Below are 72,089 nucleotides of genomic sequence, written 5' to 3' on the forward strand. Positions count from 1 at the left end.
TACCCACTCACTCTTACACTCACCCATCAACTCTTTCCCTCACCCACTCACTCTTACACTCACCCACTCACTCTTACACTCACCCACCCACTCACCCACTCACTCTTACACTCACCCACTCACTCTTACACTCACCCACCCACTCACTCTTACACTCACCCACTCACTCACTCTCACACTCACCCACCCACTCACTCTTACACTCACCCACTCACTCTTACACTCACCCACCCACTCACTCTTACACTCACCTACCCACTCACTCTTACACTCACCCACCCACTCACTCTTACACTCACCCACCCACTCACTCTTACACTCAGCCACCCACTCACTCTTACACTCACCCACCCACTCAATCTTACACTCACCCACCCACTCACCCACTCACTCTTACACTCACCCACTCACTCTTACACTCACACACCCACTCACTCTTACACTCACCCACTCACTCTCACACTCACCCACCCACTCACTCTTACACTCACCCACTCACTCTTACACTCACCCACCCACTCACTCTTACACTCACCTACCCACTCACTCTTACACTCACCCACCCACTCACTCTTACACTCACCCACCCACTCATTCTTGCACTCACCCACCTACTCACTCTTACACTCACCCACCCACTCACTCTTACACTCCCCCACCCACTCACTCTTACACTCACCCACTCACTCTTACACTCACCCACCCACTCACTCTTACACTCACCCACCAACTCACTCTTACACCCACCCACTCACTTTTACACTCACCCACTCACTCTTACACTCACCCACTCACTCTTACACTCACCCACCCACTCACTCTTACACTCACCCACCCACTCACTCTTACACTCACCCACCCACTCCCTCTTACACACACCCACCCACTCACTCTTACACACACCCACCCACTTACTCTTACACTCATCCACCCACTCACTCTTACACACACCCACCCATTCACTCTTACACTCACCCACCCATTCACTCTTACACTCACCTACCCACTCACTCTTACACTCACCCACTCACTCTTACACTCACCCACCCACTCACTCTTACACTCACCCACCCACTCACTCTTACACTCACCCACCCACTCACACTTGCACCCACCCAACCACTCACTCTTACACTCACCCACCCACTCATTCTTACACTCACCCACCCACTCACTCTTACACTCACCCACCCACTCACTCTTACACCCACCCACCCACTCACTCTTACACTCACCCACTCACTCTTACACTCACCCACCCACTCACTCTTACACTCACCCACCAACTCACTCTTACACCCACCCACCCACTCACTCTTGCACCCACCCACCCACTCACTCTTACACCCACCCACCCACTCACTCTTACACTCACCCACCCACTCACTCTTACACTCACCCACCCACTCACTCTTACACTCACCCACCCACTCACTCTTACACTCACCCACCCACCCACTCACTCTTACACTCACGCACCCACTCGCTCTTACACTCACCCACTCACTCTTACACTCACCCACCCACTCACTCTTACACTCACCCACCCACTCACTCTTACACTCACCCACTCACTCTTACACTCACCCACCCACTCACTCTTACACTCACCCACCCACTCACTCTTACACTCACCCACCCACTCACTCTTACACTCACCCACCCACTCACTCTTACACTCACCCACCCACTCACTCTTACACTCACCCACCCACTCACTCTTACACTCACCCACCCACTCACTCTTACACTCACCCACCCACTCACCCTTACACTCACCCACCCACTCACCCTTACACTCACCCACCCACTCACTCTTACACTCACCCACCCACTCACTCTTACACTCACCCACCCACTCACTCTTACACTCACCCACCCACTCACTCTTACACTCACCCACCCACTCACTCTTACACTCACCCACCCACTCACTCTTACACTCACCCACCCACTCACTCTTACACTCACCCACCCACTCACTCTTACACTCACCCACCCACTCACTCTTACACTCACCCACCCACTCACTCTTACACTCACCCACCCACTCACTCTTACACTCACCCACCCACTCACTCTTACACTCACCCACCCACTCACTCTTACACTCACCCACCCACTCACTCTTACACTCACCCACCCACTCACTCTTACACTCACCCACCCACTCACTCTTACACTCACCCACCCACTCACTCTTACACTCACCCACCCACTCACTCTTACACTCACCCACCCACTCACTCTTACACTCACCCACCCACTCACTCTTACACTCACCCACCCACTCACTCTTACACTCACCCACTCACTCACTCTCACACTCAACCACCCACTCACTCTTACACTCACCCACTCACTCTTACACTCACCCACCCACTCACTCTTACACTCACTTACCCACTCACTCTTACACTCACCCACCCACTCTTTCCCTCACCCACTCACTCTTACACTCACCCACTCACTCTTACACTCACCCACCCACTCACCCACTCACTCTTACACTCACCCACTCACTCTTACACTCACCCACCCACTCACTCTTACACTCACCCACTCACTCACTCTTACACTCACCCACCCACTCACTCTTACACTCACCCACTCACGCTTACACTCACCCACCCACTCACTCTTACACTCAGCTACCCACTCACTCTTACACTCACCCACCCACTCACTCTTACACTCACCCACCCACTCACTCTTACACTCAGCCACCCACTCACTCTTACACTCACCCACCCACTCACTTACACTCACCCACCCACTCACCCACTCACTCTTACACTCACCCACTCACTCTTACACTCACACACCCACTCACTCTTACACTCACCCACTCACTCACTCTCACACTCACCCACCCACTCACTCTTACACTCACCCACTCACTCTTACACTCACCCACCCACTCACTCTTACACTCACCTACCCACTCACTCTTACACTCACCCACCCACTCACTCTTACACTCACCCACCCACTCTTTCCCTCACCCACTCACTCTTACACCCACCCACTCACTCTTACACTCACCCACTCACTCTTACACTCACCCACCCACTCACTCTTACACTCACCCACCCACTCACTCTCACCCTCACCCACCCACTCACTCTCACCCTCACCCACCCACTCACTCTCACCCTCACCCACCCACTCACTCTCACCCTCACCCACCCACTCACTCTTACACTCACCCACCCACTCACTCTTACACTCACCCACCCACTCACTCTTACACTCACCCACCCACTCACTCTCACCCTCACCCACCCACTCACTCTTACACTCACCCACCCACTCACTCTAACACTCACCCACCCACTCACTCTTACACTCACCCACTCACTCTTACACTCACCCACCCACTCACTCTTACACTCACCCACCCACTCACTCTTACACTCACCCACCCACTCACTCTTACACTCACCCACCCACTCACTCTTACACTCACCCACCCACTCACTCTTACACTCACCCACCCACTCACTCTTACACTCACCCACCCACTCACTCTTACACTCACCCACCCACTCACTCTTACACTCACCCACCCACTCACTCTCACCCTCACCCACCCACTCACTCTTACACTCACCCACTCACTCTCACACTCACCCACCCACTCACTCTTACACTCACCCACTCACTCTTACACTCACCTACCCACTCACTCTTACACTCACCCACCCACTCTTTCCCTCACCCACTGACTCTTACACTCAACCACTCACTCTTACACTCACCCACTCACTCTTACACTCACCCACCCACTCACTCTTACACTCACCCACCCACTCACTCTTACACTCACCCACCCACTCACTCTTACACTCACCCACCCACTCACTCTTACACTCACCCACCCACTCACTCTCACCCTCACCCACCCACTCACTCTTACACTCACCCGCACATTGACCACGAAGCATGAACACAGATCCGGTATCAATGTTCGTGATTCCTTCGCCGCTCGCTCTTAAAACGCGCCACGGGACACTTGAGATTCACAGACGGTCCGCTAGCGAATGTACACTTATAAATTACACAACGGTTAATATGAAATAAGGCACTTTTTCACATCTAAGTCATTAATCATTATTATAGTTATAATCAGTATTGTAGTCGTCACATCATCACAGGAGAGACGTCGCGACCTGACCCGGTCTGCGTTCACGTTCGCCACTTTAAACTCCTTTATTCAACCACGTGAGAGTTCCCCGTTGAGATTCAAGGTCTCTGATTGGCTGAACGCCTTTATTCAACCACGTGAGAGTTCCCCATTGAGATTCGGGTTGCTGATTGGCTGAACTCCTTTATTCAACCACGTGAGAGTTCCCCGTTGAGGTTCAAGGTCTCTGATTGGCTGAACTCCTTTATTCAACCACGTGAGAGTTCCCCGTTGAGGTTCAAGGTCTCTGATTGGCTGAACTCCTTTATTCAACCACGTGAGAGTTCCCCGTTGAGATTCAAGGTTCTTGATTGGCTGAACTCCTTTATTCAACCACGTGAGAGTTCCCCGTTGAGGTTCAAGGTCTCTGATTGACTGAACTCCTTTATTCAACCACGTGAGAGTTCCCCATTAAGATTCGACGTCTCTGATTGGCTGAACTCCTTTATTCAACCACGTGAGAGTTCCCCGTTGAGATTCAAGGACTCTGATTGGCTGAACTCCTTTATTCAACCACGTGAGAGTTCCCCGTTGAGATTCAAGGACTCTGATTGGCTGAACTCCTTTATTCAACCACGTGAGAGTTCCCCGTTGTGGTTCAAGAACTCTGATTGGCTGAACTCCTTTATTCAACCACGTGAGAGTTCCCAGTTGAGGTTCAAGGTCTCTGATTGGCTGAACTCCTTTATTCAACCACGTGAGAGTTCCCCGTTGAGGTTCAAGGTCTCTGATTGGTTGAACTCCTTTATTCAACCACGTGAGAGTTCCCCATTGAGATTCGACGTCTCTGATTGGCTGAACTCCTTTATTCAACCACGTGAGAGTTCCCCATTGAGATTCAAGGATTCTGATTGGCTGAACTCCTTTATTCAACCACGTGAGAGTTCCCCGTTGAGATTCAAGGACTCTGATTGGCTGAACTCCTTTATTCAACCACCTGAGAGTTCCCCGTTGAGGTTCAACGTCTCTGATTGGCTGAACTCCTTTATTCAACCACGTGAGAGTTCCCCATTGAGATTCAAGGTCTCTGATTGGCTGAACGCCTTTATTCAACCACGTGAGAGTTCCCCGTTGAGATTCGACGTCTCTGATTGGCTGAACTCCTTTATTCAACCACGTGAGAGTTCCCCGTTGAGATTCAAGGTCTCTGATTGGCTGAACTCCTTTATTCAACCACGTGAGAGTTCCCCGTTGAGATTTGACGTCTCTGATTGGCTGAACTCCTTTATTCAACCACGTGAGAGTTCCCCGTTGAGATTCAAGGTATCTGATTGGCTGAACTCCTTTATTCAACCACGTGAGAGTTCCCCGTTGAGATTCAAGGTCTCTGATTGGCTGAACTCCTTTATTCAACCACGTGAGAGTTCCCCGTTGAGATTCAAGGTCTCTGATTGGCTGAACTCCTCTATTCAACCACGTGAGAGTTCCCCATTGAGATTCAAGGACTCTGATTGGCTGAACTCCTTTATTCAACCACGTGAGAGTTCCCCGTTGAGGTTCAAGGTCTCTGATTGGCTGAACTCCTTTATTCAACCACGTGAGAGTTCCCCGTTGAGGTTCAAGGTCTCTGAGTGGCTGAACTCCTTTATTCAACCACGTGAGAGTTCCCCGTTGAGATTCAAGGACTCTGATTGGCTGACCTCCTTTATTCAACCACGTGAGAGTTCCCCGTTGAGATTCAAGGTTCCTGATTGGCTGAACTCCTTTATTCAACCACGTGAGAGTTCCCCATTCGACGTCTCTGATTGGCTGAACTCCTTTATTCAACCACGTGAGAGTTCCCCGTTGAGATTCAACGTCTCTGATTGGCTGAACTCCTTTATTCAACCACGTGATAGGTCCCCGTTGAGATTCAAGGTTCCTGATTGGCTGAACTCCTTTATTCAACCACGTGAGACTTCCCCGTTGAGATTCAAGGTCTCTGATTGGCTGAACTCCTTTATTCAACCACGTGAGAGTTCCCCGTTGAGATTCAAGGACTCTGATTGGCTGAACTCCTCTATTCAACCACGTGAGAGTTCCCCGTTGAGATTCAAGATCTCTGAGTGGCTGAACTCCTCTATTCAACCACGTGAGAGTTCCCCGTTGAGATTCAAGGACTCTGATTGGCTGAACTCCTCTATTCAACCACGTGAGAGTTCCCCGTTGAGATTCAAGGTCTCTGATTGGCTGAACTCCTCTATTCAACCACGTGAGAGTTCCCCGTTGAGGTTCCACCTCTCTGGCGACTGACGGCGCACGGTCCCGCTCACAACCCCTCCCCGCCTCGCGTCGCGTCCTACTTATAGGTAGACTCAGCCCCCAAAAAAAACCACACACACACTCAAACAAACAAACCTACCTATCATCGTTGACGTAAATGGTTTTAAATAACTTTGCTTGCCGAGTTGTAAAAAGTGTCTATGTACACACGCACGCGCACGCACGTTTCATCGTTTGGCACATTGATCAAAGGACGATTTAAAACTTAAACTCACGGGGGGGAGGGGGGGAAATATTAAAATTGCAAAAACTTTAACCGAACATTTTTTTGTGTTTTCGATTTAAAGCTTTGCGTGACCGCCGCGATTCGCATTCTTGGTTTTTTCGGTAAAGTCACCACGCAGAAGGGAAGTAACACATTCCATTGGTTTATCTTTCTTACTTCTATTATTCCCACCTTCCGCGTGACTTTACCGAAAGGACCAAGAAATATGAAGGAGGAGAGAGAAAAAAAAAGCGCCCAAGGCGCAGCATTCTGAAAATCCCCGACTCGTGTCACTGCTCACGGAATAGGAAGAAGACTCCCAACTCCTCGAGGCAGAGGGAGGGAGGGGGGTAGCTTTAGAGGGGGGTGGGGGTCCCCCCTTCTAGAGAGTAAGGGGGAGAGGGTTTGAGAGGTGGGGGGGGGGGCCTCAATAGAGAGAGAGGGGGGGGCGTGAGAAAGGGGGGCCTTCCAGAGAAGAGATGGAGGGAGGCTCTAGCAGGCGGTTAATTACAAGCCCGGCCGAGAGCCGCAACTCCAAACCAGCCCATCAAGTGAGCCTCCCGCAGTAATAATAATTAAGGCGCGCGAGTTTTGACTCGAAGCGAAAACGAGCGGCGATTGTAATGCCTTTGCGATTACAAAATAATGATGATCAAATTTTAAAAAAAAAATGTTTATAAAATATTGATAAAATAAAAATGTACAAAATGTTTATGAAATTAAAAATTACGAAATATTGATCAACTCTAATGATTTGTTTTAGATTGAAGGCTGAAGACGGGGAGATAAGTTTTGACCACCGGCCACCACCGTGCCCAATGCAAGCGGCTAATTACAAGCCCGGCACAGCCACTCCAAAACCGGTCCATCAAGTGAGCCTCCCGCAATAATTAAGGCGCGCGATTTTGAGTCGGAGCGAAAGTGAGCGGTAATTGTTTTTGTTTACAATTACAAAATAACGATGATACCGATGCAAATATGTTTACACAATAATAATAATGATGGGATGAAAATGACAACAAAAATTATTACAACTATATCAATTTTGACTCGCCTTGTTGAAATGAAGAACTTGGAAATCTGCGGATTTTTTTTTTTTGAAATGACGAGGAAATTCCGTACGGGAAAAAAAAAATCTCGCGGAACGGCACGCGGAAGCGGACATCACAGAACTATCCCCGAGATCCCCCTCTTCTCCTTCTTCAGGTGACGCTCCGATCCACCCTCATCCAGTAGAGGGCAGCACGTCCCCGATGGATCTGTGCCACGCGTGAGCGGCGTTCATCGCTTGCCAGTGAAACCTCCGATGCTGCGACTATTGGTTACAACGCTACGGGTCCTCCATGCGAGTCTTTGGTTAGTTGTGGGTGTCTATGCGAGTCTATGAATCTCTAGGCGAGTCTATCGGTGTCTATGTGAGTCTATGAATCTCTAGGCGAGTCTATGGGTCTCTGTGCGTGTCCACGGGTCTCTGTGTGAGGCTACGGGTCTCTGTGTGAGTCTACGGGTCTGTGTGCGAGTCTACGGGTCTCTGTGGGAGTCTATGGGTCTCTGTGAGAGTCTACGGGTCTCTGTGCGAGTCTCCGGGTCTCTGTGCGTGTCTACGGGTCTCTGTGCGTGTCCACGGGTCTCTGTGCGAGTCTACGGGTCTCGGTGTGAGTCTATGGGTTTGTGTGTGAGTCTGTGGGTCTCTGTGTGAGTCTATGGGTCTGTGTGTGAGTCTATGGGTGTCTGTGTGAGTCTATGGGTGTCTGTGCGAGTCTATGGGTCTCTGTGTGAGTCTATGGGTCTCTGTGTAAGTCTATGGGTCTCTGTGTGAGTATATGGGTTTCTGTGTGAGGCTACGGGTCTCTGTGCATGTCCACGGGTCTCTGTGCGAGTCAACGGGTCTCTGTGGGAGTCTACGGGTCTCTGTGAGAGTCTATGGGTCTCTGTGCGTGTCCACGGGTCTCTGTGCGTGTCTACGGGTCTCTGTGTGAGTCTACGGATCTCTGTGCGAGTCTACGGGTCTCTGTGCGTGTCCACGGGTCTCTGTGCGTGTCTACGGGTCTCTGTGCGAGTCTACGGGTCTCTGTAGGAGTCTACGGGACTCTGTGCGAGTCTAGAGGTCTCTGTGCGTGTCCACGGGTCTCTGTGCGAGTCTACGGGTCTCTGTGCGAGTCTCCGGGTCTCTGTGCGTGTCCACGGGTCTCTGTGCGAGTCTACGGGTCTCTGTGTGAGTCTACGGGTCTCTGTGCGAGTCTACGGGTCTCTATGCGAGTCTACGGGTCTCTATGCGAGTCTACGGGTCTCTGTGCGTGTCCACGGGTCTCTGTGCGAGTCTACGGGTCTCTGTGCGAGTCTACGGCGACCACTCTGAGGCCATCAACTCATGGCGCTAGAGAAACCCGGGGTTCAATCGTCAAAATGAATCCTGACGTGCGGGGAACGTGGAATCTGCCGGCACCACGACTCTTCCCTGGCACGGCTGATTATCCCAGAGGCGTGCAAACGAGAGGACGCTAAGTGAGATGACGCTAAGTGAGATGACGCTAAGTGAGATGACGCTAAGTGAGATGACGCTAAGTGAGATGACGCTAAGCGAGATGACGCTAAGCGAGACGACGCTAAGTGAGATGACGCTAAGTGAGATGACGCTAAGTGAGATGACGCTAAGTGAGATGACGCTAAGCGAGATGACGCTAAGTGAGACGACGCTAAGTGTGATGACGCTAAGTGAGATGACGCTAAGCGAGATGACGCTAAGCGAGATGACGCTAAGTGAGACGACGCTAAGTGAGATGACGCTAAGTGAGATGACGCTAAGTGAGATGACGCTAAGTGAGATGACGCTAAGTGAGATGACGCTAAGCGAGACGACGCTAAGTGAGATGACGCTAAGCGAGATGACGCTAAGTGAGATGACGCTAAGTGAGATGACGCTAAGCGAGATGACGCTAAGTGAGATGACGCTAAGTGAGATGACGCTAAGCGAGATGACACTAAGCGAGACGACGCTAAGTGAGACGACGCTAAGTGAGATGACGCTAAGTGAGATGACGCTAAGCGAGATGACGCTAAGCGAGACGACGCTAAGTGAGATGACGCTAAGTGAGATGACGCTAAGTGAGACGACGCTAAGTGAGATGACGCTAAGTGTGATGACGCTAAGTGTGATGACGCTAAGTGTGATGACGCTAAGTGAGATGACGCTTAGCGAGATGACGCTAAGCGAGACGACGCTAAGCGAGATGACGCTAAGTGAGATGACGCTAAGTGTGATGACGCTAAGTGAGACGACGCTAAGTGAGATGACGCTAAGTGAGATGACGCTAAGTGAGATGACGCTAAGTGAGATGACGCTAAGCGAGATGACGCTAAGTGAGATGACGCTAAGTGAGACGACGCTAAGCGAGATGACGCTAAGCGAGATGACGCTAAGTGAGACGACGCTAAGTGTGATGACGCTAAGTGAGATGACGCTAAGTGAGATGACGCTAAGCGAGATGACGCTAAGTGAGATGACGCTAAGTGAGACGACGCTAAGCGAGATGACGCTAAGTGAGATGACGCTAAGTGTGATGACGCTAAGCGAGATGACGCTAAGCGAGATGACGCTAAGTGTGATGACGCTAAGTGTGCCGTGTTCCAGCCACCCGGTAAGCATGCAACACACGGTCCACATATCCCGGGCACCCGGTTAACTTCCAACGTCGGGCCAACGTTGACCCAACGTTGGCCCAACGTTCCATGTTTACTCGGGGCAAGGAGTGAAGCGATACGAGCAGCCGCCGGAGTCGTTTGAGGCTGCTCGTTGAGGGGGAGGGGTTGGAGGGGGGTGGGGGGTTTGGGGGGGGTTGGGGGGGCTGGGGGGGGGGCTCTGTTAATGAGTGAACGACTTCCAATCGACCTCCTGGCTCGCTCAGGCACGTGGGGCAGCCGTCGCTGCCCCGACCCCCGACGGTGTGTAAACGGACGTCGGACGAACGTCGGCTGGACGTCGGACGGACGTTTCGCGCAAACAAACAGCGGCGGACTTCCCGCACGGACGATCACGTGTTTTACTGGGCGCGCCCGGAATACACGGAACGTCGGGCCAACGTCGGCCCAACGTCGGCCCAACGTCGGCCTAACGTTGGGCCCAACGGGTCCAACTGCTGGCGGGAAGTGGCCTCCTCCACTCGACGGAACTCCGGAGGGGAAGTATGGACAGATGACAGTTCCTGGCCAAAGGATAAATTGACTTTGCGGTTCCTTAAACGTGAACATTTACGATTTTACTCCCAAGTAATAATAATGGAGACCTTGGGTTCAGTTTTTTTTTTCCGAGTGAATTGTACGTGTCAGTGTTTAAACAACGGTACGCAAATTCTAACTCGGGTGATTTTTATCTCCACGTTTAAAACGGCTTTTAAAAAATCGCTTTCGGGAGCCGTTAATTGTGGGAAATGTAAAACCACGCAGCGTGCCAGCCAATCATCTGTCAGCTGACCGGCACATCGCATCAGCCGATCATCGGCCAATCATCTGTCAGCTAACCGGCACACCTCAGCAGCCAATCATCCGTCAGATAACCCCAACGCATCAGCCAATCATTTGTCACCTAACCGGCACACCGTATCAGCTAATCATGGTTCCCAGCTCCTCAACCCCAAGGTCTTAGCAGCCAATCACGATTCAGCTAAACGGCACCACGTGAGCCAATCACGCGGCACACCCCAACACCCCGACTCCTCAAACGTCCCAGCAGCCAATCACGCCTCAGATAACCGGCACCACGTGAGTCAATCACGCGCCACCCCAACGACCTGACCGGTTAAACATCCCAGCAGCCAATCACGCCTCAGATAACCGGCACCACATGAGCCAATCACGCGCCACCCCAACGACCTGACCGGTTAAACGTCCCAGCAGCCAATCACGCGTCAGCTAAACCGGGCACCACACGAGCCAATCCCGCGCAACCCGAGAACGACGTGAGCCAATCACGCGCCGCATCCCAACAAACCCGACCTCTCAAACGTCCCGGCAGCCCAATGACGCGTCGGCTAAGCGGCCAACACCGCATCAGCCAATCACACGCCAGCCCCCCCCCCACCCCCCCCTCCCACCTCCGCCCCCCGCTCCACACCCTCCAACCAATCACGCGCCGTCGTCTCCCCACAAGCAGAGGTTACGGGAGGGGACGATGAACTCAAAGGTCCAGCATTTGCTGCAGGCCCGCACTCCGCAGGTCCGCACGTCCGACCCTCCGGGGCTTCCCTCCTCTCGATCTCCCCCCGCGCCCTCCTGCTGCTGCTGCTGCTGCTGCTGCAGGCGCTGCTGCTGCTGCTGCTGCTGCAGCTGAGCCACCTTGCACTTGCGCAGTCCGCACGGCAGCCACTCCACGCAGACGGCGCAGCGGCAGACGCAGGGCGCGGAGGGCGAGCGAGACTCGCGGCACCGCGGAGGCACCGCCGGCAAGGGCGGCGGCGGCGGCGTCGGCGAAGACGGCGGCGGCGAGAAGGAAGGCGGTGAGCCCGGTGGTGGCGAGGGAGCGGGCGAGACGGGGAGGTTGAGCTGAGCGAGGATGGTCATCACCGGGGGGCCGCCGCCTGTGCCAAGGGAGAGGAGGGGGACAAGGGCAAAGATTAAGGTCCCCCGTGTAGCCTCAACACGCTGTTGGGAGGCAAGCGCTGTTTAGCGAGCAGCAGGGGCCGATGAAGGTCGGCACGGCACGCGAGGGGGGTGGGTGGCCAGCACCGCGTTTACACGCCGCTCGGCACCGGGTGCTCATTTGAGGCCGAGTCGACCTAGGGGGAGGCCCATGACCGGTTCGGATAATCGTCGCCGGTGTTGGTGGCTGTGAGCGGGAATCGAACTCGGGTCCTGCCGGGTTGGTAGCGCGGCGTAGCGTTAACCGCTATACACACGCGTGCACGTTACACACACACACACGCATGGCACACGCACACGTCACACACACACACACACACGTCTCACACTCTGTCTGTGTGTCTCTGTGTGTGTCTATGTGTGTTTGTGTCTGTGCGCGTGTCTCTGTGTGTACCTCCTTGTTGGTGCTGGACGGTAACGCTGTGGTGAGCAGTGCCATGGGGGGAGGGCCAATTTCGATTGATCATTCCTCTCACGGCGTTTGTAGCCATCGCAGCGACCAAACGGGGCTCTCGACGGGTGTGAGGGGCTGGTAACCCCTCCACTTTCAATTAATTAGCACAAAACCGTGAAAAAAAATATCAGCTAAGCTTGTGCCAGAGGCCTCGAGTCTATGACGTCTCCTGGCCAAACTCCATTTTACAGAGCTAGGAGATTGAATCTCTACCCTCAGGGTTCCTCCAGAAACAGCAAAAAGCCACTGCGGATGGCCACGTGGAATGTTCGAATGCTCACTGCGGAGGAGAGGCTGCCACTCCTCTGTCGGGAGCTGGACCGGTACCGCCTGGATCTCTGTGGCATTCAGGAGGTCCGGTGGACCAGCTCTGGCTCCTGCCACCATGAGGGGTGGACAGTCCTCTACTCGGGGCAGCAGACTGCCAAACAACAGGGTGTGGCTCTTCTTTTGAACAAAAGAATGAAGGGGGCGTGGGAGCGTGGCTGTGAGGTGTGGGAAGCTGTAAGCCCCAGGCTACTTTGGGCTCACCTTCCCATCAACCGGAGGCGAGGAGTGGTGGTCGTGGTTACTTATGCCCCCACCGAACACGAACATCCGTGGAGGGATGCAGGCACAAGGCCGATGAGTCGGATGCCTTCTATGACCTCCTGTCACAGGTGCTGGCTCAAGTGGCCCCTCAGGATAGAGTCATCATGTTGGGTGACTTCAATGCCCGAGTTGGTCATGATGCTGGCACCTGGTCTGAAGTGATTGGAAGGCATGGGCCAGATCAGCTCAATAACAACGGTAGGAGGCTGCTAGATTTTTGTGCAGCCCATGGGCTTGTAATTACCAACACGCTGTTCCGGCATCGGCGCATCCACACAACATCATGGATGCATGCCGGGTCCAAGCAAGAACATCTGCTGGACTACATAGTGACGGACCAGCGGATGCGAGCCCATGTGCTTGACACCAGGACCTACCGTGGAGCTGATCTGCCCACTGACCATCGATTTTTCATCTGTAAGATGCGCCTGCCAGGACCCCATTCAAACCCACAGTGGCCTGGTCTCAGTTATCTGATGAAAGTTACAAGTGAGGATTTCATGATGGCTTGCAGCTGGGGTTGACATCGTCCCGCACTTCTGATGCCGAGGGTAAATGGGTGAGGTTTAGGACTGTGGCTCATGCGGCTGCAATGGCTGCTTTGAGTACACGGTCCAAAGCTCCCCAGAGACCCTGGCTGACAGAGGAGGCGTTCAGGATAGTTGAGAAAAAGCGACAGGCCCACTGTCATCGGCTACAGAATCCCACGTCAGAGAATGAGGAGGCTTACCGCAGCCTTCGCTCGGAGGTTCGGAGAGCCGTGAGGCGCTGCAAGGATGGGTGGTGGTCGCAGGTTGCTGAGGAGATGGAGTCTGCCTCAGTGGCCCGTGATCACAAATCTCTATTTAACTCCATCAAAAAAGTAATCTGCAGTGCCACACCTATTACCATCATTAGGGGAAAGAACGGTGATCCAATCTCTGACCCCCAGAAACAGGTTTGTAGATTTGCTGAGCATTTCTGTGAGGTCCTGGGGGAGGGGAAAATTCTTCAGCCTAGAAAACATTGTGGGCAAAGTGGGGATGACCCTGCTGAGGCTGCGGTGCCTCAAATATTGGAGGAGGAAGTCACCCCCTGTGAGTGGCTGGCTGAAGTGCCATCTGTTGAGGAAGTACTGAAGGCGATCCAGAGTCTGAGACCAGGAAAGGCAGCGGGCAGAGATGATCTCCCAAGCGAAATGCTGAGGGAGGGTGGCGTTTGTGCACTATATGACATCATAACAACAGTCTGGACCACTGGACGGGTTCCGCAGGATTGGAAGGATGCCTTGGTGGTCCCCCTCTTTAAGAAGGGGGACCGCACAGACTGTAACAACTACAGGGGCATCTCACTCCTCAGTGTGCCGGGAAAGGCCCTGGCAAGGATTATTCAGCATCGCCTTGACAGGCACGCTGAGGAGAGGCTTGCGGAGCCCCAATGCGGTTTCAGGAAAGGGCGGTCCTGCACGGATGCCATATTTCCTGTCCGTACTGCCACAGCGGAGGTGTAGGGAATTCCAGCAGGACCTACATCTCTGCTTCGTTGACCTGGTCAAGGCCTACGATACCATCGGCAGGCCTGGGCCCCGGGTTGTCCTTCGTGCTGTTCGGAGGTCCCCGACTCTCCGTGCGCGTCTCTGCGTGCGTCTCACCGCGGTTGAGGGCCCGCACGGTGTCCGCGTTGCTGTAGGCCGCATCCCACGCGTCGCTGCAGGCGCTGTAGAGCCGGGCAGCACGCTCCGTCGCGTTGCTCAGCGCCACCAGCAGCTCCATGCGCAGCGTCTCACCGGGCCGGCTCTCTCCCGCACCGCGCACCACCGCCGAGTTCCGCTGCACCGCCACACCGCCACACCGCCACACCGCCACACAGCACCGCTCACCGCAACGCTCACCGCAGCACAGCGGGGTTCCCTCTGTGTCGCCGCCGCCACCGCACCGTTCACCACCGGACCGTTCACCACAACACCGCTCACCACCGCACCGCTCACCACAACACCGCTCACCACCGCTCACCACAACACGACTCACCACAACACGACTCACCACAACACCACTCACCACAATACCGCTCACCACCGCACCGCTCACCACAACACCGTTCACCACAACACCGCTCACCACCGCACCGTTCACCACAACATCGCTCACCACCGCACCGCTCACCACCGCACCGTTCACCACAACACCGCTCACCACAACACTGCTCACCACAACACCGCTCACCACCGCACCGTTCACCACAACACCGCTCACCACAACACCGCTCACCACCGCGAGAGTTCCTCTGTGCCGCCACCACCGCCACCACCGCCACCACACTGCACATCACACCATTCACACCATGGAGTTTCTCTGTACCGCCGCCGCCACCACCACACCACACACACCACTCACACCACCACACACCACACATACCATCACACACCACACACACCACACATACCACACACACCACACACACCACATACACCACACACAGCACACACACCACACACACACACCACACACACCACACACACCACACACACACCACACACACACCACACACACACCACACACACCACTCACACCACCACACACCACACATACCACACACACCACACACACCACACACACCACACACACCACACCACACAACACACACCACACACACCACACACACACCACACACCACACACACACCACACACACCACACACACCACACACACCAAACACACCACACAAACCCACACACCACATACACCACACAAACACACCACACACACCACACACACCACACACACACCACACACACGACACACACGACACACACCACACCCCACACACACCACACCACACACACACACCACACACACCACACACACCACACACACACCACACACACCACACACACCCAACACACACACACACCACATACACCACACACACACCACACACCACACACACCACACACACACACCACACACACACCACACACACCACACCACACCACACACACCACACACACACCACACACACACCACACACACCACACACACCACACACACCACACACACCACACACACACCACACACACACCACACACACCACACACACACCACACACACCACACACACACACACCACACACCACACCACACCACACACACACCACACACACCACACACACACACACACCACATACACATCACACACACCCACACACACCACACCACACACACCACACACGTCACACACGCCACACACACACCACACACGCCACACACACACCACACCACACACACCACACACACCACACACACACACCACACACACCACACACACACACCACACACACCACACACACCACACACACACCACACACACCACACACACCACGCACACCACACACACCAAACACACCACACACACACCACACACATACACCACACACACCACTCACACACCACACCACACACACCACACACACACACCACACACACCACACACACACACACCACACACGACCATCGTGAACCCAGGTGTCAGAGTCTGCCCAGCTCCTCTCTCACCACCGTGGGGCTCTTCTATAGACTGGTGAGCGGACTGGTGAGTGTGCTGGTGAGCGTGCTGGTGAGCGGGCTGGTGAGCGGACTACTAGTCTGGGCTAGTGAGCGAGCTGTTGAGCAGAATGTGAGCGGGCTGGTGAGCGTGCTGGTGAGCGTGCTGGTGAGCAGACTGGTGAGCGGGCTGGTGTACAGGCTGGTGAGCGGGCTGGTGAGCAGAATGGTGAGCGGGCTGGTGAGCGGACTACTAGTCTGGGCTAGTGAGCGAGCTGGTGAGATAACTATTGAACAGATTGGTGAGTGGGCTAGTGAATAGGCAAGTGAGCGGGTTGGTGAGTGTGCTGGTGAGTAGGCTGGTGAGCAGACTGGTGAGCGTGCTGGTGAGCGGGCTGGTGAGCATGCTGGTGTACAGGCTGGTGAGCGTGCTGGTGAGCATGCTGGTGTACAGGCTGGTGAGCGGGCTGGTGTACAGGCTGGTGAGCAGACTGGCGAGCGTGCTGGTGAGCAGGCTGGTGAGCGGGCTGGTGAGCGGGCTGGTGAGCGGGCGCCACCTGGCGGAGTTTGCTGACGGACTCGGGCGAGAGGACCTCGCGTGCGTGGAGGCGCGCGATGAAGCAGCTGGTGCGGTATTCATCCTGACCTCGCTCCATCTCGCCCAGCACCAGCACCTTAAACACCTTCACTCCCTGTGTGACACACACACACACAGTGTGACACACACACACACAGTGTGACACACACAGTGTGACACACACACACAGTGTGACACACACACACAGTGTGACACACACAGTGTGACACACAGTGTGACACACACAGAGTGACACACACACAGTGTGACACACACAGTGTGACACACAGTGTGACACACACAGAGTGACACACACACAGTGTGACACACACACACACACAGTGTGACACACACACACACAGTGTGACACACACAGTGTGACACACACACACAGTGTGACACACACACACACAGTGTGACACACACAGTGTGACACACAGTGTGACACACAGTGTGACACACACAGAGTGACACACACACAGTGTGACAAACACAGTGTGACAACAACAACAACCGCCATTCGCCACTAAGTGGCGGTGATGTCACCACGACGCTTGTGCCAGGCTATGTGCACCCTGAGGCCACGTGAAGTGTCGAACACCCGCTGGCAGGAAGTCACGGGGCAGACCCAGGTGCCACGGGTCGACTGACTGAGATGACTGGCTGATGCACCACCTGTGCCCCCTACTGTGCCAACCTGCTGTGCTTTAGCCACCCGGCGCTCCGCTCGTTGTTGTGAGCGTCGCTCCTCCGCCCTCCGTTGTTGTTGGAGGGCGACTGCCTCCAACAGTAGCGTCCTTCACGAGCCTCCTCCACAGAGGCCGATCTTGACACCGCTGGTACCAGTCATCGGCAAGTCCACTCAGCTCCACGTCCTCCTGTACCACATCACTCCATCTCTTCTCTAGCCCATGCCGCGCCCGCTTAGCCCCCTCGATCCGGCCAAACAAAAGCTGTTTCGGCATGCGGTGGCTGGGCATGCGGGCTACATGACCCAGCCATCGCAGCCTTGCCTGCCGGAGGAGCTCACCGATGGGACCCTGCCCAGATCTTTCAAGGATTTGTGAGCTTCTCACACAATCCAGTCTGGTTAAACCCAGGATGGATCGTAGGCAGGCCAGCCTAAATGTTTCTAACCGGCGAAGATGTTCCATTAGGGGGGTCCACGTTTCGCAAGCGTAGAGAATGACCGTGGCCGAGAAGACCTGAAGCTTAGTGTGGAGCGACAGACCAGGTAGCTTCCACACAGCGTTACGCAACCGATGAAAAGATATTGCCGCTCGACTGATTCGGAGTGAGACCTCTGCTGTTAAACTGGAGCCAGTCATAAGCACACTGCCCAGGTATGGGAAACTCTCCACTCTCTCCACAACTGCCCCATCACCGATTGGGAGTTGTGGGGGTGGAGTGTCCGATGGTACAAAATACCCAGGCAGGTGCTTAGTTTTGGTGGGGCTGATGGTAAGGCCCCACCTCTTAGTGGCACGCTCCAGTCTCAGCAGCAGCATCTCCAACTCCTCCTCTGACTGAGCAGCTATTACCAAATCATCAGCATACATAACGTGGTTGAGCAATAGGGAGCCATCCCTTGACCGCACCCGGGCATCGATTAGCCTCCCATTATATCTGTACCATATGGAGATTCCCCCGGTACAGCTATTGAAGGCTTCACGAACTACGTGGTCAAAATAGATGTTAAATAATGTGGGAGCCAGAGGACATCCCTGTTGCACCCCAAGGTGTATAGGGAATGGCTCTGACTCCCGGCCACGTAGTTTTACCCGGGCCCGCTCACCATCATGAAGGTCCTTAATGATCGTGAGCAGAGGGTCAGGTACTCCAAAAGCACGAAGAACGACCCAGAGCCCAGGCCTACTGATGGTATCATAGGCCTTGACCAAGTCAATAAAGCAGAGATGTAGGTCTTGTTGGAATTCCCTACACCTCTGCTGTAGCAGACGGACAGAAAATATGGCATCTGTGCAGGACCGCCCTTTCCTGAAACCGCATTGGGGCTCCGCAAGCCTCTCCTCAGCGTGCCTGGCAAGGCGATGCTGAATAATCCTTGCCAGGACCTTTCCCGGCACACTGAGGAGTGAGATACCCCTGTAGTTGTTACAGTCTGTGCGGTCCCCCTTCTTAAAAAGGGGGACCACCAGGGCATCTTTCCAATCCTGCGGAACCCGTCCAGTGGTCCAGACTGTTGTTATGATGTCATATAGGGCAGTCCGTGCACAAACGCCGCCCTCCCTCAGCATTTCACTTGGGAGATCATCTCTGCCCGCTGCCTTTCCTGGTCTTAGACTCCGGATCGCCTTCAGTACTTCCTCAACAGATGGCACCTCACCCAGCCACTCACAGGGGGTGACTTCTTCCAATATTTGAGGCACCGCAGCCTCAGCAGGGTCATCCTCACTTTGTGCTACGATGTTTTCCTGGTTGACGGATTTTCCCTCCCTCAGGACCTCACAGAAATGCTCAGCAAATCTGCAAACCTGTTCCTAGGGGTCGGAGATTGGGTCACCGTTTTTTCCCCTAATGATGGTAATAGGTGTGGCGCTGCAGGTTACTTTTTTGATGGAGTTAAATAGAGATTTGTGATCACGGGCCACTGAGGCAGACTCCATCTCCTCAGCAGCCCGCGACCACCACCCATCCTTGCAGCGCCTCACGGCTCTCCGAACCTCCCAGTGAAGGCTGCGGTAAGCCTCCTCATTCTCTGACGTGGGATTCTGTAGCCGATGACAGTGGGCCTGTCGCTTTTTCTCAACCATCCTGAACACCTCTGTCAGCCAGGGTCTCTGGGGAGGTCTAGACCGCGTACCCAAAGCAGCCATTGCAGCTGCATGAGTCACAGTCCTAAACCTCGCCCATTTACCCTCGACATCAGGAGGAGTCGGGGACGATGCCAATCCCAGCCGCAAGCGATGATGAAATTCTCGCTTGCAACTTTCATCAGATAACTGAGACCAGGCCACTTTAGGTTGGAATGGGGTCCTGGGTGTACACCCACCACCAGAGTGGAAGAATGGCAGGCGCATCTTACAGATGACTAGTCGATGGTCAGAGGGCAGATCAGCTCCACGGTAGGTCCTGGTGTCAAGGACATGGGCTAGCATCCGCTGGTCCGTCACTATGTAGTCCAGCAGATGTTCTTGCTTGGACCCGGCATGCATCCATGATGTGCCGATGCCAGAACAGCGTGTTGGTAATTACAAGCCCATGGGCTGCACAAAAATCTAGCAGCCTCCTACCGTTGTTATTGAGCTGATCTGGCCCATGCCCTCCAATCACTCCAGACCAGGTGCCAGCATCATGACCAACTCGGGCATTGAAGTCACCCAACATGATGACTCTATCCCGAGGGGCCACTTTAGCCAGCACCTGTGACAGGAGGTCATAGAAGGCATCTGACTCATCGGCTTTGCCTGCATCCCTCCACGGATGTTCATCTTCGGTGGGGGCATAAGTAACCACGACCACCATTCCTCGCCTCCGGTTGATGGAAAGGCGAGCCCAAAGTAGCCTGGGACTTACAGCTTCCCACACCTCACCGCCGCGCTCCCACGCCCCCTTCATTCTTTTGTTCAAAAGAAGAGCCACACCCTGTTGTTTGGCAGTCTGCTGCCCCGAATAGAGGACTGTCCACCCCTCATGGTGGCAGGAGCCAGAGCCGGTCCACCGGATCTCCTGAATGCCACACAGATCCAGGCGGTACCGGTCCAGCTCCCGACAGAGGAGTGACAGCCTCTCCTCCACAGTGAGCGTTCGAACATTCCACGTGGCCACCCGTAGTGGCTTTTCGTTGTTTCTGGAGGAGCCCCGAGGGTAGATATTCAATCTCCTGGCTCCGCCAATTGTCCGCCACAGGGGTTTAGCCCCTGTGGCGGACACAGTTGCCATGAGGGGAGGAGCCAATCGAAATTGGACCTCCACCCACAGCACTGTCCATGACAGAGTTGCCCGTCCGGCACTGCGAGGAGGTAGAGGGTTGTTTTGCCGGACACACACACTGACACACACACACTGACACACACACACTGACACACATTGACACACACACATTGACACACACACACTGACACACACACTGACACACACACTGACACACACACAGTGACACACACATTGACACAGACACACACACACACACACTGACAAACAGATTGCCCGTATAGCCTTAACAGGGGCAAGCAGACGGATACATTGATGACCTGGCCTCGCCATAGGAATGTTGAATGCCCGTCCCTGGCTCGACGACTTTAGATTCAACATCACATTTAACCCCCGCATTGATCCCAGCATTCACTTGGATGGACTCGCTCCTGCCCTGCTAACGTGGAGTTGACACTCAGCGAGCGCTTATACATTTAGCCCGACTCCACTCTGAAGGAGTGAGTCGGACAATGGGTGGCGTTGGCTGGGTCATGTAGCCCGCATGCCCAGCCACCGCATGCCGAAACAGCTTTTGTTCGGCCGGATCGAGGGGGCTAAATGGGCGCGGCACGGGCTAGAGAAGAGATGGAGTGACGTGGTACAGGAGGACGTGGAGCTGAGTGGACTTGCCGATGACTGGTACCAGCGGTGTCAAGATCGGCCTCTGTGGAGGAGGCTCGTAAAGGACGCTACTGGGCAGTTGGAGGCAGTCGCCCTCCAACAACAACGAAGGGCGGAGGAGCGACGCTCACAACAACGAGCGGAGCGCCGGGTGGCTAAAGCACAGCAGGTTGGCACAGTAGGGGGCACAGGTGGTGCATCAGCCAGTCATCTCAGTCATCTCAGTCAGTCGACCCGTGGCACCTGGGTCTGCCCTGTGACCTCCTGCCAGCGGGCGTTCGACACTTCACGTGGCCTCAAGGTGCACATGGCCTGGCACAAGCGTCGTGGTGACGTCACCGCCACTTAGTGGCGAATGGCGATTGTTGTTGTGTGTCAGTGTCTGTGTGTGTGTCAGTGTGTGTGTGTGTGTCAGTGTCTGTGTGTGTGTCAGTGTCTGTGTCAGTGTCTGTGTGTGTGTCTGTGTGTGTGTCTGTCTGTGTGTCTGTCTGTGTGTGTCAGTGTCTGTGTGTGTGTGTCTGTGTGTGTGTCAGTGTCTGTGTGTGTGTCTGTCTGTGTGTGTCTGTGTGTGTGTGTCAGTGTCTGTGTGTGTGTGTCAGTGTGTGTGTCAGTGTGTGTGTGTGTTAGTGTGTGTGTGTCAGTGTGTGTGTCTGTGTGTGTGTGTGTCTGTGTGTGTGTCTGTGTGCGTGTGTGTGTCAGTGTGCGTGTGTCAGTGTGTGTGTCAGTCTGTGTGTGTGTCAGTCTGTGTGTGTCTGTGTGTGTGTCAGTGTCTGTGTGTGTCTGTGTGTGTGTCAGTATCTGTGTGTGTCAGTGTGTCTGTGTGTGTGTCAGTGCGTGGTGAGAGTCCCAAGGGGAAGAGAGGAAGGATTTGGGGGAAGCTCTCCGGTTTAGAATCACTTACAGATGTGCCGCGTGTGTTGTATAAGCCTCGTACGCGTGTGTGTGTGTAGTGTGTGTGTACTCACACACACTACACACACAGACAAAGATCCCCCGTGGAGCCTTAACAGACTGTAGGGGCAAGTGCTGTTAGCGAGCACCTATGAAGGCCGGCACGGCACACGAGGGGGTGGGTGGCCAGCACCACGCCCGGCCGCCTTTGTCTCCCCAGTGGCGATGTTTACGACACACCGCTACACTCATTTGAGGCCGAGTCGACCTAGGGGAGGCCCAGAACCGGTTCAGATAATCGTCACCGGTGTTGGTGGCCGTGAGCGGGAATCGAACTTGGGTGGCTAGGTTCGTAGCGCAGCGTAGCGCTAACCGCTGCACCACCGCTCCCTACACACACACACACTTTCACTCACACTCACACCCACCCACTCACTCCACGGCGAACTCACTCACCGTCACCCACTCACCGCCACTCACCAACACTCACCCACCCGCTCACCCATCCGCTCACCCACTCACCACCACTCACCACCACTCACCCACCCGCTCACCACCACTCGCCACCACTCACCCACCCGCTCACCCGCTCGCCCACCCGCTCACCCACTCGCCCACCCGCTCACCCACCCGCTCACCCCTACTCACCCACCCACCCGCTCACCCACTCACCACCACTCACCCCCACTCATCCACCCGCTCGTATGCTCACCAACTCACCAACTCACTCCACCAACCCTCTGCTCACCAAACCACTCATTCCCACCCGCTCACCACCACTCACCCACCCGCTCACTAACCCACCCGCTCACCACCACTCACCGACCCGCTCACTAACTCACCCGCTCACTAACCCACCCGCTCACCACCACTCACCCACCCGCTCACTAACCCACCCGCTCACCACCACTCACTCACCCGCTCACCAGTGAGTGTGCGTGGCGTGAGTGTGTGTGAGTATGTGTGTGAGTATGTGTGTGAGTATGTGTGTGAGTGTGCGTGAGTGTGTGTGTGAGTGTGTTAGTGTGCGTGTGTGAGGTTGTATGTGAGTGTGCGTGTGTGAGGTTGTGTGTGAGTGTGCGTGTGTGAGGTTGTGTGTGTGAGTGTGAGGTTGTGTGTGAGTGTGTGCGTGAGTGTGTGTGTGAGTGTGTGTGAGTGTGTGAGGTTGTGCGTGATTGTGTGTGTGAGTGTGCGTGTATGTGAGTATGTGTGGGTGTGCGTGGGCGGTGTTGGGTTGTGTGTAAGTGAAGGCGCGTCACGTTTCTCCCATTGTACTTTAGGATTCCCCAGCCCAACCCAACACCAGTGTACAGTGTGTGTGTGTGAGTGTGTCTATGTATGTGTGTGTCTGTGTGTGTGTCTGTGTGTATATGTGTGTCTGTGTGTGTCTGTGTGTGTCTGTGTGTGTCTGTGTGTGTGTGTGTCTGTGTATGTGTGTATATGTGTGTGTATGTGTCTGTCTCTGTGTGTCTTTGTGTGTGTCTGTGTGTGTGTCTATGTGTGTGTCTTTGTGTATATGTGTGTCTGTGTCTGTCTGTGTGTGTGTCTGTGTGTGTGTCTATGTATGTGTGTGTCTGTGTCTGTGTGTGTCTGTGTATGTGTGTGTCTGTGTGTGTCTGTATGTGAGTGTCTTTGTGTGTACCTGTGTGTGTTTGTGTGTGTGTGTCTGTGTGTGTCTATGTGTGTGTCTATGTGTGTGTCCGTGTGTGTCTGTGTGTGTGTCTGTATGTGAGTGTCTTTGTGTGTACCTGTGTGTGTGTCTGTGTGTCTGTGTGTGTGTGTGTCTATGTGTGTGTCTATGTGTGTCTATGTGTATGTGTCTTTGTATATGTGTCTATGTATGTGTGTGTCTGTGTGTATGTCTGTGTGTGTGTATGTGAGTGTCTTTGTGTGTCTGTGTGTTTGGGTGTAGTGGGGAGCGGTGGTGTAGTGGTTAGCGCTACGCTGCGCTACGAACCTGGCGACCCGGGTTCGATTCCCGCTCACGGCCAAGACCGGAGACGATTCTCTGAACCGGTCCTGGGCCTCCCCTAGGTCGACTCAGCCTCAAATGAGTACCTGGTGTAGCGGTGTGTGGTAAACATCGCCACTAGGGGAGACAAAGGCGGCCGGGCGTGGTGCTGGCCACCCACCCCCTCGTGTACCGTTCCGACCTTCATAGGTGCTCGCTAACAGCACTTGCCCCTACAGTCTGTCAAGGCTACACGGGGGGTGTTTGTCTTTAGTTTTTGCGTGTGTGCGTTAGTGTGTGTGTGTGAATGAGTGAAAGAGTGTGTGAATGAGTGAAAGAGTGTGTGAATGAGTGAAAGAGTGTGTGAATGAGTGAAAGAGTGTGTGAATGAGTGAAAGAGTGGGCGAATGAGTGAAAGTGTATGGAAGAGTGAGTGAATGAGTGAATGTGTGACTGAGTAAAAGTGGGTGAAAGAGTGTGTGAATGAGTGAAAGAGTGGATGAATGAGTGAAAGAGTGGGTGAAAGAGTGTTTGAATGAGTGAAAGAGTGGATGAATGAGTGAAAGAGTGGGTGAAAGAGTGAAAGAGTGTGTGAATGAGTGAAAGTGGGTGAAAGAGTGTGTGAATGAGTGAAAGAGTGAGTGAATGAGTGGGTGAATGAGTGAAAGAGTGGGTGAATGAGTGAAAGAGTGTGTGAATCAGTATGTGAATGAGTGATAGAGTGGGTGGATGAGTGTGTAATGAGTGAAAGAGCGTGTGAATGAGTGAAAGAGTGGGTGAATGAGTGTGTGAATGAGTGAAAGTGTATGAAAGAGTGAGTGAATGAGTTAAAGAGTGAGTGAATGAGTGAAAGAGTGGGTGAATGAGTGAAAGAGTGGGTGAATGAGTGAAAGTGTATGAATGATTGTGTGAATGAGTAAAGGAGTGAGTGAATGTGTGAGTGTGTGTGATCCTGTATGAGTGTGTGTGTCTTTGAGCGTGTGTGAATTTGTAAATCTGTGTGCGTGTGTGTGTGCGTGTGTGAGAATGTATTTGAGTGAGTGTGTGTGTGAGAATGTATTTGAGTGAGTGTGTGTGTGAGAATGTATTTGAGTGAGTGTGTGTGTGAGAATGTATTTGAGTGAGTGTATTTGTGTGTGTGGGGAGCGGTGGTGTAGCGGTTAGCGCTACGCTGCGCTATGAACCCGGCGACCCGGGTTCAATTCCCGCTCACGGCCAACACCAGTTACGATTATCTGAACCGATCCTGGGCCTCCCCTAGGTCGACTCAGCCTCAAATGAGTACCTGGTGCGGTGGATAAAAACATCGCCACTGGGGAGACAAAGGCGGCCGGGCGTGGTGCTGGCCACCCACCCCCTCGTGTACCGTTCCGACCTTCATAGGTGCTCGCTAACAGCACTTGCCCCTACAGTCTGTCAAGGCTACACGGGGGGTGTTTGTCTTTAGTTTTTGCGTGTGTGCGTTAGTGTGTGAGTGTGTGAATGAGTGAAAGAGTGTGTGAATGAGTGAAAGAGTGTGTGAATGAGTGAAAGAGTGTGTGAATGAGTGAAAGAGTGGGCGAATGAGTGAAAGTGTATGGAAGAGTGAGTGAATGAGTGAATGTGTGAATGAGTAAAAGTGGGTGAAAGAGTGTGTGAATGAGTGAAAGAGTGGATGAATGAGTGAAAGAGTGGGTGAAAGAGTGTGTGAATGAGTGAAAGAGTGTGTGAATGAGTGAAAGTGGGTGAAAGAGTGTGTGAATGAGTGAAAGAGTGAGTGAATGAGTGTGTGAATGAGTGAAAGAGTGGGTGAATGAGTGAAAGAGTGGGTGAATGAGTGAAAGAGTGTGTGAATCAGTATGTGAATGAGTGATAGAGTGGGTGGATGAGTGAAAGAGTGTGTGAATGAGTGAAAGAGCGTGTGAATGAGTGAAAGAGTGGGTGAATGAGTGTGTGAATGAGTGAAAGTGTATGAAAGAGTGAGTGAATGAGTTAAAGAGTGGGTGAATGAGTGAAAGAGTGGGTGAATGAGTGAAAGTGTATGAATGATTGTGTGAATGAGTAAAGGAGTGAGTGAATGTGTGAGTGTGTGTGATCCTGTATGAGTGTGTGTGTCTTTGAGCGTGTGTGAATTTGTAAATCTGTGTGCGCGTGTGTGTGTGTGCGTGTGTGAGAATGTATTTGAGTGAGTGTGTGTGTGAGAATGTATTTGAGTGTGTGTGTGTGTGAGAATGTATTTGAGTGAGTGTGTGTGTGAGAATGTATTTGAGTGAGTGTATTTGTGTGTGTGGGGAGCGGTGGTGTAGCGGTTAGCGCTACGCTGCGCTATGAACCCGGCGACCCGGGTTCAATTCCCGCTCACGGCCAACACCAGTTACGATTATCTGAACCGATCCTGGGCCTCCCCTAGGTCGACTCAGCCTCAAATGAGTACCTGGTGCGGTGGATAAAAACATCGCCACTGGGGAGACAAAGGCGGCCGGGCGTGGTGCTGGCCACCCACCCCCTCGTGTACCGTTCCGGCCTTCATAGGTGCTCGTTAACAGCACTTGCCCCTACAGTCTGTTACAGGCTATACGGGGGATCTTTGTCTTTGTGTGTGCGTGTGAGAATGTATTTGAGTGTGTGGAGAGTGGTGGTGCAGCGGTTAGCGCAACGTCGCGTTACGAACCCGGGTTCGATTCCCGCTCACGGTTACAAACACCACCGGTGACGATTATCTGAACCGGTTCTGGGCCTCCCCTAGGTCGACTCGGCCTCAAATGAGTAGCTGGTGCGATGTGGTAAAGATCGACGCTGGAAAGACAAAGGCGGCCGGGCGTGGTGCTGGCCACCCACCCCCTCGTGTGCCGTGCCGGCCTTCAAAGGTGCTCGCTAACAGCACTTGCCCCTACAGCCTGTTACAGGCTACACGGGGGATCTTTGTCTTTATGTTTAAGTGGGGAGCGGTGGTGCAGCGGTTAGCGCTACGAAATCGGCGACCCGAATTCGACTCCCGCTCGCGGCCAACACCGGTGACGATTTATCTGAACCGGGTGCTGGGCCTCCCCCTAGGTCGACTCGGCCTTGAAACGCGAGTACCCGGTGCGGTGCGTGGTAACCATCGCCGCCGGGGGAGACAAAGGCGGCCGGGGGGCGTGATGCCTGGCCGCCGCATCGACTGCACTTGCGCCCCAACAGCGTCGAGGCTACACGGGGGACCTTGACCATTGTCCTGGTGGAGTAGTGGGAACTTTAACGCTGGGCTGGTCGACACGCGCGACACCACACAGGCGGTTGGGGAACGGCTGACACCGATCAGCTGTTTACCCTCCTGACACCATCACAGACATGGCTGGTGCTCAGGGTGGGTGGGTGAGTGGGTGAGTGGGTGAGTGGGGTGGGTGGGTGGGGTGGGGTGGGTGGGTGGGGTGGGTGAGTGGGGTGGGTGGGAGGGTGAGTGGGGTGGGTGGGTGGGTGAGTGGGGTGGGTGGGTGAGTGGGGTGGGTGGGTGGGTGGGGTGGGTGGGTGGGTGAGTGGGTGGGTGGGTGAGTGGGTGAGTGGGTGAGTGGGTGGGTGAGTGGGTGGGTGAGTGGGTGGGTGGGTGAGTGGGTGGGTGGGTGGGTGAGTGGGTGGGTGGGTGGGTGAGTGGGTGAGTGGGTGGGTGAGTGGGTGGGTTGGTGGGTGGGTTGGTGGGTAGGTGGGTGGGTGGGTGAGTGGGTGAGTGGGTGAGTGGGTGAGTGAGTGAGTGAGTGGGTGGGTAGGTGGGTGAGTGAGTGGGTGGGTGCTCTGGACGGGTGTTGGGGGTGGACGGGTGCTGGTGACCTCCCCCTCCACCTTCAATTACATCACAAAGGCACCCACAGAGAAAAGATCAAAGTTAACTCTGAGCCCGGAGATCCCGCCCCAGTGGGACAGGCGTCTATGATGTCACCTGCCCCCTCCCTCGACCCCGCCCCCTCCCCCACCCCCTCGGAAAGCACCACGAGTGGCCACGTGGGAGTGCCCGAACGCTCAACTACGTAGGAGAGGCTGCCGTTTGCCCGTCGGGAGCTGGACCGGTAAACCGCTTTTGCCCGTCTGTGCGACACCGCAGGTTCCGGTGGTCTCTGGTTCTGGCTCCATTCGCTACGAGGGGTGGGGCGGTCCTCCACTCGGGTGTTGGGGGGGGGGTGCAGGACATTGCCAAACAACATGGAGTGCCTCTGCTACTGAACAAAAGAATTAAGGGGGCGCGTGGGAGCGTGGCGGCGAGGTGCGGGAAGGTGCGATTGGGCTTCGCCTCCGCCTAAACAAGAGGCGAAGGAATGCTGGTGGTGGCTGGCGGTCCCCCACCGGAGGTGAAAATCAGTGGTTAGTCGGACGCCTTTCATGACCTCCCCGTCACGGGTGCGAGCTAAAGTGGCACCCTGGGGATAGAGTCATCCTGCTGAGTGACTTTAACGCTCGGGTGGGGGGTCCTGACGCAGGCACGTGGGCCGGAGAGTGATGGGGAGGCATGGGCCAGATCCATTAACAAAAAATAAACAACGGTAGGAGGCCGCCAGACTTCTTGTAATCACCAAGCACGCTGTTCCGGCCTCGGCGCATCCACACGACACCATGGATGCCACGCCGGGTCCAAGCAATAAACATCGCCTGGACCGCGTCGTGACGGAACACAGTCCCCTTGAGCGCGCAGCGTGCTCTCGAGATTGGCGTTAAGTCGGGCAGACCGCAAAAGTCGTCGTGACGAATGGCTTAGGAACGAATTGGCAGGATGACGTCGTCGCTACCGCTGCACCAGCAGCCAATCAGCTGCCAGAAAGGCGCCCCCCAGGCAAGATGGCCGCCGTGACGACCCCCATGCAACATGGCCACCGTGACGACCCCCCCAGGTAACATGACGACCGTGACGACCCCATAGCAACATGGCCACCGTGACGGCCCCCAGGCAACATGGCCACCGTGACGACCTCCAGGCTACATGGCCGCCGTGACGACCCCCAGGCAACAAGGGCCCAATTATGACCCTAGGCAAAATGGCCGCCGTGACGACCTCCAGGCAACATGGCCGCCATAACGACCCCCAGGCAACATGGCAACAGTGACGACCCCCACGCAACATGGCCGCCATGACAACCCCCCTTTGCAACGCATTACTGTTATGAATTGATGTCATCATGTACGTTACTAATTATTCTCAATGATAATTGACTTCACGCCGCCACGATATGCCTGCGACCTCGTAAGTGCGCAGTGCGAATCGTGTATCGGGATTGTGCAGCACGATTTTGGGGAGTCTGCGAAGTGTGCAGCGGGAAGCGTGCAGCGGGAAGCGTGCAGCGGGAAGCGTGCAGCGGGAAGCGTGCAGCGGGACGTGGGCAGTGCTAAGCGGCGGGCAAACAACGCTCCACCTGTCCCCGCCCCGCTCAGGCCCCGCGTGAGAAAGTTGACCGCGTGAGAATTGGCCCGGGCGAGGAGTTGACCGGGCGAGAAGTTGAACCACGCGCGGGGTTGACCGGGGGGGGGGGGGGAAATAAGTTTTACCAGGCGAGCGGCCGACCAGGCAAAAAAAAAGTTTTACCAGGCAGAAAGCTGACCGGGCAAGAAGGTGCTCGCAAGAGAAGTTGACCGCCCGAGAAGTTGACCGCCCGAGAAGTTGACCGCCCGACAAGTTGACCGCCCGAGAAGTTGACCGCCCGAGAAGTTGACCGCCCGAGAAGTTGACCGCCCGAGAAGTTGACCGCCCAAGAAGTTGACCGCCCGAGAAGTTGACCGCCCGAGAAGTTGACCGCCCGAGAAGTTGACCGCCCGAGAAGTTGACCGCCCGAGAAGTTGACCGCCCGAGAAGTTGACCGCCCGAGAAGTTGACCGCCCGAGAAGTTGACCGCCCGAGAAGTTGACCGCCCGAGAAGTTGACCGCCCGAGAAGTTGACCAGGCGACAAGTTTATGGCCGCACCGCCAGCGGTTTTGCGGGCCGGCCGAGCGCTGTTCAAACATTGACGGAGTCCAACCCCCCCCCCCACCCCCAGATGACAAAGGTCACTTTGGCAATAGAGGGGGGGAGAGGGGCGAGGGGGGAGGGGGGAGGGGCGAGGGGGGGGGCAAGGGGTGACCTTCAGCAGAGACTGAGGGGCTCAAGTCCCGGTCTGTTAGCGCAATGGAAGGCGGAGGTGGCGTTGGTCGTGGTGGTGGTGGTGGCGTTGGTCGTGGTGGTGGTGGTGGTGATGGTGGTGGCGTTGGTCGTGGTGGTGGTGGTGATGGTGGTGGTGGCGTTGGTCGTGGTGGTGGTGGTGGTGATGGAGGTGGTAGCGATGTTGGTGATGGCGGTGGTGATAATGGTGGTTGCTGGCCACCCACCCGCTCGCGTGCCGTGCCGGCCTTCATAGGTGCTGCTGCTCGCTAACAGCACTTGCCCCGACAGTCTACGAAGACTAAATGGGGGATTTTTGTCTTTGGTGATGGTGGTTATGGTGACAGCGGTGATGTTGGTGATGGTGGTCAGGATGGTGGTTGAGATGATAGTGGTGATGATGGTGGTGGTGGTGGAAGGTAGGGCTGATGATCATAGTGATGATGTTGGTGGCGGCGGTGCTGGTGGTCATGATGGTGGTGATGGCGGCGGTGGTGATGGTGGTGGTGGTGTTTGTGGTGTCGATATTGGTGATGTTGGTGGCAGTGGTGGTGGTAGTGGTGATGACGGTGGTGGGAATGACAGCAGTGGTGGTGATGGTTATGATGGTGATGGTCACATTTTGTGTGATAACCAATCTGAAACAATATGGAACCATGAGAGAGCCATACTCTGTGAGCCTAAGCTAATCACACTGAAACCCGAGGAATCCTGATTCTGACACAAAGACAAAGATCCCCCGTATAGCTGTAACAGACTGTAGGGGCAAGTGCTGTTAGCGAGCACCTATGAAGGCCGGAACGGCACACGAGGGGGTGGGTGGCCAGCACCACGCCCGACCGCCTTTGTCTCCCCAATGGCAATGTGTAGCGCGCTATACGCTACACCACCGCTCACCACTACTACCATCATCGCCTTTCATCTACCATCACCTCCACAACCACCTCCCTCCTCCACCACCACCTCCCTCCACAGTCACCTCCACCATCACCTCCATCATCACCTCCACCATCAACTCCACCATCACCACCACCATCACCTCCATCATCACCTCCACCATCACCTCCACCATCACCACCACCATCACCACCACCATCACCTCCACCATCACCTCCATCCAACATCACCTCCACAACCACCTCCCTCCACCACCACCACCTCCCTCCACAATCACCTCCACCATCACCTCCATCATCACCTCCACCATCACCTCCACCATCACCACCACCATCACCACCACCATCACCTCCACCATCACCTCCATCCAACATCACCTCCACAACCACCTCCCTCCACCACCACCACCTCCCTCCACAATCACCTCCACCATCACCTCCACCATCACCTCTATCATCACCTCCACCATCACCTCCAACATCACCTCCAACATCACCACCTCCACCACCTCGCTCCACCACCTCGCTCCACTATCACCCTCCACCATCACCTCCACCTCCCTCCACCACCACCACCGCCGCTTCCACCACCACCACCACTTCCACCACCACCACCACCGCCGCCGTTGCCGTCTCACCAGAGTGAAGTCGGCCCTCATGGACACGTGGGTCCCGTCGGCCTTGCGGAACTCGAGCCACACGGCCCCCGCGTCCCTGCCGCCGCCACCGCCGCCGCCGCCGCGCGCCGCAGCCTCCTCTCCCGCTCCCCCGCCGGGGCCTCCCCCGGGAGGCGCCCTCCGGGGTCTGTCGGCGCCGACCGCTTGGGCGATCACCTCGCCCCCCACGCTCCTCACCCTCACCACGAGCGGAGGCCCACCAACGCCACCGCCACCACCACCACCACCAACACCGCCCCCACCACCAACGCCACCGCCACCAACGCCACCACCAACACCAACGCTGCCCCCACCACCAACGCCACCGCCACCAACGCCACCGCCGCCACCACCAATGCCACCGCCCCCACCACCAACGCCAACAACTCCACCTCCGTCACCTCCTCCTTCTCCGGCCATCACAGCGGCCGCCATCCAGCAGCAGCAGCACCACCAACACCACGCGCTGGCCATGATGAGCCAGGCCGTGGCCGTAGGTGGAGGCGGTGGAGGCGGTGGAGGCGGTGGAGGCGGGTGAGCAGCGAGAAATCGCTCCCCCTCGCCCGATGTCTTGGTGTCCCCTCAACGGTGTTGATGGTGCTGGGGACCTCCTCCACCACCTCTTCCTCTTGCTGCTGCTGTTGATGATGATGATGTTGATGATGTTGATGATGGTGTTGATGATGTTGATGTTGTTGATGATGATGATGTTGATGATGATGTTGATGATGATGTTGTGGGAAGACATCGACGAGACACGGGGACGGGGTGAGGGCAGCGGGAGATCCAGGGAAGAGCCCAGCTCTCTCCTCCAGTCACTCAACCAATCACGGCCACCATCATCACCTCCCTCCATCACCAACACCATCACCATCACCTCCACCATCACTTCCTTCCACCATCACCTCCACCATCACCTCCCTCCACCATCACCTCCACCATCACCTCCACCATCACCTCCACCACCACCTCACTCCACCACCACCTCCACCATCACCTCACTCCAGTCAAATTCACATAGACACAGGCAGATTCATATAAACACAGGCGATGTTGAATAATCCTTGCCAGGACCTTTCCCGGCACAGAGGAGTGAGATGCCCCTGTAGTTGTTACAGTCTGTGCGGTCCCCCTTCTTAAAAAGGGGGACCACCACCAGGGCATCCTTCCAATTCTGCGGAATTCCTCCAGTGGTCCAGACTGTTGTTATGATGTCATGTAGGGCAGTCTGTGCACAAACGCCACCCTCCCTCAGCATTTCGCTTGGGAGATCATCTCTGCCCGCTGCCTTTCCTTGTCTCAGACTCTGGATCGCCTTCAGTACTTCCTCAACAGATGGCATCTCAGCCAGCCACTCACACGCACACACGGTGACACACACAACGCTGACACCAGCACATTCACAACAGCTGAGACTACGATGATGCTGTGGGATTTTGTATCAATAGGCGGAATGCCAATTAGGTTTAATTGCCTCGAAATGCCAATTAAAACGAGATTCAAGGCGTACAAAGACAAATACACAAAGATCTCCCGACAGAGTGCAGGGGCAAGTGCTGTTAGCGAGCACCTATGAAGGCCGGCACGGCACACGAGGGGGTGGGTGGCCAGCACAACCACTCCCGGCCGCCTTTGTCTCACCCAGTGGCGATGTTGACACAAACCCACTTTATATACCAACACTCACTCGCAGACGGACACGTGTACACACTCACAGACGGACACGTGTACACACACTCACAGACGGACACGTGTAAACTCAGACGGACACGTGTACATACACACACAGACGGACACGTGTACACACTCACAGACTGACACGTGTACACTCAGACACACACACAGACACACACACAGATAGACACACACACAGACAGATACACACAGATAGACACACAAACAGACACATACAGATAGACACACACAGATAGACACACAGATAGACACACACAGACACACACATATAGACACATACACAGATAGACACACGCAGATAGACACACGCACAGATAGACACACACGCACAGATAGACACACACTCACAGATAGACACACACTCACAGATAGACACACACACAGATAGAGACACAGATAGGCACACACAGACACACACATATAGACACATACACAGATAGACACACGCAGATAGACACACGCACAGATAGACACACACGCACAGATAGACACACACTCACAGATAGACACACACAGATAGAGACACACACAGATACACACACAGATAGACACACACAGATAGACACACAGATACTCAGAGAGATACACACAGATAGACACACACAGATAGACACACACAGATAGACACACACACATACTCACAGATAGATACTCACAGATGCAAAGAAAAAGATCCCCCGTGTACCCTTGACAGACTGTAGGGGCAAGTGCTGTTAGCGAGCACCTATGAAGGCCGGCACGGCACACGAGGGGGTGGGTGGCCAGCACCACGCCTGGCCGCCTTTGTCTCCCCAGTGGCGATGTTTACGACACACCGCTACACCGGGGACTCATTTGAGGCTGAGTCGGTCTAGGGGAGGTCCAGGACCCGGTTCAGATCATCGTCACTGGTCACACACGTGTACACCACACGTGTACACCACACGTGTACACCACACGTGTACACCACACGTGTACACCACACGTGTACACCACACGTGTACACCACACGTGTACACCACACGTGTACCACACGTGTACCACACGTGTTCACACACGACACGTGTACCACACACACGTGTACACCACACACGTGTACACCACACACGTGTACACCACACACACGTGTACCACACGTGTACACCACACACACGTGTACCACACACACACGTGTACCACACACACACGTGTACTACACACACAGGTGTACCACACACACGTGTACCACACGTGTACACCACACACGTGTACACCACACACGTGTACACCACACACGTGTACACCACACACGTGTACACACACCAAAGAAGAAAACAAAGATCCCCCATATAGCCTGTAACAGACTGTAGGGGCAAGTGCTGTTAGCGAGCACCTATGAAGGCCAGAACGGTACACGAGGGGGTGGGTGGCCAGCACCACGCCCGACCGCCTTTGTCTCCCCAGTGGCAATGTTTACACACCGCACCAGGTACTCATTTGAGGCTGAGTCGACCTAGGGGAGGCCCAGGACCGGTTCAGATAATCGTCACTGGTGTTGGCCGTGAGCGGGAATCGAACCCGGGTCGCCAGGTTCATAGTGCAGCGCGCTAACCGCTACACTATCGCTCCCCACACACACCACACACGTGTACACACACCACACACGTGTACACACACCACACACGTGTACACACACCACACACGTGTACACCACACACGTGTACACCACACACGTGTATCACACGTGTACACCACACACACGTGTACCACACACACGTGTACCACACACACGTGTACACCACACGTGTACACCACACGTGTACACCACACACGTGTACCACACACACGTGTACCACACGTGTACACACACCACACGTGTACACACACCACACGTGTACACCACACACGTGTACACCATATACGTGTACACCACACACGTGTACACCACACACACGTGTACCACACGTTTACACACACCACACGTGTACACCACGTGTACACCACACGTGTACACACACCACACGTGTACACCACACGTGTACACACACCACACGTGCACCACACACACGTGTACACACACCACACGTGTACCACACACACGTACACCACACACACGTGTACCACACACGTGTACCACACACACGTGTACACACACCACACGTGTACCACACGTACACAGACACTGACCTTAGCTAGGAATCCAACCACGTCCAATCCACGGTATTATCTTGTGTGGGTCTCTCTGCGCGCGTGTGTCTGATTGTGCGTGTGTGATTGTGTGTGTATCTCTGTAATCATGCGTGTCGCTGTGATTGTGTGTCTCTGTGTGTGTGTCTCTGTGAGTCTCTGTGTGTGTGTCTCTCTGTGTGTGTCTCTGTGTGTCTGTGTGTGTCTCTGTGAGTCTGTGCGTGTCTATGTGTGTATCTGTGTGTGTGTCTGTGTGTGTCTCTGTGCTATCTCTTTGTATGTGGCCAGCAATCAATTCACTGCTGGCTGAGAAACCACCAATGCGTCGTCTGCACACGCGGACACAGCCTCGTTGCCTGCGTGCTCATTGTCTCCGTGGTGTGTACACGTGTCTCCGTGGTGTGTACACGTGTCTCCGTGGTGTGTACGCGTGTCCGGGGTGTGTACGCGTGTCGCGTCTAAATCCTTCAGCCTCTGCCACCCCCCACCCCCAGTTCACAAATGTGTAAACGCTCGCCTCTCTCCCTTGCATCTCCCCTCCCGCTCTCGCTCTCTCTCTCTCTCCCTCCCCCCACCCTCACCACGCACTGCTTCTGCGCTCTCCTTTCTCTCTTCTCTCTCTCTCTCCCTGTCTCTCTCCCTCACCCCTCGCCTCTCTCAGCCTCTTGCATTCATCCCTCGCTTCCTGCCCTCTTCCGCTCTCTCTCTCTCTGTGTCTCTTTTTGTTTATTTTTTTTAATTTGTATCTCGTTTCTTTGTTGTTTTTATTTATTTTTCATTCTATTTGTTTACGTTCGTGTATTTATGTTTTAGTCATCTTTTTTTTTCTCTTCATTTTCTTGTTTCTTTTTATTCTTACTCTCTTCTGCCTCTGTCTCATCTCGCTCTGTCTCAGGGTGGGCACTCATCCGGCCCTTCCTCTCTCTCTCTCTCTACCCCCACTCTCCACCCCCACTCTCCACCCCCACTCTCTCTACCCCCACTCTCTCTACCCCCACTCTCTCTACCCCCACTCTCTCCACCCCCACTCTCCACCCCCACTCTCCACCCCCTCTCTCCACCCCCACTCTCCACCCCCACTCTCCACCCCCACTCTCTCTACCCCCACTCTCCACCCCCACTCTCCACCCCCACTCTCCACCCCCACTCTCCACCCCCTCTCTCCACCCCCACTCTCCACCCCCACTCTCCCCCCACTCCACCCCCACTCTCCACCCCCACTCTCTCCACCCCCACTCTCCACCCCCACTCTCCACCCCCACTCTCTCTACCCCCACTCTCTACCCCCACTCTCTCTACCCACACTCTCCACCCCCCACTCTCCACCCCCACTCTCCACCCCCACTCTCACCCCCCCACTCTCCACCCCCACTCTCCACCCCCACTCTCCACCCCCTCTCTCCACCCCCACTCTCCACCCCCACTCTCCACCCCCTCTCTCCACCCCCACTCTCCACCCCCACTCTCCACCCCCACTCTCTCCACCCCCACTCTCCACCCCCACTCTCCACCCCCACTCTCTCTACCCCCACTCTCTACCCCCACTCTCTCCACCCCCACTCTCCACCCCCACTCTCCACCCCCACTCTCCACCCCCACTCTCCACCCCCTCTCTCCACCCCCACTCTCCACCCCCTCTCTCCACCCCCACTCTCCACCCCTCTCCCCCTCCACTCTCCACCCCCACTCTCCACCCCACTCTCCACCCCCACTCTCCACCCCCACTCTCCACCCCCTCTCTCCACCCCCACTCTCCACCCCCACTCTCCACCCCCACTCTCTCTACCCCCACTCTCTCCACCCCCAGACTCCACCCCCACTCTCCACCCCCACTCTCCACCCCCACTCTCCACCCCCACTCTCCACCCCCACTCTCCACCCCCTCTCTCCACCCCCACTCTCCACCCCCACTCTCCACCCCCACTCTCTCTCTCTCCACCCCCACTCTCCACCCCCACTCTCCACCCCCACTCTCCACCCCCACTCTCCACCCCCACCCTCCACCCCCACCCTCCACCCTCGACCCCCACCCTCCACCCCCACCCTCCACCCCCACTCTCCACCCCCACTCTCCACCCCCACTCTCCACCCCCTCTCTCCACCCCCACTCTCCACCCCCACTCTCTACCCCCTCTCTCTACCCCCACTCTCCACCCCCACTCTCCACCCCCACTCTCCACCCCCACTCTCCACCCCCACCCTCCACCCTCGACCCCCACCCTCCACCCCCACTCTCCACCCCCACTCTCCACCCCCACTCTCCACCCCCTCTCTCCACCCCCACTCTCCACCCCCTCTCTCTCTACCCCCACTCTCCACCCCCACTCTCCACCCCCACTATCTACCCCCACTCTCCACCCCCTCTCTCTCTACCCCCACTCTCCACCCCCACTCTCCACCCCCACTCTCCACCCCCTCTCTCCACCCCCACTCTCCACCCCCACTCTCTCTACCCCCACTCTCTCTACCCCCACTCTCCACCCCCACTCTCCACCCCCACTCTCCACCCCCACTCTCCACCCCCACTCTCCACCCCCACTCTCCACCCCCTCTCTCCACCCCCTCTCTCCACCCCCTCTCTCCACCCCCTCTCTCCACCCCCTCTCTCCACCCCCACTCTCCACCCCCTCTCTCCACCCCCACTCTCCACCCCCACTCTCCACCCCCACTCTCCACCCCCTCTCTCTACCCCCACTCTCCACCCCCACTCTCTACCCCCACTCTCCACCCCCACTCTCTCTCTCTCTACCCCCACTCTCCGCCCCCACTCTCTCTCTCTCCACCCCCACTCTCCACCCCAACTCTCCACCCCCACTCTCCACCCCCACTCTCCACCCCCACCCTCCACCCCCACCCTCCACCCTCGACCCCCACCCTCCACCCCCACCCTCCACCCCCACTCTCCACCCCCTCTCTCCACCCCCACTCTCCACCCCCACTCTCCACCCCCACTCTCCACCCCCACTCTCTACCCCCTCTCTCTACCCCCACTCTCCACCCCCACTCTCCACCCCCACTCTCTACCCCCACTCTCCACCCCCTCTCTCTCTACCCCCACTCTCCACCCCCACTCTCCACCCCCACTCTCCACCCCCACTCTCTACCCCCTCTCTCTACCCCCACTCTCCACCCCCACTCTCCACCCCCACTCTCTACCCCCACTCTCCACCCCCTCTCTCTCTACCCCCACTCTCCACCCCCACTCTCCACCCCCACTCTCTACCTCCTCTCTCTCGCTGCATTCTCCCTCTCATCCTCTCTCTCTATTTCTCCCTAAATCGCTCTCCCTCCCTCCCCCTCTCCCATTCTCTTCCCTCCCCTCTCTCTCTCTCTCCCTCCTTCTCCCTCCCTCCATCCCGCTCGCTCTCTCCCTCCCATCTCTCGTTGCATTTCAGATCTCCCCCAACCCCCCTCCTCTCCTCTTCCACCTCCCGACTGCTCCTTCATGCTTCTCTTTCTCTCTTCCGCCCACAACCTCTCTCTCAAAACACACACACAGACACACACACACAGACACACACAGACACACACACACAGACACACACAGACACACACACACAGACACACATACAGACACACACAGACACACAACAACAACCGCCGTTCGCCAGTAAGCGGCGGTGACGTCACCACGACGCATGTGCCAGGCTATGTGCACCCTGAGGCCACGTGAAGTGTCGAACGCCCGCTGGCAGGAGGTCACGGGGCAGACCCAGGTGCCACGGGTCGACTGACTGAGATGACTGGCTGATGCACCACCTGTGCCCCCTACTGTGCCAACCTGCTGTGCTTTACTCACCCGGCGCTCCGCTCGTTGTTGTGAGCGTCGCTCCTCCCCCTCCGTTGTTGTCCGAGGGCGACTGCATCCAACTGCCCAGTAGCATCCTTCACGAGCCTCTTCCACAGAGGCCGATCTTGACACCGCTGGTACCAGTCATCGGCAAGTCCACTCAGCTCCACGTCCTCCTGTACCACATCACTCCATCTCTTCTCTAGCCCGTGCCGCGCCCGCTTAGCCCCTTCACTCCGGCCAAACAAAAGCTGTTTCGGCATGCGGTGGCTGGGCATGCGGGCTACATGACCCAGCCATCGCAGCCTTGCCCGCCGGAGGAGCTCACCGATGGGACCCTGCCCAGATCTTTCAAGGATTTGTGAGCTCCTCACACAATCCAGTCTGGTTAAACCCAGGATGGATCGTAGGCAGGCCAGCCTAAATGTTTCTAACCGGCGAAGATGTTCCATTAGGGGGGTCCACGTTTCACAAGCGTAGAGAAGGGAGGGAATGACCGTGGCCGAGAAGACCTGAAGCTAAGTGCGGAGCGACAGACCAAGTAGCTTCCACACAGCGTTATGCAACCGATGCAAAGATATTGCCGCTCGACTGATTCGGAGTGAGACCTCTGCTATTAAACCGGAGCCAGTCATAAGCACACTGCCCAGGTATGGGAAACTCTCCACTCTCTCCACAACTGCCCCATCACCGATTAAGAGTTGTGGGGGTGGAGTGTCCGATGGTACAAAATACCCAGGCAGGTGCTTAGTTTTGGTGGGGCTGATGGTAAGGCCCCATCTCTTAGTGGCACGCTCCAGTCTCAGCAGCAGCGTCTCCAACTCCTCCTTTGAATGAGCAGCTATTACCAAATCATCGGCATACATAACGTGGTTGAGCAATAGGGAGCCATCCTTTGACCGCACCCGGGCATCGATCAGCCTCCCATTATCTGTACCAAATGGAGATTTCCCCGGTACAGCTATTGAAGGCTTCACGAACTACGTGGTCAAAATAGATGTTAAATAATGTGGGAGCCAGAGGACATCCCTGTCGCACCCCAAGGTGTACAGCGAATGGCTCTGACTCCCGGCCACGTAGTTTTACCCGGGCCCACTCACCATCATGAAGGTCCTTAATGATCGTGAGCAGAGGGTCAGGGACTCCAAAAGCATGAAGAACAACCCAGAGCCCAGGCCTACTGATGGTATCATAGGCCTTGACCAGGTCAATAAAGCAGAGATGTAGGTCTTGTTGGAATTCCCTACACCTCTGCTGTAGCAGACTGACAGAAAATATGGCATCTGTGCAGGACCGCCCTTTCCTGAAACCGCATTGGGGCTCCGCAAGCCTCTCCTCAACGTGCCTAGCAAGGCGATGTTGAATAATCCTTGCCAGGACCTTTCCCGGCACACTGAGGAGTGAGATGCCCCTGTAGTTGTTATAGTCTGTGCAGTCCCCCTTATTAAAGAGAAGGACCACCAGGGCATCCTTCCAATCCTGCGGAACCCGTCCAGTGGTCCAGACCGTTGTTATGATGTCATGTAGGGCAGTCCGTGCACAAACGCCACCCTCCCTCAGCATTTACCTTGGGAGATCATCTTTGCCCGCTGCCTTTCCTGGTCTCAGACTCTGGATCGCGTTCAGTTTCAAGTTTTTTCAAGTTTCATTTATTAGGTACAGCCCTGTGAGCCATGCGGCTCTTAAGTCGGGTGCAACCGCAACAAACAAAATATGAATACATATTTATATTTCCTTAACAGATGGCACCTCAGCCAGCTAATCACAGGGTGTGACTTCTTCCCATATTTGAGGCACCGCAACCTTAGCAGGGTCATCCCCACTTTGCCCCATGATGTTTTCCAGGATGAGGGATTTCCCCTCCCCCAGAACCTCACAGATATGCTCAGCAAATCGGCAAACCTGTTCCTGGGGGTCGGAGATTGGATCACCGTTCTTTCCCCTAATGATGGTAATAGGTGTGGCGCTGCAGGTTACTTTTTTACGGAATTAAAGAGCGATTTGTGATCGCGGGCCATTGAGGCAGACTCCATCTCCTCAGCAACCCGCGACCACCACCCATCCTTGCAGTGCCTCACGCCTCTCCGAACCTCCGAGAGAAGGCTGCGGTAAGCCTCCTCATTCTCTGACGTGGGATGCTGTAGACGATGAGAGTGGGCCTGTCGCTTTTTCTCAGCCAGCCTGAACACCTCCTCTGTCAGCCAGGGTCTCTGGGGAGGTCTGGACCGTGTATCCAAAGCAGCCATTGGAGCTGTATGAGCCACAGTCCTAAACTTCGCCCATTTACCCTTGACATCAGGAGGAGTGGGGGACGATGCCAACCCCAGGCGCAAGGGATAAAGAAATTATCGCTTGCAACTTTCATCAGCGAGCTGAGACCAGGCCACTATGGGTTTGAATAGGATCCTGGGTGTACACCCACCACCGGGGCGGAAGAATGGCAGGCACATCTTACAGATGACAAGTCGATGGTCAGTGGGCAGATCAGCTCCACGGTAGGTCCTGGTGTCAAGGACATGGGCTCGCATCCGCTGTTCCGTCACTATGTAGTCCAGCAGATGTTCTTGCTTGGACCCAGCATGCATCCATGATATGTGAATATGCCGATGCCGGAACAGCGTGTTAGTAATAACAAGCCCATAGGCTGCACACACATCTAGCAGCCTCCTACCGTGTTATTGAGCTAATTTTGCCCATGTCTTCCAATCACTCCAGTCCAGGTGCTAGCATCATGACCAACACGGGCATTGAAGTCATCCAACAAGATGACGCTATCCCGAGAGGTCACTTTAGCCAGCACCTTTGAAAGGAGGTCATAGAAGGCATCTGACTCATCAGCCTTGCATGCATCCCTCCACGGATGTTCGTCTTCGGTGGGGGCATAAGTAACCACGACCACCACTCCTCGCCTATGCTTGATGGGAAGGCGAGCCCAAAGTAGCCTGGGGCTTTCAGCTTCCCACACCTCACTTCCACGCTGCCACGCCTCCTTCATTCTTTTGCTCAGAAGAAGAGCCACTCCCTGTTGTTTGGCAGTCTCCTGCCCCGAGTAGAGGACTGTCCACCCCTCATGATGGCAGGAGCCAGAGCCGGTCCACCGGACCTCCTGAATACCACAGAGATCCAGGTGGTACCGGTCCAGCTCCCGACAGAGAAGTGGCAGCCTCTCCTCCGCAGTGAGTGTTCGAACATTCCATGTGGCCATCCGAAGTGGCTTTTTGTTATTTCTGGAGGAGCCCCGAGGGCAAGGATTCAGTCTCCTGGCTCCGCCAATTGGGGTTTGGCCAGGAGACGTCATCGACGCCTGTCCCCCCGGGGCCTCCGGCAAAAGCTTAATAATTATAATAATACTTAATTGAAGGTGGAGGAGTTACCAGCGCCTCGCACCCATCCAGAGCCCCCATTTGGCCGCTGTGGTGGTTTCAAAGACCATGTTGGGAAAGGACACTCTACATTGGCCCTCCCCTCATGGCACTGCCCACCACAGCGTTGCCGTCCGGCTCCACACACTGACATACACACACATACACACACATACACACACGAACACGTACACACACACAAAACATGCATTCCCCGCCCCGCACCCCGCCTCCACCTGCTGCCCGCGCCCCGCCCCTCCGCCCACTGGGAATATCGACCTCAAGGACCCTGAACTCTTGGCTCGAGTAAGTAGTAGCTGCTAAGAGACGTAGCCCCCCCCAAGTCTACTACTCACACGAGTGTGGGTCTACTATCACTTGGCTTGAGTAAGTAGTAGCTACTAAGAGACGTAGCCCCCCTAGTCTACTACTCACCCGAGTGTGGGTCTACTATCACTTGGCTCAGGAGTAGACTCGGGTTCGTTGTCCTCGTTGTGGTCGTCATTGTACAATTGTTGCATTGTATTGTCATTTGTTTTTTTCGTAGCCTGATTTTTGGGCCACCGTGTACAGAAAGAACCCTGTATCTCCTGACTGTTGGGCCACCCTGTATAATAATAACCCTATGTGTCGTGACTGTTGTACCACCCTATATAATAATAACCCTATGTGTCCTGACTTTTGGGCCACCCTGTATAATAATAACAACCCTATGTGTCCTGACTTTTGGGCCACCCTGTATAATAATAACAACCCTATGTATCCTGACTTTTGGGCCACTCAGTATAATAATAACCGCTACGTGTCCTGACTTTTGGGCCACCCTGTATAATAACCCTGTGTCCTGACTTTTGGGCCACCCTGTAAAATAATAACCCTGTGTCCTGACTTTTGGGCCACCCTGTATAATAATAACCCTATGTGTCCTGACTTTTGGGCCACCCTGTATAATAATAACAACCCTATGTGTCCTGACTTTTGGGCCACCCTGTATAATAACCCCCATGTGTCCTGACTTTTGGGCCACCCTGTAAAATAATAACCCTGTGTCCTGACTTTTGGGCCACCCTGTATAATAATAACCCCTATGTGTCCTGACTTTTGGGCCACCCTGTATAATAACCCCTATGTGTCCTGACTTTTGGGCCACCCTGTACAATAATAACTCCTATGTGTCCTGACTTTTGGGCCACCCTGTATAATAATAACCCTGTGTCCTGACTTTTGGGCCACCCTGTATATCAATAACCCTATGTGTCCTGACTTTTGGGCCACCCTGTATAATAACACCCCTATGTGTCCTGACTTTTGGGCCACTCTGTATAATAATAACCCTATGTGTCCTGACTTTTGGGCCACCCTGTATAATAACAACCCTATGTGTCCTGACTTTTGGGCCACCCTGTATAATAACAACCCTATGTGTCCTGACTTTTGGGCCACCCTGTATAATAACCCTATGTCCTGACTTTTGGGCCACCCTGTATAATAACCCCCACGTGTCCTGACTTTTGGGCCACCCTGTATAATAACAACCCTATGTGTCCTGACGTGTGGGCCACCCTGTATAATAATAACCCGTGTCCTGAATTTTGGGCCACCCTGTATAATAACCCTATGTGTCCTGACTTTTGGGCCACCCTGTATAATAACCCCCACGTGTCCTGACTTTTGGGCCACCCTGTATAATAATAACCCTGTGTCCTGACTTTTGGGCCACCACGGCTAACCCGCGCCCTCTGCCGGACACGCGTAGTGGTGTTAGTGGAGCGGTGGCGCAATGCTTAGCGCGCCGTACAGCGCCGCGAACGCTGCACACCCCAGTTCGATTCCCGCTCACGACCTGTTGTCGCAGAGCAGCAGCAGCTACGAAGGCCGGCACTGCACACGATGTTTAGACACCGCTGCACCAGGTACTCATTTGAGGCCGAGTCGACCTAGGGGAGGCCCAGGACCCGTTGAGATATTCGTCACCGGTGTTGGCCGTGAGCGGGAATCGAACTCGGGTAGCGTTGCGCGCGAACCGCTGCACCACCGCTCCCACCAAAAGGCCAGACAAAGATCCCCCGTGTAGCCTCACAGGCCGTTGGGGCAAGTGCTGTGAGCGAGTAGCAGCAACTATGAAGGCCGGCACGGCACACGAAGGGGTGGGTGGCCACCACCACCACCCACGGTGGTTGTTGCTGTTGACACGGAGGAGTGGAGATGGTGGTTGTGCTTGGTTGGTTCGCCACGGTGGCTAGATGTTAACTACCTCGCCTGGTATACAGGTCGTAGATTTGATCCAGACCCTAACGCCTGCCGTATATTTGGAGTTTGCGTCTCTCTCTCTCATCATCACGGTGGCTGAGATGTTAACTACCTCGCCTGGTACGCAGGAAGTCGTGGGTTCGATCACGACCCTGACGCCTGCTGCTGTATATTTGAAGTTTACGTGTCTCTCTTATCATCACGGTGGCTGAGATGTTAACTACCTCGCCTGGTACGCAGGAAGTCGTGGGTTCGATCACGACCCTGACGCCTGCTGCTGCATATTTGAAGTTTACGTGTCTCTCATCATCATGGTGGATGAGATGTTAACTACCTCGCCTGGTATACAGGAGGTCGTGGGTTCAATCCTAACCCTGACACCTGCTGCTGTATATTTGGAGTTTGTGTCTCTCTCTCATCATCACGGTGGCTAGGAGATGTTAACTACCTCGCTTGGTCTACAGGAGGTCGTGGGTTCGATCACGACCCTGACGCCTGCTGCTGCTGCTGTATATTTGGAGTTTGCGTGTCTCTCTCTCTCCCCGTGGTCGCGTGGATTTTTCTCCGGGTCCTCCGGTTTCCCCTCCACATTTAGAATCAACGCCACGCGTTTTAAAGAGTTATTTAGCTGCGAGAAATATCCACACGACGACGATAAGCGTCACTTCACTTGCTTGGGCTGATCATTTGTAATCGTCAGATCGCGTCTGAAACATATCCCCACATAGCTCAGTGGGACTATTACCTGGTAAAAATATATATCATTCATCTCATATTCTTTGGGTCTTTCGGTAAAGTGACGTAGATAGGTAAAAAATTAATACAAAAATAAACAAAAAACCACGACGTTTCGATCACAACACAAGCTTTACCGAAAGACCCACAGAATATGAATTCCTGCAGTCACGAAAGCTTTAAGCCAAGATTGTATCTTGTTAGTGTAACACCGTCACCCACGGAGGAGCAGCAACATCATCACCATCATCATCCGACGGAGATTTCAATTCACGATCTCGTCCCTGAAATTCTCGCTCCGCTCTCCCCGAGTCAACAACCACGGCTCGTTCACAACAGCATCGTCGTGACCCATGAGATTTTATTACACTTTTATATATTTAAAAAAAATCAAAGACAAAGATTCACCCCCACCCCACGCGTGAAGCCTGCCCACACTGTTAGCGAGCACCCTATGAAGGTAGGCACGGCACACGAAGGGGGGGGGTGGGTGGCCAGCGCCACGCCCGGCCGCCTTTGTCTCCCCCAGTGGCGATGTTCACGAGACACCTCGCCGGGTGCTCATTTTGAGGCCGAGTCGACCGCGGAAGAGGAGGGGGGCCCAGGAACCGGTTCGGAAAATCGTCACCGGTGGGTGGTGGTGGTGGCCGTGATCGCGAATCGAAATCTGGGACGCCGGCTTTCGTGTCGCAGCGTAGCGCTAACCGGCCCGCCACCGCTCCCCCACAAACACAACACACACACACACAGCGAGAGCCACAATTTGCGCTGGCTAGCACGTCAATTTAAAACTCGAGGTCAAGCCCCACCCTCCCGCAACCCGTTAGGAACGGTTACGCGCGCAGTTGTGGCTTTGTGGTCGTCGTTACAGCCGTGGTGGTGGGCGAGTGAGTGCAGGAGGAGCGGTGGCGCAGTGGTTAGCACGCTCGTGCTGACCACTGGATCCGAACGGGCCAAATCCCGCTCACGGCCAAACACCACCAGTGACGATCATCTGAACCGGTTCTGGGCCTCCCCTAGATCGGCTCAGCCTCAAGTGAGTACCTGGTGCGATGTGTAAGCCCATCCACCCTCTCTCGTATGCCGTGCCGGCCTGCATAGATGCTAGTCGCTAACAGCACTTGTTGCAAAAGTATGCTGAAGGCTATCCGGAGTACCGTTGTCTGTGTGTTGTGTGGTGTGTGTTGGCTATGATTGTGCATGCAGTAGTTATAATCGTTGCGCATGTTACGCAGCTGTGGTTGTGTGCACGGTTGCGTTAGCATGCGACCGATCAGGGAAGATTCCCGAAACTTGCATGCGTCAGTGACAAGCAACCGACCGGCTGCAGACCTCGCCACGCCAACCATTCAGTTGCGCGCAAAATCCTCGAGTTGATCGCAAACGAGTTGCGTGCAACTCGGGCTGTGTGCACATTGATTATCTGTAACTCGAGTTGCGTGCATATCAATTACGCTACTCGAGTTGCAGGCAATCAATGTGCACGCAAACCCGAGTTGCACGCAAATCCGAGTTGTTGCACGCAAATCCCGAGTTGCAGAGGCGTCCGGACACGTCTGTTGCATGCAACCGATGGGGGCTCCAGGTGATGGTTTCCGGCTGGAATGATAGAATATTAAGAGGGAATAACCAACCCCCCCCTGCCACCCCACCCCCCAATGTTGACTTAAAATTCAAATTCCCAGCACAATTGATCCCTGTCTTGTACACACCACGCGACCGCCAAGGAATCAGCCGGCCGAGAGAGAGAGAATTATAATGGCACCGGAAGATTGGCACCCAAAATACGTACACGTGTCAAACATATATTGATTCATCTTCTTTGGTTCTTTCGGTAAAGTCACGTAGAATGAGAATAAAATAATAAATTGATAAAATAAAATAACACAATAATATTCTCACGACGTTTCGGCCACAACACAAGCGGCCTTCATCAGGTGAAGGGAGCGAGACTTTACCGAAAGAACCAAAGAAGATGAATCATTGCAGTCACGAAAGCTTTAAATCGAAACATATATTGATTGTCCGTGTGTGTGTTTGTGTATACACATATATAGACAAAGATCCCCCCCGTATAGCCTCAACAGACTGTTGGGGCAAGCGCTGTTAGCGAGCACCTATGAAGGCCGGCACGGCACACGAAGGGGGTGGGTGACCAACACCACGCCCGGCCGCCTTTGTCTCCCCAGCGGCGATGTTTACTACACACATGCACCGGGTACTCATTGGAGGCCGAGTCGACCTAGGGGAAGGCTCAGGACCGGTTCGGATAATCGTCACACCGGTGTTGGCCGTGAGCGGGAATCGAACTCGGGCGTGTGGGTTCGTGGCGTGGCGCGCCAACCCGCTCCCCACGTAAATCTGCAGTTAAAAAAAAAACAAAAAACGAATCCGTACGTCCCCCTTTTTTAAAACAAGCGGAAAATGTGCACCAAAAGTTTACGTCTTAACAAAGCACAAAAATTAACGTGTTGTGTAACCGTAAAATACGCAGCGAAGATGGAGCACGTTTAAAAAAAATATATATAAAATCACCGGGGGGGAGGGGCTTAGGGCAAACGCCCCCCACCCCACCCCCCCCGTGGAGAGACAACGTTAACACAATTAAGAGAGCGGCTAGTGACGTACTCGCCAGGGAGTAACGCCGACGACACCCAGCGTCGTCAGCCCATTCGGCCAGAATTCTGGGGAATCCCTCCCCCCTCCTGTTGCGGCCTTAGAGGACGGTTGAAGGCGATGCCACCGCCGAGGGCTTATCGACAACAAAGACCACCACGCTTTGGCAACGTACACACCGGGTGCGCTTGCCGGTCCAGACGTCTTGCGACCTCCCACAATTAAACTCACCGCCATGATTCGCGTTTCGCTTTTCCTTCGGGCAAAAATAAAAAAAAAACAAATCTCGTTCGCGGTCGATCTTCGCCGCGATCCTGACCCCACCTCCCCCCACCCCCCGCCCCTACGGCCACGAAACCCGGGGCCTGAGACGGAGAGGTCGCGCGAACAAGAGATGGGCTTCGCGCGCAGGGCGGCAGGGCGCTCTCTCTCTCTGTCTCTCTCTCTCTCTCTCCCACTTCCTCACTCTCCGGCACGGGGTGAGGGAAATGCGGCGGCTATCCGCCAGAGACTCAACTCGGCGTGGAAGCAGAAGCCAGCCCCCAGCTACGGTGGATGAGGTTCATCTGCTGAGGGCGCCGGAAAGGAAGGCGCGCTCACCCCACGCGCTCACCCCACGCGCTCGCCCCACGCGCTCGCCCCACGCGCTCACCCCACGCGCTCGCCCCACGCGCTCGCCCCACGCGCTCGCCCCACGCGCTCACCCCACGCGCTCACCCCACGCGCTCACCCCACGCGCTCACCCCACGCGCTCACCCCACGCGCTCACCCCACGCGCTCACCCCACGCGCTCACCCCACGCGCTCACCCCACGCGCTCACCCCACGCGCTCACCCCACGCGCTCACCCCACGCGCTCACCCCACACTCCCCCCCACACTCCCCCGGCGGGACTTCCTCCGGGCAAAGAGGACCCAGAAGCCGTCCGCGCTATCGTTGTGCCGGAAAGACGTCGGGGGGGCTGTGGCACCTGGGCCGAGGAGGGACTGGCCGGCGATCCCGGGAGCTCACGGTTGACGCCGCTGACGGAGGAGGAGGGGGGCCGGATCGGAAGGGGCCTCTCGGTGGAGTCGCTGCCCTCCGCGAGGCGATTCGGTTCGGGGGGAGAAGCGGGCCGATATTACCGATCGATCGTTCATTATCTACACTCTTTGGTTCTATTCGGTAAAGTCACGTAGGTAAAAAAAAATAAAACAGCGAAAATCACGACGTTTCGGCCACAACACAAGTGGCCGAAACGTCGCGGATTTCTGTTGTTTTACTTTTTACCCACTACGTGACTTTACCGAATAGAACCAAAGAGTATGGATCCTTGCAGTCACGAAAGCTTCGAATCCAGAACGTTCACTATCTGTTTATCGCACACCCCCCATTGGTCCGCAAAAAATATATTAAGATAATGAAATGGGGGGGGGGGTGGGTGGGGCGCGGGTCACAAGACATCTGGACCACGTTGCACACATCTGTCCGAGGAACCGATTGGGCCTGCGCCAGACACTACACCGCAAGCCAACTTCGTGGCCTCGTCTGAAACGGCGCTACGGAGCGCGAGGACGCCAAAAGAGGCGAGCGGTATACTGTGGGGGCGGACCATCCAATTCTGCCTCCAACCTGACGAAGCCGGTTGCTGTACCCGTGGGGCGAAACGTCACGGCGTTCGAACCGTAAAACACACAGCCGGGCCGGGGGGTGCTCAGCCAGTAACCAAATTGCCACGCTTGTGTTAACGTGACAAACCTTTGCCGATTTGGCTGCGTGGTCGGGCGGGTGGTGGCGGGTTTGACAACGACACATTTAGATTCACGTGACCTAAACCAAAACATCACCCGCCCGCCACCCTCCGTTATGGATACTGGTCGCGAAAGCCAGCTACTTACTACGTGTTAAAATGGTACAAGGGGCAATGCAAGCGGCCAACGCATCTCAATATAGTTCGGGGGGGGGGGGGGTGGGGTTAAGCGGTTACATAATAAACTTATCATCATCGTTAAGTCCTAAAAATGAAACATGCCGGGCGATAAAAATACAAAAAGAGAGAAAAAAAATCAACGGGGTTCGCGTACGCGCTTACAAAAACGGATTCCATGCCTCTTCGGCCCCAGCGTGATTTGAAGTTACTTTTCGTGATATATTTTTGTTGCTTTGCGGGTAGCGAGGAGTTTGGGGCATTAGCGGATTATAAACGGATTTCCCTCGCTAGCCATGGAGTGAGAGGGTGAGGGGGCTTCGGGAGGTCGGGAAGGTCGGGAGCTGGAAGTTAAAGGTCGAACGATGGCTTGTGTCGGAAGTCGCCCTGCGGGGAGAAAATGATAAACGTCGTAATCATCATGAACGTTATCGTTCCCATCATCGTCGTTACTGTTATTATTATCATTAAGAACATTAACATTATCGTCATCATCGTTACATTCATCAGCATCGTCATTAACGTTATCATTATCATCGTCATTACTGTCATCATCGTTATCATCACTGTCACCGTTATCACAATAATTATTACAAGCAGTATAAACATTGATCATCAATGTCATTCGCATCTTCATCAGCTTCAACATCATCATCATCATCACGATCATCACAAACAAGACACAGCAAAAGCCGCCATTCGCCACTAATTGACGGTGACACCACCACGGCGCTTGTGCCAGGCTATGTGCACTTTAAGGTTACGTGAAGTGTCGAACGTCGCCTGCTGGCAAGAGGCCACGGGACAGACCCGGCTGGTGCCATGGGTTGACCGACTGAGATGACTGGCAGATGCCACCACTTGTGCCCCCGACCGCGCCAACCTGCTGGTGTTTTAGCTGCGTACGCTTTCGCGACCGACACTGCGAATTGTAAATGCTGTGGGTTTACACACTTCAACACACGGGTGTGTGCTCAAATAATTGGCACGTTTTTGTTTACGTGACAAACCTTGCTAATTGGCTGCGTCGGGTGTCGGTGGGTTCACGACGCGTTTATATTTACACGCTATAACCCAAATAACGCCTTTGTTGTTACGGACACAGACACACAGACGCAGACACACAACCACATAGACACAACAACAACAACAACCGCCATTCGCCACAAAGCGGGGGTGACGTCACCACGGCGCTTTGTGCCAGGCCATGTGCACGTTAAGGCCACGTGAAGTGTCGAACGCCCGCTGGCAGGAGGTCACGGGGCAGACCCAGGCGCCACGGGTCGACCGACTGAGATGAATGGCCGATGCCAACACTGACACGCGTAGACACGGCGCCACACACAGACACACACACACAGTCACCCACAGACATACAGCCACAGACACAGCCACGCAATCTCTCACCTCGTCCGCCACAGACAGGTACTCCATGGCCGCTGGAGGTTTCTGCACGGTGGTCTGCTTCCTGCGGGGTCGCAGACAGAGGGGGAAACGCGTCAGCCCACGATCGAGGGCCGTGCCACTCGTCCACGCCAGCCGCGTTGGCGGTGCTCTGGCAATGCCCCCCCGGGGTCTCAAACTATGAAGCCACAAAAGGAGGCTGGCAGCTCTGGTGTAGGCCCAATCAAACTAAAGTATTAAACTATTTTTTTTATTTTACCAGGTAAGGCCCCACTGAGCTATGTGCAGCTTTTTTTCAGAAGCGACCTGGCCATCACAAATGATAGCCCAGCAAAGTGAGCTTATCATCATCATCACGTGGACATTTATAGTAGCAGCCATATACTCCAAACGTGTGACGTTTTATTCTAAATGGGGAGGGAAAAACTGAAGGCCCCGGACAAAAATCCACGCGACCACAGAGAGAGAGAGAGAGACCGGGATAGAACCCACGACCTCCTGTATACCAGGCGAGGTAGTTAACATCTCCTAGCCACCGTGATGATGATGAGAGAGAGAGAGAGACACGCAAACTCCAAATATACAGCAGCAGGCGTCAGGGTCGGGATTGAACCCACAACCTTCTGTATATCGGGCGAGGTAGTTAACATCTCTTAGCCACCGTGATTGATAAATCGGGGAGGACTAGAAGCTTGTTCAGATTCGATTAACGGTTGCGGAGACCGGTCGCATGTCCAGAGTTGCACGCAACCGAGTCGCCCGACCGATTGCTCCGCCGTGGACCCGGTTTTATAAAGGCCGAGTCGGAGGGGAGGTGGGAGGGGAGGGGGGGGGTTGGGTCTTAATAATAAAGGACGCGTCGTTCACATGCTCTAGTACGCGGCCACGTTTTGGCTGGCGTGGTGGAGGGCTCTCCGTTCTTGACGACACACATTCTGTCAGATCGGGGGGGCTAGCCCGGGCGGTCCCCCCCCGCCTCCTAAGGCTACGAAGGACTGAAACGCGGAAGAACGAGCGCGGGAGAAGACGAGCGTAGAGTACGTACCTGTTCTTGCCGACTGTACCATTGTGAAGCATCGGGGTGGGGGCGGGGAGAGACGGGACAAAACCAACAGGTTAGCATCGAACCCACAAAAGACAAAGATCCCCCCGTGTAGCCTTAACAGACTGTTGGGGCAAGTGCTGTTTGCGAGTAGCAGCACCTGTGAAGGCCGGAACGGCACACGAGGGGGGTGGGTGGCCAGCACCACGCCCGGCCGCCTTTGTCTCCCCCCTAGTGGCGATATTTACCACACACCGCTACACCAGTTACTCTTTTGAGGCCGAGTCGACCTAGGGAAGGCCCAGGACCGGTTCAGATAATCGTCACCGGCGGTGTTGGCCGTGAGCGGGAATCGAACTCGGGTCGCCAGGTTCGGAGCGCAGCGTAGCGCTAACCGCTGCACCACCGCTCGCACACAAACATCCCCCCCCCCCCCCCTCCGTGTAGCCTTCAACAGAGCTTTGGGGGCAAGTGCTGTTAGAGAGTAGCGGCGCCCCAGTGGCGATGTTACCACACTCACACAGCAACTCGGGCCCTCTGCATGTTCCATTACCAAGGGGGTATGACCCGTTACCAAGGGGGCGTGACCCGTTACCAGGGGCGTGACCTGTTGCCCGAGGGCGTGACCCGTTACCAGGGGCGTGACCTGTTACCCGAGGGCGTGACCCGTTACTAGGGGGCGTGTACCATTACCAAGTGGGCGTGTGCCATTACCAAGCAGGGCGCGACCCATCGCCGAGGGGGCGTGATCTGTTACCAGGGGGCGTGTCACGTTGCCAGGGGGGGCGTGTTCAGTTACGAAGGGGGCGTGACACATCACCGAGGGGGCGTCACCTGTTACCAGGCGACGCGTCCCATTGCCGGGGGGCGTGCTCCGTTACCAAGAGGCAGTCCCGTTACAAAGGGGGCGTGGCCCGTCACCGAGGGGGCGTGTCCTCTCACCGGGCAGGTGACCCTTGCGGTAGGCGAAGAAGAGGGCGATGGCAATGAGGCAGAGGATGAGCAGCGGGATGATGACCGCGGCCGCGATGGCTCCATGGTTCGTCTGGTCTGTCGGGGGGGGACAGGCGAGTGCAGCGGCGTCAGGAGAGTTCGCGCCGGCAACGTCGGGGGCTTGGCCCGAGTCTCGGGTCGAGCGAGTCCTTTGCAACCTGTGCGTGCGTACGCGTGCGTACACGTGTGTACACGTGTGTACACGTGTGTGTATGTGCGCGTTTGTGTGTGTCGAAGGCCTCAAAGTGCACCTGGCCTGGGCAGAGGCGCCGTGGTGATGTCACCGTCAATATGGCGAATGGCGGTGTATTGCTATGGTTAGGTCTGAGTGTGTGTGTGTAACCGTACGTGTGTATCTGTGTGTGTGTAACTGTACATGTATGTTTGTGTGTATGTATGTTTGTCTACATGTGTGTATGTCTGTCTACATGTGTGTATGTCTATGTCTGTGTGTTTCTGTACGTGTGTATGTGTATCTGTACGTGTATGTGTATCTGTACGTGTATCTGTACGTGTGTATGAGGTGTGTATCTGTATGTGTGTCTCTACGTGTACGCCTGTACAGGGATATGCTTTTGTGTGTATGTACGTGTGTGGCTGGGTCATGTAGCCCGCATGCCCAGTCACTGCATGCCCAAACAGCTTTTGTTCGGCCGGATCGACGGGGCTAAACGGGCGCAGCACGGGCTAGAGAAGAGATGGAGTGATGTGGTACAGGACGTGGAGCTGAGTGGACTTGCCGATGACTGGTACCAGCGGTGTCAAGATCAGCCTGTGGAGGAGGCTCGTGAAGGACGCTACTGGGCAGTTGGAGGCAGTCGCCCTCCAATAACAACGGAGGGCGGAAGGAGCGACGCTCACAACAACGAGCGGAGCGCTGGGTGGCTAAAGCACAGCAAGTTGGCACAGTGGAGGCACAGGTGGTGCATCAGCCACTCATCTCAGTCAGTCGACCCGTGGTACCTGGGTCTGCCCCGTGACCTCCTGCCAGCGGGCGTTCAACACTTCACGTGGTCTCAAGGTGCACATGGCCTGACACAAGCGTCGTGGTGACGTCACCGGCACTTAGCGGCGAATGGCGGTTGTTGTTGTTGTATGTCTAAGTCTGTTTATGTAGGTACGTGTGTGTGCCTATATGTACATGTGTGTGTCTACGTGCGTGTGTTTCTGTAAGTGTGTATGTGTCTACGTGTGTGTGTGTCTGCGCGTGTATGCGTGCATCACGTACACACGGACATGTGGACCGTTGAGGATTTGAGAGTGCCGGCCTCATTGCTCGCGGTGCAGAAGTAGTCCCCGGTATCCGACAGAGTCAAGGAGCTCAGCGTCTGGGCAATGGCGGAGGGGCGGAGGGGCAGGGGGCGCAGACAATGACGTAAGGTTCACGACGGGTTCACGGCGGCCATGTTGGGTTCACGGCGGCCATGTTGGGTTCACAATGGCCGTGTCGGGTTCACGACGGCCGTGTCAGTGCCGAGTTCTGAACAAAAAGAAGCTCTTTCTACATTACCAGGTGTAAGCCCCACTAAGCTATGTAGCTCGTTTTCAGAAGTGGCTTGGCCATCACAAATGATAGCTCAAAGAATTGCACTTATTGTCATCACGTGGAAATGTATAGCAGCCAAATACTCGAAAAACGCGTGGTGACGTTGATTCTAATTGTGGAGGGAAAAACCGGAGCACGCGGAGAAAAATCCACGCGACCACGGGGAGAGAGACACCGCACAAACTCCAAATATACAGCAGCAGGCGTCAAGGTCAGGACCGAACGCACGACCTCCTGTAGACCAGGCGAGGTAGTTAACATCTCCTAGCCACCGTGGTGATGATGAGAGCGAGAGAGACGCAAACTCCAAATATACAGCAGCAGGAGGCATCAGGGTTGGTATTGAACCCACGACCTCCTGCTTACCAGGCGAGGTAGTTTACATCTTAGAGCCACCGTGATGATGATGACGATGAGCGAGAAACGCGCAGTGCCAGGAGACACTGGGGCCGGCACGGCCGAGAGCCTGGGTTCGAACCCCGGTTCCCAGCGAGAGCCTCTCTCCCCGTCTCTCCAATCATCGGGGGCTCACCAGCACGGACCCCGTGGGGTCGAGGCTGTAGGTGGTGTTGGCAAAGCGGGGGTCGTTGTTCGGCGTCTGGGGGAAGATGAGGTTGCCCCCCCGGGTCCAGGTGTAGGTGGGCGGGGGCTGGGCGTCCGGCTCGCTGCACACGAGGCGCACCGTGCCACCCAAGTTGCCCGACGACGGCACCTCCACACGCACCGCCTTGGGCGGCACTGCCGACGAGCGGCAAGGGGGGGACATGGGGGGGGGGGGAGAGAGAGACGGGGAGAGAGACGGGGAGAGAGACGGGGAGAGAGACGGGGAGAGAGACGGGGAGAGAGAGACGGGGAGAGAGAGACGGAGAGAGAGAGACGGGGAGAGAGAGACGGGGAGAGAGACGGGGAGAGAGAGACGGGGAGAGAGAGACGGGGAGAGAGAGACGGGGAGAGAGAGACGGGGAGAGAGAGACAGTGAGAGAGAGACGGGGAGAGAGAGACGGGGAGAGAGAGACGGGGAGAGAGAGACGGGGAGAGAGAGACGGGGAGAGAGAGACGGGGAGAGAGAGACGGGGAGAGAGAGACGGGGAGAGAGAGACGGGGAGAGAGAGACGGGGAGAGAGAGACGGGGAGAGAGACGGGGAGAGAGAGACGGGGAGAGAGAGACGGGGAGAGAGAGACGGGGAGAGAGAGACGGGGAGAGAGAGACGGGGAGAGAGAGACGGGGAGAGAGAGACGGGGAGAGAGAGACGGGGAGAGAGAGACGGGGAGAGAGAGACGGGGAGAGAGAGACGGGGAGAGAGACGGGGAGAGAGACGGGGAGAGAGACGGGGAGAGAGACGGGGAGAGAGAGACGGGGAGAGAGAGACGGGGAGAGAGAGACGGGGAGAGAGACGGGGAGAGAGACGGGGAGAGAGACGGGGAGAGAGACGGGGAGAGAGACGGGGAGAGAGACGGGGAGAGAGAGACGGGGAGAGAGAGACGGGGAGAGAGAGACGGGGAGAGAGAGACGGGGAGAGAGAGACGGGGAGAGAGAGACGGGGAGAGAGAGACGGGGAGAGAGAGACGGGGAGAGAGACGGGGAGAGAGACGGGGAGAGAGACGGGGAGAGAGACGGGGAGAGAGACGGGGAGAGAGACGGGGAGAGAGACGGGGAGAGAGACGGGGAGAGAGACGGGGAGAGAGACGGGGAGAGAGACGGGGAGAGAGACGGGGAGAGAGACGGGGAGAGAGACACGGCGAGAGAGACACGGGGACATGGGGAGAGATTAAAGTTGTGATGATGAGCGATCGGATTTGCAATCACCGACAACTCTCGTGTTTAACCAAAGTTAACCGAACTCTGACCCGGACTCTAAAGCGTGACCCCTCTACGACACGCACTTGCACGCCACGAGACAAAGATCTCCAGCGTAACGGACTGTTGGGGGAAAGTGCTGTTAGCGAGCACCTACACACACACCCAAGCAACCTTGCAAAGAGAAGGGGAAATGTGGAGTCATTTGCACTCAATCCGCCAGCTAAGCAAAAGGGAATATCACCCCGCCCCTCCCCCCATCTCCCCTCCCCCTGTCTCCCCCCGCCCCCCCCCGTCTCTCCCCCCCGCCCCTCTCCCTGCTCCCCCAGCAGCCCTCTCACCAGGTATCACCAGATCCACGGAGACCTCCCGGAACTCGGTGCCCTCCGTGGCCTCGCAGCGGTAGAGCGCGTTGTCCGTGCGCACCGTCTTGCTGATGCTGATGTCGGCACCCGTGATGGTCGCCCGGTCTTTGAGGTCATCTGCGAGGTGGTGGGGGATGGTGGGGGTGGTGGAGGGGGGGTCACATTGGAGGGGGGGGTGAACTTGATGCCCTGCAAAATTTTTCTATTTGGTGTTTGAAGATCTTAACAAAATTCCTGTTTCACTGCCAGAAAGGATTACAACAACACCTATAATTATTTTTGCAATACTTTGATACTGGATAAAACAAAAGTTCCCATATCGTAGCTGCTGCTCACCCCGAGCTAGAAATGCCCCGGCAGTGGCATTGTCCTTGTCCTGTTCGCCTTTTGGCGTTGTCCTCTGGTCTGACACCGGTGGTGAGACTAGGCCCTGAAGAAGGCTGCCGTCTCTGGTGTAGGCCAATCAGTTTCAGCCGTATTTGTTTGCATGTTCACCACACAAGCACCGTGCGTGGTTCATGCAGCAACTTGGTTCATTGCGAAAGATTTCCATTGGGCGTTTGAAACATCTGAACGCAACGCCTGCCGATTATGATTTTTGTTCCAAACATACAGCTGGCATCGTCAGGCTCGACAGATCGAACCCACACGAGAGACCTCCTGTACATCGGGCGAGGTGGTAAACATCTCGCCACCGCGAATGAGACCGACCATCCCCATACCGCCCCCCCCCCATCCCGGTCAGCTAGGACAGGGCATGGCGACGGATGGCCGCAAATGCTCGCGCGTTCGACATGGTCTCCGGCACTCACTGAGGAAGCCGTTCTTCCACACCAAGACGGTGCCGGTTGACTTCACTTTCTTCCAGACGATCTCGGGATTGCCAGTGTAGGAACACGACAGTACCGCCCCTGTGGAAAACATCATCATCATATGCAGCATCATCATATGCAGCATCATCATCTGCAGCATCACCATCATCATCAGAATCACCATCATTATCACCATGATCAGCAGCATTATCAGCATCATCATCAGCATCATCATCACCGCCACCATCAGCGGCAGCAGCAGAATCATCATCATCAGCATCGCCGTCAGCATCAGATTGTCAGGATCAATCAGAATCAGCATCATCATCAGCGCCATCATCAGCGCCATCATCAGCTCCATCATCAGTTCCATTACCAACTCCATCATCATCAGCGTCAACATAATTGTCAGCACTATCATCACCATCAGCACCATCATCACCATCGTCAGCGCCATCATCGGCATCATCATCGGCGCCATCATCGGCGCCATCATCGGCGCCATCATCATGACCAGCAGCATCAACCTCATAATCATTGTCGTCATCAGCAGCGGCAGCAGCAGCAGAATCATCATCAGCAGCACCATCAATGTCAGCATCGGTGTTCTCTTTATCAGATCGTTGTCAGGATCAATGACGGAACCAATCATCATCAGCAACATGGTCATCATCATCATCATCAGTCGCGTCAGGATCATCATCAGCAACATCATTCCACCACATTAATCACCACTGCTCAGCTCCTACCACAAAATTATAGTCTACATCAATTTAACATCACCACATCAACACAATTGCTGCTGCGTGTGGATGTGAGTGGTGGAGCGGGGTGAGTGGTGAGAGATGGAGAGTGAGTAGTGGAGCGGAGTGAGTGATGGGTGGTGGAGAGTGAGTGGTGGAGCAGGGTGAGTGGTGAGAGATGGAGAGTGAGTGGTGAAGCGGGGTGAGTGGTGAGAGATGGAGCGTGAGTGGTGGAGCGGGGTGAGTGGTGAGAGATGGAGAGTGAGTGATGGAGCGGGGTGAGTGGTGAGAGATGGAGTGTGAGTGATGGAGCGGGGTGAGTGGTGAGAGATGGAGAGTGAGTGATGGAGCGGGGTGAGCGGTGAGAGATGGAAAGTGAGTGGTGGAGCGGAGTTATGGGTGGTGGACAATGAGTGGTGGAGCGGTGCGAGTGGTGAGAGATGGAGAGTGAGTGGTGGAGCGGGGTGAGTGATGGGTGCTGGAGTCGAGCGAGTGGTGCAGCAGGGTGAGTGATGGGTGCTGGAGTCGAGTGAGTGGTGCAGCAGGGTGAGTGATGGGTGCTGGAGTCGAGCGAGTGGTGCAGCAGGGTGAGTGATGGGTGCTGGAGTCGAGCGAGTGGTGCAGCAGGGTGAGTGATGGGTGCTGGAGTCGAGTGAGTGGTGCAGCAGGGTGAGTGATGGGTGCTGGAGTCGAGCGAGTGGTGCAGCAGGGTGAGTGATGGGTGCTGGAGTCGAGCGAGTGGTGCAGCAGGGTGAGTGATGGGTGCTGGAGTCGAGTGAGTGGTGGAGCAGGGTGAGTGATGGGTGCTGGAGTCGAGTGAGTGGTGGAGCAGGGTGAGTGATGGGTGCTGGAGTCGAGTGAGTAGTGGAGCAGGGTGAGTGATGGGTGCTGGAGTCGAGCGAGTGGTGCAGCAGGGTGAGTGATGGGTGCTGGAGTCGAGTGAGTGGTGGAGCAGGGTGAGTGATGGGTGCTGGAGTCGAGCGAGTGGTGGAGCAGGGTGAGTGATGGGTGCTGGAGTCGAGCGAGTGCTCAGAGAGAGTTTTACCGCTGCCTTCTTGCGCCTTGACCTTCGAGTTGCTTGTGGTCAGCGTGAGCGAAGAGACGAATCCAGCTGAGAGACGGAAAACCACACGGGATCAGCAACTCACCCGCTCAACAAAAAGACAAAGATACCGCTCCCCCCCCCCCGTGTAGCCTTAACAAGACTGTTGACGCAAGCGCTGTCGGCGAGTAGTAGCCAACAGCACGAGGGGGTGGAGGGCGAACAGCACCACTCCCGGCCGCCTTTGTCTCCCCGGTGGCCATGACGTGCCAGGCAAGCCATCCGAGGCCGAGTCCACCTCGGGGACCTGCTTCTGAAACCCGTCAATGATGGCCGCGGGCGGGGAATCAACTCGGTCAGCCGCCCGCCCGCCCGCCCGCCCGCTTCTGCGAGTCAATCAACCGCTCGACCCCCGACTCCCCCACACAGGCAGAGGCGGCACAGACTTCAATTTCACATTCAGCTGGCCTAGCCCAGATATAACTGCGTCCGGGAGCAGAGGGAGCAGCTGCCGCCGCCGTGACGCGGACAACGTTTAACGCATCACGCCGGGAACTCGTTTGAGGCCGGGTCGACCGGCCCAGAAGTGGTGAGCGAGCGCCAAAAGAGAAAGATCCTGCCGCCCCCCCCACCCCCCCCGTGTAGCCTGTAACAGACTGTTGGGGCAAGTGCTGTTAAGAGAGTCGCACCTAAATTTTGATTTAAAGCTTTCGTGACTGCAGTAATTCATATTCTTAGTTTTTTCGGTAAAGTCACGTTGAAGAGAAACAACAAAATAACAAAATATATATAAAACAATAAAAAATTCTCACGACGTTTCGACCATAACTCAAACGGTCATCATCAGGTGTGATCATCAGGTGTGATGATGACCGTTTGAGTTATGGTCGAAACGTCGTGAGAATTTTTTATTGTTTTATATATATTTTGTTATTTTGTTGTTTCTCTTCAACGTGACTTTACCGAAAAAACTAAGAATAAGAGTCGCACCTATGAAGGCCGGAACGGTACACAAGCGGGTGGGGGTTGGCCAGCATGATGCCCGGCCGCCTTCGTCTCCCTAGTGACGATGTTTACTACACACCGCTACACCAGGTTCTCATTTGAGGGCGAGTCGACCTTGGGGGAGGCCCAGGACCCTGTTCAGATGATCGTCACCGGTGTTGGCCGTGAGCGGGAATCAAACTCAAGTGGCCGGGTTTGTTGAGCAGCGTAGCGTCAACGGCTACGCCACCGCTCCCCTCACGAAGCTGTGTGTGTGTGTGAGCGATAGCACACTCACGCACTCGCATACACCAACACACCACAGAGCGCCGTTTTTACTGCCAACCCACTGCTCGAGGAAGCCCGACCCCGATACGGTCACCGTGACTCAGCCTCGCAAACAACACGGGTGTGGGTGATCACGTGACTCATAATGGCCGTGTCGAGGACACTGACCCAGCACCACTGAGATCCCAGGTGACAAGCCCTGGGTCAGGGTGTGGGGTTGTCTCTATCTCTCTCAGAAGGTTCACGCTGGCTGTGCCAGAGACACCACTGAGATCCTAGGTTCAAGTCCTGGGTGTGCGTGCATGTGCGACTCTGTCTCTCAGAAGGTTCATCATAATGGCTGTGTGAGAGACACTGAGCCAGTACAGATAAGATTATGGGTTCAAATCCTGGGTCTGGGTTTCTCTCTGATAGGGTTCATAATCTTCTTTGGTTCTTTCAGTAAAGTCACGTAGAATGAGAATAAAATAATAAATTAATAAAATTTAATAACAATAAAATTCTCACGACGTTTCGGCCACAACACAAGTGGCCTTCTTCAGGTGAAAGGAACAGACCTGTCGGGACGACAGAGCTTCAATGAACGTTGTTAAGATTCGTAGCGTCTTTTTAAGTTGGTCTAATGTCGTCCCGACAGGTCTGTTCCTTTCACCTGAAGAAGGCCACTTGTGTTGTGGCCGAAATGTCGTGAGAATTTAATTGTGTTATTTTATTCTATTAATTTATTATTTTATTCTCATTCGACGTGACTTTACCGAAAGAACCAAAGAAGATGAAATCCTTGCAGTCACGAAAGCTTTAAATCGGGGTTCATAATGTCAAGGATAGGGTCCCAGTAACACTTGGGAAACTGCGTTCAAGCCCTAGGTCTGGGCGTCTTTGGCGTGCGTAATGAAGTCGAACTGAAACTTTATTTATTTTACGAAGGTACGAACCACAGCTATTTTTCGGAAGTGACATGGGCCATCACAAATGACGGCTCGACGAGGTGACAGACTGCACGCTTCACTCCCACCAGCACGCGCGAGCTGACAACCACAACCTCGCTTGAAGTGAACTCACAGCCCAACTGCTGGGTGGACCAGAGGCGGTGGTGGCGATGGTTGTGGCGGTAGTGGTGGCTGGTCTAAGAAACACATCATTTCACCGTCACCACCACCACCACCGTCACCACCACCAATACCAATACCTGCCATTCGCCACAAAGTGACGGTGAAGTCGCCACGACGCCTGTGCCAGGCTAGGTGCACTTTTAGGCCGCGTGAAGCGTCGAAGGCTCGCCGACAGGAGGCTTTTGCACAGATCCAGTAGGTGCCATGGGTTTGCCGACTGAGATGACTGGTAGATACACCAGCTGCACCACCTCCTATGCCAACCGTCACCACCACCACTACCACCACCACTGTCAAGACCACCACCATCGTTGTCACCATCACCACCACCGTCATCGTCGTCGTCACCATCACCACCACCGTCACCGCTACTGCTACCACCGTGGCAACGTCCCCCGTGTTGTTAATCCGGGGGGAAGGAGTGGGAAACATTGCCGGCAAAAACATTTTTTTCACTTGCCAAAACTCAAAATCCCATGCTATTAACGAAGCCGGGATTAATATTGGTGAGGGCCATGACCCAGAAACCATGGCCAGAGGTAGCAGCCAGCCAGCCCTGATCATTATCACGTCTAAAATGACAACGGCACCGTCGCATTACATTAAACCCCCCGGACGCGTCGGCCCAGCCGGGCACTCGGCACCCACAGCAACCTGGGTTCGACTCCCCGCTCTGTGGCCAAGGTCCTCGCCCGCCCTGTCAAAGCTGGTGCTGCTGAGCGAGCGCTTGTATAAGGGTGTATACGCGCTCAGTTGGCGAGTGAGTGGGTGAAGTGAGCGTGTGAGCAGAGTGGGTTCGTGGGTTGTTGTTGTTGCTGTTGTGAATTGCAGTGTGGTGGTGGTGGTGGCGGTTGCAATGACACAGTAGGATTATTTTGGCTGCTACTATAAATTTCCACACGATAAGCAACTCTGTTGAGCTGCCATCATTTGTGATGGCCTGGTCGCTTCTGACAAATAAGTTAACACCTAAGTGGACTTTACCTGGTCGGATAAAAAGATAAGTTTTATTTGTATAAAACTATTGCTTGAAGCGATTTGGTTACCTTTCTTATACTTTACACTCCGATCGTGTTTTTGTAGCTGTGTGTTGTTGTAACGTTCTTACCCCGTGTCCCCTACTGGACATCCGTGAATAAAGTGCTATATAGCTCATCAGATTCCTCCTGCGGTATAAATAAATATTCTTATTCTGATCCGTCTGGAACAGACCAAGTCCTCAACACGGGTGGAGGAGGAATCAATGGAGTGAAGTTCACGGGAACAATAACCACGCCAATAGTAGAAGTAGTCGCGAAAGAAGAGTGGTAAGGAGACGACTGACTGTGAGTGAACGAGGTGCTTCATTCTGAAATCTAGGGGTGAATGAGTGGATGGGTGAATGAGTGGGTGGATGGGTGAATGAGTGGGTGGGGAAGTGGTTGGGTGAATGAGTGGGTGGGTGAGTGGATGGGTGAGTGTGTGGTTGAGTGAATGCGTGGGTGGGTAAGTGGTTAGGTGGATGGGTGAATGAGTAGGTGGATAGGTGAATGAGTGGGTGGGTAGCTGAGTGGGTACGTGGATGGGTAAATGAGTGGGTGGGTGGTTGAGTGGGTAGGTGGATGTGTGAATGAATGGGTGGATGGGTGAATGAGTGGCTGGGTGGTTGAGTGGGTAGGTGGATGTGTGAATGAGTGGGTGGGTGGATGGGTGAATGAGTGGGTGGATTGGTGAGTGGGTAGGTGGATGTGTGAATGAGTCACTGGATGAGTTGGTGAGTAAATCTGTGAGAATGTGATGTCTCTAACCCACGTGTGCTCTAATCCACATGCTCCTATCTTTCAGTGTCGATCCACTGCTGGATGACGATCAATGTGATGATGACGTCTCTAACCTGCGTGTGTTCTCCTATCACAACGTGTTCCTCTTCCCACTCAGGAGTAACTAGAAATGTGCGTGCCACCTCCCCCGCCTTCTCCTTCTCAGTTTTCATTCCGCATTTTTCACAAGCGGTCGCGTTTTTATGAAGCGGGCGGCCAAGCGGCACTCGCAACGGCGTTGACATCTCGGCCTACAAGACGGCAAAATATGAGGGCCGGTGGTGGTGTGGGCTGATGGCCCCTGGGGTTGAGAGGGCCGGTGGTGGTTGGGGCTGACGGCCCCTGGGGTTGAGAGGGCCGGTGGTGGTTGGGGCTGACGGCCCCTGGAGTTGAGAGGGCCGGTGCTGGTTGGGGCTGATGGTGGGGGCTGACGGCCCCTGGGGTTGAGAGGGCCGGTGGTGGTTGGGGCTGACAGCCCCTGGGGTTGAGAGGGCCGGTGGTGGTGTGGGCTGATGGCCCCTGGGGTTGAGAGGGCCGGTGGTGGTTGGGGCTGACGGCCCCTGGAGTTGAGAGGGCCGGTGGTGGTTGGGGCTGACGGCCCCTGGAGTTGAGAGGGCCGGTGGTGGTTGGGGCTGACGGCCCCTGGAGTTGAGAGGGCCGGTGGTGGTGTGGGCTGATGGCCCTTGGGGTTGAGAGGGCCAGTGGTGGTTGGGGCTGACGGCCCCTGGGGTTGAGAGGGCCGGTGGTGGTGGGGGCTGACGGCCCCTGGGGTTGAGAGGGCCGGTGGTGGTGGGGGCTGACGGCCCCTGGGGTTGAGAGGGCCGGTGGTGGTGGGGGCTGACGGCCCCTGGGGTTGAGAGGGCCGGTGGCGGGGGACTGATGGCCCCGTCTGCCGCACAGGGCGACCAACGGTGTGAGGGGTGGGGGATGTGTGGATCGGCCACTGGACTGCAGAGGAGGAGGAGGATGAATGAGAGCTCGTTAACTGTCCAGGATTGCCAACGCCTGAGCTCCTTTCCCTACGACTCCAATAATCACCGCGGGGTCCCCCCCCCACCCCACGCTGTGCCGCCCGAGCCGCGCCGTGTGTGCTGCGGCGGGTTCTGCCGGTTTTCTATTTCGTGGGTTTGGGGTTTGGTTTCTTATAGTTTTTTTATTTCGTGGGTTCGGGGTTTGGCAATACACACGGTGGTTACGCACCTCCGCGCCCCACTCTCGTCGCCTGCTACCGCTGTGCACCGCCAACGACGTTGCGGCAACGCCAAGTGGATTCGTGAATCTGTGCGGAGTTTTTTTATTGATACCCGACCCGCCCCTCAGCCACCACCAACCCCCTACACCTCCTCCCACCCCGCCTAGCACGGTGAGTTTTCCTCCAGATTCTCCGATTACAACTCGTTCCGTGTCAACAACAACTCGCTCCGTGTCAACAACAACTCGCTCCGTGTCAACAACAACTCGCTCCGTGTCAACAACAACGACACAACTCGTTCCGTGTCAACAACAACAACTACACAACTCGTTCCGTGTCAACAACAACTTGTTCCAAGTCAAATATTATTTAAAAAATGAATCAACACCACGCACTCGTGATGAATACCCCAGGTTATAGCAGGGTTGGGAATTCAAAAAGGAACAGGTAAATGTTTATATTTATATATAAAATGGGCAAACATTCTATAAATGGGACACCGTGTCAACCCATACCGTGTCAACCCATACGGTTTACCCAGTATTCTTGTACAGGGAAATTTAGTTTTCAGGTCCAGACAACGTACAGCCGTTTCAACACGGGCAAACTAAATTTATACTGTCTATTTTGTTTGTGTTTCTCCCTTGCGATGGGACTTTATAGGATGAACGTTGAGATTTATAAGGGCACGGGGTGACCAATAAGGTCTGAATTTTGTCCGTAATAAGGTAGGGCACTGACAAGGGGTTGACAGGTAATGAAAAGGCCTCTCTTCACAGCAAGCAGCCTGCCAGGTGCCGCTGAAGCATCTTCTCTTGTTTTATTATCGTCGGGGATTCCCGTAGATAAACCTAAACTAATTAAAACTATAGACTATTAGGGCCCCCCTCCCCAATGAGCTGTGTGGCTCTTTTGTCAGAAGCGACCCTGACCATCACAAATGGCAGCTCAACAAAGTGGCGCCCATCGTCGTCGTGTGGAAATGTACAGCAGGAGCCAAATACTCAACACGTGACATCGATTCTCAATGTGGAGGCGGGAAAAACCGGAGGACCCGGGAGAAGCAATCCACGCAACCACGGGGAGAGAGAGAGAGAGAGACACCGGGCGAGGTTGTTATTATCTTTTTTATTCTCTTTTTTCCTTTTTATTTTTTTCCTCTTTTTTCATTTTTTTATTTTCTAACCACAGTGGCGAGATGGGTCCCACCATGAATTAAGAAAAAACTTTCCCATATATACTGCCAGGTGCATTGGACATAGATCCGTATCTGTTTACATACAGGGACTCCTGTACTTACGAATGTTCGACTGACAAACTTTCAGAGATTCGAACAAACCTGGTCCGTATGTCCAGTTGCCCGTTCGGACCGAGAGTCTGTAAGTTCATACGCCCCACGCAATAGATGGCGGTGGTGGCGTCTACATCAGCAGAACGTGAAGAACCAGTGGCTACATCTATAGAACGTGAAGAACCAGTGGCATCTACATCTACAGAACGTTAAGAACCAGTGGCATTTACATCAGCAGAACGTGAAGAACCAGTGGCATCTACATCTGCAGAACGTGAAGAACCAGTGGCATCTACATCTGCAGAACGTCAAGAAACAGTGGCATCTACATCTGCAGAACGTGAAGAACCAGTGGCATCTACATCTGCTGAACGTGAAGAACCAGTGGCATCTACATCTGCAGAACGTGAAGAACCAGTGGCATCTACATCTGCAGAACGTGAAGAACCAGTGGCATCTACATCTACAGAACGTGAAGAACCAGTGGCATCTACATCAGCAGAACGTGAAGAACCAGTGGCATCTACATCTACAGATCATGAAGAACCAGTGGCATCTACATCTGCAGGACATGAAAAACCAGTGGCATCTCCATCTACAGAAGATTATACAACTTTTAAAGCCATTCCCCGTGTTTAGTGTACACGCCGTAACAACGCGTTTGGAATCAACAATAAAGTTGGACTTACGAACAAATCGACTTACCAACAGACGTCTGAAACCTAACTCGTTCTTTAGTAGAGTCGTCCCTGTATTAGTAACACCGTAGACTAACATCACCCATCGACTTACACCGCCCATAGACTTATATTGCCTGCTGACGTTACTGCAAAACGGTGGTCACCCCTTATAACCGTTCAATATTTTTTAAACTTTTTATTTTGTTTGTAACTGTCCTGCGATAGGTTCAAACATAAATCGGCCGTTGCCAACTCCCGCTCCAGGTAAGCCATGACTTAAACATTCATTTGCATTCGTACAATGGTTTTCAGATTTCGCACCTCGCGGCAAGGAAGGTATTTTGTTTGCTCAGCTTCCTATTTGCTTAGTGCTATTTTGTTTTACTGTACTTCATTTAATCATTGTCTTTGTCATTTTGCGGTGACCAAGGTAACAACTCACTCTTGTAAATTAAAGGCTTCTATACCTTGCTCTGTGCTTCTATAAATGTCCACGTGATGATGATGAGCCACTTCGTTGAGCTATCATTTGTGGTAGCCAGGTGGCTTCTGAAAAAGAGCCACATAGCTCAGTGGGGCCTTACCTGGTAACAATAAACATATTTTAGTTTTATTTAGGATATGTATGTATGTTTAACTTCTTTCGCACCGCACGTAGCCATCCACACTAATCAGAGGTGCCCGGGTAGTTAAGTACAACCAAGAATTAAGACAATCTAAAAAAAATATTTTGAATGTATAATTTAAACGTACCATAGCTCCAGTGGCTTCCTATTGGACGTATGTATGTTGAACTTCTTTCGCACCGTACGTGGTGCCTGGGTGAGTAAGTACAACAGACTCAAAAACCCGACGGCAATTTAAGCAGTTCTAAAGAAATGAGTTTTCGATGTATGATTTAAAAGCTCCATAACTGCAGTGGCTTCCCAATAAAAGTAGATCGGATTAATTTGGGACCGATCGTGATCGGGGGAGATCCGTGGTTTAGACTTCAGGAGGGGGAGTAATGAAAAGCCACCGCGGGTGGCCACGTGGAATGTTCGAACGCTCACTGCGGTGGAGAGGCTGCCACTACTCTGTCGGAATCTGATGAGCTTCCAAGCTCACGGGCGTCCGCGAGCTATGGAAGCAGCAAATAGACAACGACCAAAACATCGTACAATGATAGCGGTGCAAAATAGTGAGGAGGTACGCGAAAGGAATCACTACAGTTATCAAATAAAGGTATTCGTACGTACAGGGAGAACAAAGTGCTTATAAAGTACATAAATTGTTGCGGATATTTTTTTTCCAACAATAAATGCAATCCTGGGGCATGGCAGCAAAACCATCGAAGTTAATTAATTCTCTAACAACAACAAAAAAATACGACACCATAGCTATCAAACCCATACGGCTCACCCCGTAATTCTTGTACAGGGCAAAATTGTGTGTTTAGGTTTATACGGCGTACAGCTGTTTCAATACGGGCAAAAATATTGTCTATTTGTTTGTGTTTCTCCCTTGCGATGGGACTTTGTATGATGAACGTTGAGATTCATAAGGGCACGGGGTGACCAATAAGATCTGAATTGGTCTGTAATAAGGTCGGGGCACTGTTAAGGGTTTTTGACAGGTGTGCTACACCACATTTTCAACCATCATCTTCTGTACAACTTTTAAAATTGTTGTAAAGTGCCTTTGGAATAATATGTATGGTATATATAAATCCACGTAAAAGTTACGTCTTAAGTCTAGACTGTATAAAATATGTATAGTTAAGATGTATATAGCGCCCACAATATACAAATCTACCTAATATTTACAAATCTTAAGTCTATACATAGATCGTCCCACAATCCTGTTAAACAATGCGGATGTCATCGCATTTACTGACCGTCCAGGGGCACATCTATATATAGGACTGGTGATTTGTCTCTCTCGTTACAACTACTCCACCCTTTCCTGCATCTCATTAGCTGAGTAAATGGAACAGTACGCAGATTACATCGCCAAAGTAATCGGATTACATTGCTGACGTCGACCGGGTTAAATTATTTAAGGAATCGCATTACATTACGTACCGCGTATTATAGTGGCGTTTATCTGGAATCCACAATGGAGTGAAGTTGGAATCCATTGTGAAGTTAATCTGGAACCTACAGTGGAGTTAATCTGTAATCCACAGTAACGTGAATCTGGAATCCACAGTGGAGCTTATCTGGATCCCCCAAAGGAGCGAATATGGGATCCAGAGTGGAGTGAATCTGGAATTCATAGTGGCGTGAATCTGGAATCCACAGTGGAGTGAATCTGGAACCGACAGTGGAGTGAATCTGGAATCCACAGTGGAATGAATCTGGAATCCCAATGGAGTGAATCTGGAATCCCCAATGGAGTGAATCTGGAATCCCCAGTGGAGTGAATCTGGAATCCTCAGTGGAGTGAATCTGGATTCCAGTGTAGTGAATCTGGAATCCAGTGGAGTGAATCTGGAATCCCCAGTGGAGTGAATCTGGAATCCAGTGGAGTAAATCTGGAATCTTCAGTGTAGTGGATCTGGAATCCTCAGTGTAGTGGATCTGGAATCCACAGTGGAGTGAATTTGGAATCCAGTGGAGTGAATCAGGAATCCCCAGTGGAGTGAATCTGGAATCCCCAGTGGAGCGAATCTGGAATCCACCATCACCAGCCATCATCAATCCACTGCTGGATTGAAACCCTCTCTCAATGCTGAGGCATTAGCACAGTGGTGTTAATAATCTGCAGAATGTAGTCGCAGTGAATCTGCAGTTATAATCTCAAGTCGTGAGACTATACTTAGGCGTACACAACTTAAGCAATATTTTAACTTATTAGAATCGAATCGAGGGCACCCGGGACGACATTACGATCCACCCCATTCACTACCAACGTCGGAATCCATTCCACGCTACCTAACAGAATCGATTACTTCCACGCACCCCCCACAAAAGACAAAGATCCCCCGTGTAGCCTTAACGTGATTTTTAGGGAAAGTGCTGTTAGGGAGCACCTATGAAGGCCGGCACCGTGGCTACACGAGGGGGGTGGGGTGGCCAGCACCACGCCACCACGCCCGGCCGCCTTTGTCTCCCCAGTGGGGATGTTTACACGCCGCACCAAGTACTCATTTGAGGCTGAGTCGACCTAGGGGAGGAGGCCCAGGACCGGGTTCGGATAATCGTCACCGGTGTTGGCCGTGAGCGTGGAATCGAACTTGGGTCCGCAGCGAGGCGCGGTAACCGCTCCTCACCACCACTCACCACCACTCACCCACCACCACCACTCACCACCCACCCACCACCACCACTCACCACCCACCCACCACCACCACTCACCACCCACCCACCACCACTCACCACCCACCCACCACCACTCACCACCAACCCACCATCAACCACCACCAACCCACCATCACCCACCACCAACCCACCACCAACCCACCATCAACCACCACCAACCCACCATCAAACCACCACCACCACCACTCACCACCAACCCACCATCAAACCACCACCACCAACCCACCACCACTCACCACCAACCCACCACCACTCACCACCAACCCACCATCAACCATCAACCCACCACCAACGACCACCACCAACCCACCATCAACCCTCAACCCACCATCAACCCACCATCAACCACCACCACCACCAACCCACCATCAACCACCACCAGCCCACCCACCATCAACCACCACCACCAACCCACCATCAACCATCAACCCACCATCAACACCACCAGCCCACCCACCATGAACCACCACCACCAGCCCACCCACCACCAACCACCATGAACACCACCGCCGCGTCGTCCCCTTTTGTTCCCTCACGAACCCCCCCGCGTTTTGGCGCGGCCACGCGAACTCACCTCGAGACGCGGCGAGGACGCAGAGCGCCGTGAGGAGAAACATTTTTTTTAGTTGTTTTAAAAAAAAAATCTCTTCTCCTTTCCTCTCTCTCTCTCTCTCCCCCTCCGTGTGAATCTAAAGTAATCGATGGCTTTAAAGGCCTCCTCCGGTGCAAGGAAATCAAGAACGGGCG

The 72,089-nt window shown here is 54.6% G+C and overlaps 3 protein-coding genes across 4 annotated transcripts in view; all 3 read right to left on the reverse strand.

The window, feature by feature from the left end:
- Positions 1-3,956: 3,956 nt before the first annotated feature.
- On the reverse strand, positions 3,957-7,938 carry LOC116955897 (uncharacterized). Its single transcript, XM_076053756.1, has 3 exons — positions 7,900-7,938; positions 5,304-6,523; positions 3,957-5,123 (listed from the first exon to the last, which is right to left on the reverse strand). The coding sequence occupies exons 1-3, from the start codon at positions 7,936-7,938 to the stop codon at positions 4,598-4,600; spliced, it is 1,785 nt and encodes a 594-aa protein (XP_075909871.1). The 3' UTR covers positions 3,957-4,597.
- OAF (out at first homolog) lies at positions 6,813-36,836 on the reverse strand. Of its 2 annotated transcripts, none has more exons than XM_076053681.1 (5): positions 36,292-36,836; positions 32,434-33,086; positions 17,407-17,541; positions 14,963-15,140; positions 6,813-12,226 (listed from the first exon to the last, which is right to left on the reverse strand). In XM_076053681.1, exons 2-5 carry the CDS (start codon positions 32,923-32,925, stop codon positions 11,775-11,777), a joined length of 1,257 nt encoding a protein of 418 aa, XP_075909796.1. In that variant the 5' UTR covers positions 32,926-33,086; positions 36,292-36,836; the 3' UTR covers positions 6,813-11,774. The 2 variants fall into 2 exon arrangements, with proteins under 2 accessions (XP_075909796.1, XP_075909795.1); XM_076053680.1 differs by having other exon boundaries at positions 32,434-33,089; positions 36,292-36,835.
- Positions 36,837-46,771: 9,935 nt separating this feature from the next.
- LOC116955910 (junctional adhesion molecule A-like) overlaps positions 46,772-72,089 on the reverse strand; it is a 25,412-nt gene continuing 94 nt past the window's right edge. The window contains exons 1-10 of the mRNA XM_032977256.2: positions 71,917-72,089; positions 60,698-60,763; positions 58,910-59,008; positions 58,074-58,214; positions 56,467-56,672; positions 55,617-55,716; positions 54,338-54,445; positions 53,399-53,411; positions 52,357-52,417; positions 46,772-51,336 (exon numbers count right to left, since the gene is read on the reverse strand). The exon at positions 71,917-72,089 is cut by the window's right edge and continues 94 nt beyond it. Of these exons, the coding sequence (XP_032833147.2) occupies positions 51,301-51,336; positions 52,357-52,417; positions 53,399-53,411; positions 54,338-54,445; positions 55,617-55,716; positions 56,467-56,672; positions 58,074-58,214; positions 58,910-59,008; positions 60,698-60,763; positions 71,917-71,959 (873 nt within the window). The 5' untranslated portion in view covers positions 71,960-72,089 and the 3' untranslated portion in view covers positions 46,772-51,300. The remainder of the gene's footprint in view (positions 51,337-52,356; positions 52,418-53,398; positions 53,412-54,337; positions 54,446-55,616; positions 55,717-56,466; positions 56,673-58,073; positions 58,215-58,909; positions 59,009-60,697; positions 60,764-71,916) is intronic.

This window comes from Petromyzon marinus, chromosome 62 (genome assembly GCF_048934315.1).
Source record: "Petromyzon marinus isolate PM22_M1 ecotype Great Lakes invasive population chromosome 62, UKy_Petmar_22M1.pri1.0, whole genome shotgun sequence".
NCBI lineage: Eukaryota > Metazoa > Chordata > Hyperoartia > Petromyzontiformes > Petromyzontidae > Petromyzon > Petromyzon marinus.

Coding starts and splice junctions, on each gene's coding strand:
- LOC116955897 (XM_076053756.1), bottom strand. CDS start 7,938: ATGAACGCCGCTCACGCGTGGCACAGATCCATCGGGGAC. Junction 6,524..7,899: donor GGCACAGATCCATCGGGGAC/GTGCTGCCCTCT, acceptor GATGATAGGTAG/GTTTGTTTGTTTGAGTGTGT. Junction 5,124..5,303: donor TCTCAACGGGGAACTCTCAC/GTGGTTGAATAA, acceptor GGGAACTCTCAG/GTGGTTGAATAAAGGAGTTC.
- OAF (XM_076053681.1), bottom strand. CDS start 32,925: ATGGCCAGCGCGTGGTGTTGGTGGTGCTGCTGCTGCTGGATGGCGGCC. Junction 15,141..17,406: donor CCGTCAGCAAACTCCGCCAG/GTGGCGCCCGCT, acceptor GTGGCGGTGCAG/CGGAACTCGGCGGTGGTGCG. Junction 12,227..14,962: donor CGTGCGGGCCCTCAACCGCG/GTGAGACGCACG, acceptor CCCTTGGCACAG/GCGGCGGCCCCCCGGTGATG.